This window comes from Salmo trutta, chromosome 18, assembly GCF_901001165.1.
Source record: "Salmo trutta chromosome 18, fSalTru1.1, whole genome shotgun sequence".
NCBI classification, from domain to species: domain Eukaryota; kingdom Metazoa; phylum Chordata; class Actinopteri; order Salmoniformes; family Salmonidae; genus Salmo; species Salmo trutta.
In genome coordinates, this window is record NC_042974.1 from 27601143 (window position 1) to 27671789 (window position 70647).

At 44.1% G+C, this 70647-nt stretch overlaps 3 protein-coding genes across 5 annotated transcripts in view; all 3 read right to left on the reverse strand.

Moving 5' to 3' along the window:
• Positions 1-820: 820 nt before the first annotated feature.
• On the reverse strand, positions 821-14695 carry LOC115153107 (zinc finger protein 318). The gene is made up of 10 exons (XM_029698170.1): positions 13997-14695; positions 12746-13612; positions 11350-12556; positions 9350-9432; positions 9142-9241; positions 8714-9033; positions 5912-6094; positions 5021-5120; positions 4485-4603; positions 821-3736 (listed from the first exon to the last, which is right to left on the reverse strand). Exons 1-10 carry the CDS (start codon positions 14258-14260, stop codon positions 1766-1768), a joined length of 5214 nt encoding a protein of 1737 aa, XP_029554030.1. The 5' UTR covers positions 14261-14695; the 3' UTR covers positions 821-1765.
• A 5332-nt stretch (positions 14696-20027) lies between these two features.
• Positions 20028-32049, reverse strand: LOC115153106 (uncharacterized). Its single transcript, XM_029698169.1, has 18 exons — positions 31001-32049; positions 30766-30798; positions 30477-30649; positions 30273-30318; positions 30053-30178; positions 29833-29937; positions 29420-29638; positions 28995-29132; positions 28688-28792; positions 28451-28576; positions 28121-28327; positions 27835-27975; positions 26946-27050; positions 26733-26818; positions 25862-26561; positions 23803-25674; positions 23359-23434; positions 20028-21992 (listed from the first exon to the last, which is right to left on the reverse strand). Exons 1-18 carry the CDS (start codon positions 31544-31546, stop codon positions 21361-21363), a joined length of 5436 nt encoding a protein of 1811 aa, XP_029554029.1. The 5' UTR covers positions 31547-32049; the 3' UTR covers positions 20028-21360.
• An 11981-nt stretch (positions 32050-44030) lies between these two features.
• Positions 44031-70647, reverse strand: part of LOC115153108 (cullin-9) — a 35651-nt gene continuing 9034 nt past the window's right edge. The window contains exons 3-41 of one of the 3 annotated variants that reach the window (XM_029698172.1): positions 67404-67558; positions 66675-67268; positions 66361-66502; positions 65979-66169; positions 63894-64293; positions 63480-63672; positions 63178-63379; positions 62788-62981; positions 62466-62662; positions 61997-62234; positions 61685-61790; positions 61337-61564; positions 61028-61118; positions 60584-60755; positions 60153-60258; positions 59946-60041; positions 59649-59824; positions 59432-59565; positions 59103-59288; positions 58765-58791; positions 58347-58483; positions 57959-58141; positions 57594-57751; positions 57278-57479; positions 56932-57103; positions 53440-53585; positions 53191-53320; positions 52721-52923; positions 52288-52538; positions 51095-51470; positions 48656-48796; positions 48278-48442; positions 47871-48034; positions 47634-47727; positions 47238-47423; positions 45989-46106; positions 45734-45867; positions 45512-45603; positions 44031-45402 (exon numbers count right to left, since the gene is read on the reverse strand). In XM_029698172.1, coding sequence (XP_029554032.1) covers positions 45195-45402; positions 45512-45603; positions 45734-45867; positions 45989-46106; positions 47238-47423; positions 47634-47727; positions 47871-48034; positions 48278-48442; positions 48656-48796; positions 51095-51470; positions 52288-52538; positions 52721-52923; positions 53191-53320; positions 53440-53585; positions 56932-57103; positions 57278-57479; positions 57594-57751; positions 57959-58141; positions 58347-58483; positions 58765-58791; positions 59103-59288; positions 59432-59565; positions 59649-59824; positions 59946-60041; positions 60153-60258; positions 60584-60755; positions 61028-61118; positions 61337-61564; positions 61685-61790; positions 61997-62234; positions 62466-62662; positions 62788-62981; positions 63178-63379; positions 63480-63672; positions 63894-64293; positions 65979-66169; positions 66361-66502; positions 66675-67268; positions 67404-67558 — 7088 coding nt within the window. In that variant the 3' untranslated portion in view covers positions 44031-45194. Of the gene's footprint in view, positions 45403-45511; positions 45604-45733; positions 45868-45988; positions 46107-47237; positions 47424-47633; positions 47728-47870; positions 48035-48277; positions 48443-48655; positions 48797-51094; positions 51471-52287; positions 52539-52720; positions 52924-53190; positions 53321-53439; positions 53586-56931; positions 57104-57277; positions 57480-57593; positions 57752-57958; positions 58142-58346; positions 58484-58764; positions 58795-59102; positions 59289-59431; positions 59566-59648; positions 59825-59945; positions 60042-60152; positions 60259-60583; positions 60756-61027; positions 61119-61336; positions 61565-61684; positions 61791-61996; positions 62235-62465; positions 62663-62787; positions 62982-63177; positions 63380-63479; positions 63673-63893; positions 64294-65978; positions 66170-66360; positions 66503-66674; positions 67269-67403; positions 67559-70647 lie in introns of all 3 variants that reach the window. The other 2 variants (XM_029698171.1, XM_029698173.1) reach the window with 2 other exon arrangements.

Below are 70647 nucleotides of genomic sequence, written 5' to 3' on the forward strand. Positions count from 1 at the left end.
ATCTGGAGGAAACATGGAACCATCCCTACAGTGAAGCATGGCGGTTGCAGCATCATGCTGTGGGGATGTTTTTCAGCGTCAGGGACTGGGAGACCAGTCAGGATCAAGGGAAAGATGAACAGAACAAAGTACAGAGAGATCTTTGATGAAAACCTCCTCCAGAGCGCTCAGGACCTCAGACTGGGGCGAAGGTTCACCTTCCGACAGGACAACGATCCTAAGCACACAGCCAAGACAACGCAGGAGTGGCTTCGGGACAAGTCTCTGAATGTCCTTGAGTGGCCCAGCCAGAGCCTGGACTTGAACCCGATCGAACATCTCTGGAGAGACCTGAAAATAGCTGTGCAGCAACGCTCCCTATCCAACCTGACAGAGCTTGAGATCTGTAGAGAAGAATGGGAGAAACTGCGCCAAGCTTGTAGCGTCATGCCCAAGGAGACTTGAGGCTGTAATCGCTGCCAAAGGTGAGGGTCTGAATACTTACATAAATGTATATTTCCCTTTCTTTTTTTCCATAAATTAGCAAAATTGTCTAATAACCTGTTTTTGCTTTGTCATTATGGGGTATTGTGTGTAGATTGAGGAGAAAAAAAACTATTGAGTCAATTTTAAAATAAGGCAAAATGTAGAAAAAGTTTACGTTTTTAAGGGTCTGAATACTTTCCTGAGGCACTGTATATTAACATTGTCCTGTTCATTTCAGAGTAGCCCGTTGCAGCCAGTCATAGTGAGGTTTTTCTTCAGAAATCCTTTCGACTGCAAGGGGCATACCATAGTGATGCTTTATGGTTACAAGGTCCGACTACAAGGTCTGAGAAAATGTTGTGGTCACTGACATTTATTTAAATTCTACTTTAGCAACAACAGTTAAAGGGACAACCAGTTTGATTATTTTCACTAACTAACACAGAATAGCATTGCACATAGTACAGCCAGTGAACCAATGGAAAGTTAAAAAAAGGAGCAACAATTCCAAGGTAGTGTTCATGAGTATATATATATATATCCACGTCTTTTCTGGAGGGTGCTGTAAAGAGTGACAGATATTACATGGCACAACTGTAAAAGAAAACATTGTTCAGATATTTTGGTCCATGCTGCACACTACCTTACCAAATTCTGTTTTCTTTTAACCTTTTCTCTTGTTCCTGTATTAAAATACCTTTCAATCGTTTAAAGAGAAAATAACTAATTGCTTAAGAGGCTGAACATGGATACACACAAAACCAGTCATCAATAAGCATGGTCGTGTACATTACTTTCAGTAAAGAAAAGTTGAGATGAATGACGAAATTATTCAACACAAAAAGAACTGCAGCACAAGCTTCAACATTTCTGAAGATTCATCACTTAAGAATGTCTCATATCTTTCAGTGGAAGTTTAATTTCCTTATCCATTCAAGTTCAAGCTGCCTGCTCTGGCCACTAAGTTACGCAGGTTGGCATTTATTGGGATGATTTATGTACTGGGGGCAACTCTGCAGTGATCACTAGGTGGCACAGCCACAAAGTCATAAAATCTAACCTTACATTTTTACGATATAGCCAATTATGACTTTGCAGTTGGCCCATCTAGCAAAAATCACTCAGTTCTGCCTCCAGGGCAAGATTCATGACAAACATCAACCTGCCCAAGGCAACAGGGCTTAGTTTCCTAATCAGAGGGATGTGTTGGTTACTATTTGTTCCCCTCTAATGTACACTCTAATCCCATCAACTACCTAAAATACCCACCCTCCAATGGCCTGCATTCTAGTGGGATCTGTTAATCAAAATTTAAATCGAACAGATCTAAGCCCAACACTTCTGTTGGGAGATCCAGGGTCTCTGTTGAGATACCCAGAGTATCTGATGGGTTATCCAAAGGTATCAGGGCATTCTCAGGTGCATCTTCCTTGGGCTGTGGGTCAGACCCACGCTCAGTCTCCATTGACTCGTTTGTGTCAGTTTCAATGGTGTTACTGTTGTCAAGAGCTGGGAGCTCAGGTTGGATTTGCTCTGTTTGTGGGGCCGGAACCTCCAAGGCTTCGCTGTTCTTTAAGTAATTCGGAGCAGCTTTGGACTCTATGACTGCTTTAATGGACATGACAGTGCTGGATGTGGTACTGGCTGTGGTACTGCTGCTATAAAATATGTCAAATAAATCTTGTGCTTTTGCAGCAGCTAGGCTAGACTTCGGTTTTTCTGATTTCTTCATCACCTCACTTGGGGGTCTCTGCATGAAAGGAGGGGGTGTGACCATCACAGGGACATTCTGCTCACTCTCAGGGACTCCTGGTGCAGATACGTCCGACTCCATGGACATCATGATCAGGACAGGCGGGGGAGGCAGGGGAGTCTTGAACTCCGACGTCACTGCTGAAGGCGTGGATGTGGGGGCTTGACTATCGGACTCCATTGTGGAAGCTTTGTTTTTGTCTGGTGTAAAATTGGGACCTGGCTTCCCGGTGCCATCTGCTGACTCCACTTCCTCACCACAGAACGCCTTGGAAATTATGTCTGCTGCCAGTACAGGGTCCTTTTTAGGCTGGTTCTGTACGACAGGCAGAGGCGTCTCTCCACTGGCCCCGGGTGGTCTGATAGAGGGGAAGGTGTTGAGAGGGGCCGGTTTAGCATAGACCCAGGGCCCAAGTCCGGAGGACTTTCTCAGGACCATGGAGGGAGCAGGAAGGTTTGGGCGTATTTTCCCGGAGTTGAAGGGTACCCATGTGTTAGTTGGGGGGATGACTGTCTTCCCTGACAGCTTGATAGCAATGCTCTTGGCTGCGGCCACAGACTTTGAAAACGCATCCGGGTCGTCATCCTCTTCAGCATCTGCCTCATCTTCCTTCAGGAACTCAGCAGCCACTCTCTCGGCCTCCTTCGCAAGCTCATTTTCTAGTTTTTTCTTCCAACTGAACTTTCCAAAAGCAGACGGAGCCTTTGGCTCTACTTTGGCCGTTTCCTCACTTTTCTTGCGCAGCTTTGCTCTCAATGCTGGATTAGGCCCACAGAACACTTTGGGAGGCTCACCGGGTTTCTCAGGCTCAGACTGCTTTCTAGATCCTGACTTCTCATCTTCCCTTTGACGCTCACCCTTCTCTTTCCTTGATTGTCTTTCCTCCTTTTCATTCTTAGGTTTCCCATCCTCCCTCTCTGATCTACACCTCGCTTCCTCTTTCTTGCTATATTTGGGGTTGGGGTCTTTCCCCTTACCATATCTGGACCGCTCTTCCTCCTCCTCATTATGCCTCCAACTAAACTTGGGTCTCTCCTCTACCCTGCTAGACCTAGGCCTCTCTTCCTCCTCCCTGCGATTTGTTAACCACTCCTCCTCCTCGCTATGCTTGTATCTCTCTTCATCCTTCTTACTGTACTTGGGCCACTCTTCCCCCTCCTTGCTATGTTTATATCTCTCCTCTTTCTTGCTATACAAAGACCTCTCGTCTTCCTCCTTTTTGCTATACTTGGCCCTCTCTTCCTCCCCCTCCCCCTTGTTATATTTGTAATTCTCCTTTTTGCTGTGCTTCGCCTTCCCCTCTTTCTCTATGTGTTTGAACTTCTCCTTGTCCTTTCCCTTGTCCTTTTTGCTGCGTTTATGTTTCCCTTCCTCCTTCTCTTTGCTCTTTTTGGATTCTTCCTCTTCGTGTTTGCGTTTGAGCTCAGAGTGCTTTTTGTCACCAACTTCCAACGTGAGTCCAGCCTGACGATCCAGGTTCCTTCTCTGTTCGTAGAGTGGATACTCATACATTCGTTTCTAGCAGAAGGACCAAACACATATGTAAATCATTAAAGTGAAAAAAAATTATAATAATAAAAAAACTGTCCCTAAAATTAGACTTAAAGGGACAGTTCATCCAAGTGTTCTTACCTTGTAGGGAGTGTATGGACAAGGACAGAGTGCAATCCACAATGACTTTGTTTACCTAGCCACCAACACCAAACACTAACATTAGAATTTTCTAACCAAAAACCAACGTAAATCAATGTACCCAATATTAGCATGTATGAAATTTAATGCCCAAATCATCTCATAAATTCAAACCAAGTCATTGAACTTCAGACTTTAAATGATTTTAGAAAATGCTTAAATTAGCAGTTGGTGACAGTGGCTAGGTGAACATACTTAAACTTGTATTGCAACCTCTACTTTAGGAAAACATAGTTCACCTAAATTACAAAATGATATATGTCTAAGCCATCCAAAGTAGCAGACCAGGGTTCAAATAGTATTTGAAATACTTTGCTTGAGTCTGCCTGGAGTGCCAAATGAGCAAGATTTTTGGTACTATTTTATAATTTCTATTGCACCAGGCAAGCTCATTTTAAATATTTCAGATACTATTTGATCATAGGCCTGCAAAGTAGACAAAAGACTGCTGTGTGCACAAAGCAATAACAAACGCGGCAAGAAACCGAACCAGGTATCCGAATTTCAAATTTGAAAACATCCTTAATGTAGCCCTAGTAAAATAATGTCCTACTCCCAACTAGTAACGGCCTACCTTGTATTTCTCATTGTGAGTATGACTCGTGGCATGATCTTCAGCACAAATTGCATCCCCGTAAAACTCCTCGCACAGCTGGCAATAATATCCCCTCACAGGCACCAAAAACTCAGATCCTATGAGAGAAAAATAGAGAGAAGTTTTTAAAAATACCTAATAGTCACAGGAAACAATCATTAATTATTACCTTTACTGTGCTCTCCATGGAAGAACCTGTTATAAAAGTAGATTGTTATAAAATGTAGGTCCGTTACTTGGAGAGTATAAGAAGTACATTCAGTAAACATGGACATATAAACATCAACATTGGTAATTGACTAACGGTTGCCCAAAATGACCCCCTTTACATTGCATATAGAAATCAATTTTTATTTCTTACTTCTTATGCATAGTTTTGTATTCAGTGACTGCAAACTGTGGCAGTGATCCAGCACAAAGAGCCTAAAAGTAAAAGATTGCTAACAACGTTTAACAGTACATTACAAATATTTAGAAAAAGGGAAATATATAAAAACAGAAATTCAAGTTTGTACCTTTAGCAGGTTTAGTCATTTTCTCCCCTGAAGAGTAAATCTTATTAATCTCATTGTTGGAGGAACTTGACGTCCATGGTCGATTGTAAGGATCCTGAGTCTGCACAGTGCCAATGAAAAAAGAATGCATAACCAATTTGCTGTAAAAATACAAGAGATTGCACAATTCAAATTAAAAAAATGCCAAGTTGGAAAGGTAAAGGAAATTTGACCAGAGGACAAAGAACAAAAACAGGAGACTGCATTTTCATGATAGTAAACAAAAGCTCTTCAATTCACTGACTGAATGACCAAGAAGGGTCCAGCTGCAGCCAATAAGTCCTTAGCAGAGAGCACAAGAATCCTTGCCGAGAACAGCCAATAGGCTTTCCACATCACATTCAGGAGTCTGCTGCATTCCTTTCAAGGTAGCTAACTAGCAGACTTCATAGCTAACAGGGCCTGTAAAGAGATGTGTCCATCCAAGTGTTTAATAGATAGCAATTTCATTATTAAGTTAAATGTAAACTTCACTATCTAGCTAGCTAGACAGGATGAACTGACGTGTTGAATTGGATGAGCATCCCTTTCCCAAAACAATGACAATGCTAGCTCATAATGCATTATTAAATATTAGTTCCGGCCATGCAATCTAATTGATTATCTCGAGCTCCAGCCGTGCTGGTAACGGCATGAACAGCACGGCTGCCTGACCACTCAATCACAAAATGTATTATTAGGACTTCTACATTAAGCAACACTGTCTAGCTAACACGTTTGTTTATTGCGTAGCCTATCAAGGATGGTTTGGTTGTTCTCTGTAGTCTGTACGTTATGTGACTAGTTCCACAGCAGGACTCGGGAACTGCTGTAGCTGGAGTCTTATTGGAACATTCTATAAATGGTACAAACCTTTCGGTGCGATTTGCTGTGCAAGTGTGTGAAAAAATCAAACATGGAACCACAAGTGACATTGCAGCTTTTGCACCAGTGGTTCCCAGCGTCATAGTATTCAAACAGGTCTGCTGGATGCTCGGGAGGCTGGGCACTGGCTGGGGCTTTCTTAGGAGAGGCTCTTAAGGACAATGATGCTGCCTAATGAAGAACAGAAGTTACACAAGTCAGCAAAAGAGCTAAATAAGCCTAGAGGAAGCAGGCAAAAAAATACTGAAAGACAGTATTAAAAAGACAAAAACAAAGAGAATTTTACGATGTTCCCCAAACATTGAAATTTCAAAAACTCTCACCTTGACAACATAGGCGATCTGTGTTCCAGCCTTGATGGAGTTACTCAGGTTATGTCAGAGAATCCTGTTTTTAAGGCTAATATTTGACTCGCATTGTCATATTCTTGTACGCTTATCTCCTCCAATTAATGGTCAAAATGACATTTTAAATACTGATCTGTGAGTTGAGCAAAAAAGTTGTGAGAAATGAGCTCGATGAGTGCAGTTCAGAGACTATGAGTGGAGTGGAAAAACATCAAGTATGATATTTCAGGAGATTTACTCCTCGCAACAAAACAGCTATAATTCAGAGTTGAGTTTCCGATGAGATCCATTTGACTTTCGTGTATTCTCATCTTCAAATGTTACATATTTTCCGTATTCAATAACAATTATTTTAATTGAATACCCATGTTTAAGTTTTCAAATTTTTTTTTTTGAGCTACACCATCACCCTATTAAAGAATTAAAAATAATTTGAGCCAGTGGAAAGGATTAAAACAGTCCACATAATTGTGATCCCTCTCTGTATGCAAAGTATTCATCCCAACTAATCGCTGCTCTCCTAGCTAGCCTACATGTTGATGGTGAAAATGCTCTTATGAAATGACAGTTAAATTACAAAAAAGTATGTTAATCTTTCAATCTATGAAAGTAAATACCCTATATCCAAGCTTCTAACAAACATCTTACCTGAGTTTGGCATCTCCAGAAACTCTTTCAGAGAAAAAGTTGACATGGTGGTCTTTCATAAACAAATACATCAGAGAAGATGTACCCCTAAGCTTAATCACAACTGTTTGCCTGAAACTGAACAGGTTTCCACACAAGTTGCAGGTTTAAAACACATTAATTTGTAAACATGCATCACCAGTTTTGAGATTAGTTGGGTCAGACATTGGCATACAAAGAGGGAACTTGTAAACCGAGGAGTCAAACTCTGCCTCTTGGACAACACCAACAGATGACATAGCACACTGTTTGTCCAGGTAAGCCTGAGCAGTTTGTGCACCACACATTGTTTAACCCCATATATGATGTATAAGCAAAAGGCTGAATGCCAGGTATTCAAAGGACACTTTATATACAAAAGTATGTGGACACCCTTTCAAATTAGAGGATTCGGCTATTTCTGCCACACCCGTTCGTGGCAGGTGTATAAAATCGAGCATACAGACATGAAATTGCCATAGACAAACATTGGCAGTCGAATGGACAAACTGAAGAGCTCAATGACTTTCAACGTGGCACTGTCATAGGATGCCACCTTTCCAACTAGTCAGTTCATAAAATTTCTGCCCTGCTAGAGCTACCCCAGTCAACTGTACATGCTGCTATTGTGAAGTGGAAACATCTAGGAGCAACAACGGCTCAGCCGCAAAGTGGTAGGCCACACAAGCTCTGTCCTCGGTTGCAACACTCACTACCGAGTTCCAAACTGCCTCTGGAAGCAACGTCAGCACAATAACTGTTCGTCAGCAGCTTCATGAAATGGGTTTCCATGGCCGAGCAGCCGCACACAAGCCTAAGATCACCATGCACAATGCCAAGCGTCGGCTGGAGTGGCGTAAAGCTCGACACCATTGGACTCGGGAGCAGTGGAAACTCATTCTCTGAAGTGATGAATCACACTTCACCATCTGGCAGTCCGACGGACAAATCTGGGTTTGGCAGATGCCAGGAGAACTGCTACCTGCCTCAATGCATAGTGCCAACTGTAAAGTTTGGTGGAGGAGGAATAATGGTCTGAGGCTGTTTTTAATGTTTCGGGCTAGGTCCCTTAGTTCCAGTGAAATCTTAACGATACAGCATACAATGACATTCTAGATGACTCTGTGTTTCCAACTTTGAGCCAACAGTTTGGGGAAGGCCCTTTCCTATTTCAGCATGATAATGCCCCCATGCACAAAGCGAGGTCCATACAGAAATGGTTTGTCGAGATCGGTGTGGAAGAACTTGACTGGCCTGCAGAGCCCTGAACTCAACCCCATCGAACATATTTGTGATGAATTGGAACACCAACTGCTAGTCAGGCCTAATTGACCAACATCAGTGACCAACCTCACTAATGCTCGAGGCTGAATATAACCAAGTCCCCGCAGCAATGTTCCAACATCTAGTGGAAAGCCTTCCCAGAAGAGTGGAGGCTGTTATAGCAGCAAAAGGGGGACCAACTCCATTTTAATACCCATGATTTTGGAATAAGATGTTCAACGAGAAGGTGTCCACATACTTTTGGTCATGTAGTGCAATTACTGCTTACTGGTATTTAATCAAATCAGACAAGGGCAAGTATACATTTAAAATCAAAACCGGACCTTTTGAATAGTTATTCATTAAGTAATTTAGACTCATATCCTAAAATTAAGCAAAGTTGACCTGTCACTTTCTGCAGAATAATTACGTTTCTGCAGCAACATGCTTTTCTAAGGTTTTACCAGTACTTTAGCTCTCTGGCTTGTGCCTGGAGCAGCTTACGGAATTCTACCTTGGCAGAGGCCTGGACCCCAGGTGATAACTCTCGGCTGCGAGCGCGCTCCTGTTTCTTCTCCTTGTCTGGAGGTGGTGGGTGTGTTGGATGCTCAAGGTCTCCAGAAGCCCTACCCTCTCGCCGGGGCTTGTCAGTTGGTTGTAGACCGAGAATAAGAGCCACTTTGTCAAGCTCGCATCGTTTCTTCTCTGCTACCTCGTGCTCGTTGCGGAGCACAGCAATCTGAGACATGACCTCTTCCTGGAGCCGACTGATCTCTGACAGTAATGGGTCCTTATGGCCATCCTTTTCACGCCGCTTTTTGCGCAGCAGTTCCCCTACAAAGACAACAATAAAAAATGTATCCAACTGTGCAACAACCTTATGAATTTCAGTTTTTTCTTTAACTAACAAATATAGGAAAGGCTTTGAGATGATTGAAGTACCTTGCTGTTTTCGCAATCTCTCCAGTTCCTTCATGAGATAATCTTTCTTCTTCATGCGGATCTCTCGGTCTCTTCTCAGTTTTTCACGTTCTTCAAGAACCTACAGAATGCAGGAGAGTCATTAGAGAACTAGTGTATGCCAAAACAGCATCAAATGACAATACTGTAGGCTTCATTTGAATTTAAGTGGATAGGCTGAATACTCCACCTTGTGTTTTTGGCTTTCATTATTTCTCTCTTCTAAAACCCTTCTGTCCTTGCCATTATCCTGAGCGGCCATCTTTGATGATGCTATACAGGAATAATGTACAAAATTAGATAGTAGTTACATCATCAAAACTACTGCTTACAGTATTTTCAGAAAGTATTCAGACCACAGGAACTTTTTCACATTGTTACATTCCAACCCTATTCTAAGATGTATTACTTTTTTCTCTCATCAATCGACACAAAATCGGCCACTATGACAAAGCAAAAACAGGTTTAGAACTTTTTGCAAATGTATTAAAATAAAAAATAAAAATGAAATATCACATTCACATAAGTGTTCAGACCCTTTACTCAGTACTTTGTTGAAGCACCTTTGGCAGCAATTACAGCCTTGAGTCTAATTGAGTATGACGCTACAAGCTTGGCACACCTGTATATTTGGGGAGTTTCTCCCATTCCTCTCTGCAGATCCTCTCAAGCTCTGTCAGGTTGAATGGGGAGTGTTGCTGCACAGCTATTTTCAGGTCTCTCCAGAGATGTTCGATAGGGTTCAAGTCCGGGCCACTCAAGGACATTCAGAGACTTGTCCCGAAGCCACTCCTGCGTTGTCTTGGCTGTGTGCTTAGGATCGTTGTCCTGTTGGAAGGTGAACCTTCACCCCAGCCTGAGGTCCTGAGTGCTCTGGAGCAGGTTTCCATCAAGGATCTCTCTATACTTTGCTCCGTTCATCTTTCCCTTGATCCTGACTAGTCTCCCATTCCCTGCGGTTGAAAAACATCCCCCACAGCATGATGCTGCCACCACCATGCTTTACAGTAGGGATGGTTCCAGGTTTCCTCCAGACGTGACACTTGATATTCAGGCTAAAGAGTTCAATCTTCATCAGACCAAAGAATCTTGTTTCTCATGGTCTGAGAGTCCTTTAGGCAAACTCCAAGCGGGCTCTCATGTGCCACTACCATAAAGGCCTGATTGGTGGAATGCTGCAGAGATGGTTGTCCTTCTGGAAGGTTCTCCCATCTCCACAGAGGAACTCCGGAGCTCGGTCAGAGTAACCATCAGGTTCTTGGTCACGTCCCTGACCAAGACCCTTCTCCCGCAATTGCCCAGTTTGGCCCGGGTGGTCAGCTCTAGGAAGAGTCTTGGTGGCTCCAAACTTCTTCCATTTATAAATGATGGAGGCCACTGTGTTCTTGGGGACCTTCAATGCTGCAGAAATGTTTCGGTACCCTTCCCCAGATCTGTGCCTTGACACAATCCTGTCTAGGAGCTCTACGGACAAATTCTTTGACCTCGTGGCTTGGTTTTTGCTCTGACATGCACTGTCAACTATGGGACCTTATCTGGACAGGTGTGTGCCTTTCCAAATCATGTCCAATCAATTGAATTTACCACAGGTAGACTCAATGGACACAAAGTCTTGTAGCAAAGGGTCTGAATACTTATGACAATAAGGTAGTTTTGTTTTTATTTTCAATATATTTGCAAAAATGTCTAAAAAGGGGCCTCCCGAGTGGCGCAGTGCTAGCTGTGCACGCTCGCCAGTTGTACGGTGTTTCCTCTGACACATTGGTGCGGCTGGCTTTCGGGTTAAGAGGACATTGTGTCAAGAAGCAGTGAGGCTTGGCTGGGTTGTGTTTCGGAGGATGCACGGCTCTAGACCGTCGCCTCTCCCGAGTCCGTACGGGAGTCTCAGCGATTGGACAAGACTAACTACCAATTGGTTACCACAAAATTGGGGAGAATAAAAACATGTTTAAAAACCTGTTTTCGCTTTGTCATTATGGTGTATTGTGTGAAGATTGATGAGGAACATGCTTTGATTTAATCCATTTTAGAATAAGGCTGTAACATTACAAAATGTGGGAAAAGAGAAGGGTCTGAATACTTTCGGAAAGCACTATGTGCTGCAGTTTCATTGATCACCAACAAAAAGTATGTATTGAAGAGGAATGAACAAGTAATTAAACATCCACTTATTCAATGGTTTGTTCTCACCTTTTCTTTCACCCCCCTGGTGTAACTCTGGCTGGGTGACGTTCAAGTATGGTCTGTCAAACGGTGGGGCGTTCGGAAAATCTTCAACGGGAGATTGAGGCAGTATGCCCATAGATGGAGGTGGGTACATCGGCCACTGTTGGGGCATGTATGGCCAGTTCCCATACTGCCCAAAGCCATGAGGTGGATAGTTGGGTGGTACCAGACCATGTGCCTGGGCTTGGGCGTAGGCAGGAATCGAGATAGAAGGGTGGGTGGGTGTCACTGGAGTAGTTTCAGTCTTCACCTTTCCGCCGCCTCGAGTCTTCCCATGGATGCTGCGCTTGTCAGATGGGGGTGACTTCTTCTGGCTCCTTCTGTTATCACGGCTGCTGCTCAGACTCCTGCTACGACTCAGGCTGTGGCTTTCGCTACGACTGCTACCACTGCTGGAGCTGCTCCCACTGTGGCTCTTACGCCTGCCCCTGCTCCTGCTCCTGTCTGAGCTTCTTGAAGAGTCACGGTGACCCCGCCTCCTCCCAGGACAAAGGGTTTTTGGAGGGGGCCTCTTTCCATGCAGACGCTCCTGAGTCCTGGCAGCCATCTTGCTGATCTCCGTCACCCCCAGATCCAGCCCAATGGTTTTGAGGAGGTCCTGGATCTTCTCGTACTCCTCCACGTCTTGCTTCTCCTTCCCTTCCAGTGGTCCTGTTCCTAGTGGGTAGTCATTAGGCTCTTCAACCTTGATATTATGGTCAGGGGTGGCAGAGGACCTGCTTTGATGCTGATACCTCATGTCCACCTGTTGCTGACGAGAGCTTCTCTGATCGACAATACCATGATGGCCCTCTAGGTGCTGAGAGGCACCATAGCTTGCCGGCTCACTCATAATATCACCATAGAGCTCTGACAGACTGTGTTGACGGGGAACTCCTGCTGGAGTCGGAGACCTGCCCTTCTCTAGATCATCTTCATCGCCATAAAGGAACTTCTCCTCATCGTCAATGTCTGGTACCCTCTTCCTTTTCTCCTCCTGCGGTGCAGATGCACCTCCCAACAAGCCAAGGATCCCTGCAATCCCACTGGGATCAAGCCTGCCCTGGGCCATGCGTGGGTCATCTCTCAGCTCTCCCAGCATGGTGGCCAACATGTTATGGTCCATGCCTTTCATAGCTGAGAGGAGACGCTCTGCCTCAGCACCAGGAGTAACTCTTGGAGAATCACTGTTCTGCAAAAAAACAAAAAACAAAGAACAATATATGATGAAGAAATGAATCATGATAATAATTTGGATAAAATAAAAAAGGTCATTGTGGGATGACAGGGTTAGAATGAGTATGAATATGGATAATACACTACACAGCTATATACTACATAACTAATTTAACACAGTAATAAAATGGCAAATGTCCCCTACTTGCACAAATGAAGGGGAGTCAGTCTCCGAGTCCATGCGCCTCTTCAGGATGGACTTGGTGGGAATGTTCATGTCTTCCATCTCTTTGTGGTGACGGGCCAACTCCAGCTCCTTAAACCTGTTCATCTTCTTTATCTTATTACCGCCTCCCCTGCTGCTCCTGCTACTGCTGGTACTGCTACTGCTGGTACTGCTGGTACTGACACTGCGGCTCCTGCTCTTGTGTGGACCAACACTCTTTGCTCTGCTTATACTGCGGCCCTGTCCATAGCTCTGACCACGACTCCCGCTCCGGGACCTGCTTGGCGGACGGCTCCTGCTCTGTCCCCCCATTTCAGGGCTGCGGCTTCGGGCCCGGCTTTTACTCTGTCCCCCCAATTCAGGACTGCGGCTTTGAGTAAAGTTTTTACTCCGTCCCCCCATTGCAGGGCTGCGACTTCGGGCACGGCTTTTACTCCTTCCCCCCATTGCAGGGCTGCGAGTTCTGGCACGGCTTTTACTCCTTCCCCCCATTGCAGGGCTGCGAGTTCTGGCACGGCTTTTACTCCTTCCCCCCATTGCAGGGCTGCGAGTTCTGGCACGGCTTTTACTCTGTCCCCCCATTGTAGGGCTGCGACTACGAGGACGGCTCTTGCTCCGTCCCCTGATTCCCGGGCTGCGACTACGAGGTCGGCTTCTCCCTCTGCTGGGACTCTGCCTCCTGGGGCCACGGTCGTCAGGGCCATCATAACTGGACCTCTTTGGCAGGTAAGGAGGGTAGTCTCTTGAGGGTAGCCCTGCGCCAGCTGGTCCAGTCAATTCATTGCCCACAGTGATTACCAGACTGTGGTCTGTGGGGATGCCACCACGGGGAGAAGATGGAGATCTCTATTGACAGAAACAGATTTGTAAATTCCTTAACTGTAAATCAGTTTCATTACAATAAATAGTTTGACAGGATTTTGAAGTTATTAGACACAGCATTTCGGCAAATGAATGCATTGCTCCAGTAAAAAGGAAATAGGAGCCGGTGCAAGGGACGGGGTAACTTCCAGTTCCATTGTAAATAAAAATTGCACCTGCGCTTGTAGCTGGTTAACAATAAACAGTGACAAATAGTTATGATAACTAGCCTAGTTAGCTAGCTAACCAATGCGCTATGCAAAGAGGCAACATGCACGAATTGTTTTTGAAAGCTACATTTACCAATGTAATTAGCAAGTGGCAGACTAGTCAGGTAGACAGTATCCCGCACATAATTATTGCACTTACTTCTCTTGGGGGAGGGCCGCTGCCCCAATATTCACCGCCTGGACCTCTGTGACTTACTGAACCGGGAGAAGGATACCTCCTGAGCGGCGGAGAACGCCTGTACGGGTCTGGAGGCCCGTCATGGTAACCCTGAAACGGAGGTCTGGGCCTGCCTCTTTCTTCTCTAAACGGTGGCCCAGGATAAGACCGGCCAGGAGTAGGACCACGGTCCTCGCACTGCTGCGGGTACCCTCCTCGAGGTGGAAGAGGCCGACCACGATACATATTTACTGTTAAATTGGCCCTTTTCTATCAATTACAGCTACTTACTACCGCATTGATTGTATGCACATTTACTTTTTCTATTACTTACTGTCTGCAGTTGGTGATAACAAATGCAAGCTACCATGTAGCAATTTGAATTTGAGTGTATGACGAACAACTCAGCGCTCAATGTGTTGTGATTTCCGGCCTGCTTGGACCTTCTTCTTTGGTATTACTGGCGGTCCGCAAAACAACGTGAAAGATGCATGCCGCCACCTGTCGTGCTGAAGTGTGTGGTTGAAAAAGGTTTACATACTGTAAATCCTCCTACCTAATCCCGTACTACTAAGAAGCAAGAGCCATACTAATTCCAGTCATCGCCCGTAAAATAACAGGCCCCAAATCCATCTCAATATCTCTACACCTCGTTGCATTGGTCTGAATAATACGCGTCTTATGTAAACCCAGACCAATTGATACAAGCACAAGCAAGATGTTTCTATTTTTGTCTGAAAAGGGGTAACATTTTTGTTTAAAGTGAAAACACTAGGTTTGAGTTGTATTCTACTTGTGTAATCATCAAAACCTCGAACTTTTGTCTAACTAGTTGAATTCAGACGAGCCGTTTTAGTCATGTCAGCTGCATCCCACTGCTGGCTTGCTTCTGAAGCTAGTTTAGCAGGGTTGGTCCTGGTCAGTCCCTGGATGGGAGACCAGATGCTGCTGGAAGTGGTGTTGGAGAGCCAGTAGGAGGCACCCTTAAACTCTAGCCTAAAAAAATATCCCAATATCCCAGGGCAGTGATTGGAGACATTGCCCTGTGTAGGGTGCTGTCTTTCGGATGGGACATTAAACGGGTGTCCTGACTCTCTTGGTCAGTAAAGATCCCATGGCGCTTATCGTAAGAGTAGGGGTGTTAACCCTGGTGTCTTGGCTAAATTCCCAATCTGGCCTTCATACCACCATGGCCACCTAACCATCTCCAGTTTACAATTGGCTCATTCATACCCCCTCCTCTCCCCTGTAACTATTCCCCAGGTCATTGCTGTAGATGAGAATGTGTTCTCAGTCAATTTCCCTGGTAAAATAATGGTACATTTTTTTTAATGCCAATTAATTTGAGTACGGTGCCTATAGAAAGTCTATACCCGCTTGAACCTTTTTTTCTCACATTTTTCTGCCTTAAAATTAATGAGATGTTTTACCCCTACAGATATTTCTACACCACCTACTCCATAATCTCAAAGTTAAAGAAAGTTAGAGAACATTTTCCAAATTAAGATATACAGTGCATTCCAAAAGTATTCAGACTCATTGACTTTATCCACATTTTGTTATATTACAGACTTATTCTAAAATGTATTCAATAGTTTTTTTCCCTCATCAATCTACACAAAATACCCCATAATGACTAAGTAAAAATAGGTTTTTAGAAATGTTTGAAAATTTATTAAAAGTGAAATATTACATTTACATTGGTATGCAGACCCTTTACTCAGTACTTTGTTGAAGCACCTTTGGCAGCGATTACAGCCTTGAGTCATCTTGGGTATGACGCCACAACCTTGGCACACTTGTATTTGGGGAGTTTCTCCCATTCCTCTCTGCAGATCCTATCAAACTCTGTCAGGTTGGATGGGGAGCGTCACTGCACAGCTATTTTCAGGTCTCTCCAGAGATGTTCGATAGGGTTCAAGTCCGGGCCACTCAAGGACATTCAGAGACTTGTCCCGAAGCCACTCCTGCGTTGTCTTGGAAGTTTGCTTAGGGTCGCTGTACTATTGGAAGGTGAACCTTTGTCCCAGTGTGAGGTCCTGAGCACTCTGGAGCAGGTTTTAATCAAGGATCTCTCTGTACTTTGCTCCGTTCATCTTTCCCTCGATCCTGACTAGTTTCCCAGTCCCTGCTGCTGAAAAACATCCCTAAAGCATGATGCTCCCACCACCATGCTTCACCGTAGGGATGGTGCCAGGTTTACTCCAAATGTGACGATGTCATGTGCCTTTTACTGATGAGTGGCTTCCGTCTGGCCACCCTACCATAAAGCCCCGATTGGTGGAGTGCTGCTGAGATGATTGTCCTTCTGGAAGGTTCTCCCATCTCCACAGAGGAACTGGAGCTCTGTCAGAGTGACCATTGGGTTCTTGGTCACCTCCCTGACCAAGGCCCTTCTCCACCATTTGCTCAGTTTGGCCGGGCAGCCAGCTCTAGTTAGTCTTTGTGGTTCCAAACTTCTTCCATTCATGAATGATGGAGGCCACTGTGTTCTTGGGGACCTTCAATGCCGCAGAAAATTTTTGGTACCCTTCCCCAGATCTATGCCTTGACACAATCCTGTCTCGGAGCTCTACGGACAATTCCTCCAACATCATGGCTTGGTTTTTGCTCTGAAATGCACTGTCAACTGTGGGACCTTATATAGACAGGTGTGTGCCTTTCCAAATCATGTCCAATCAATTGAATTTACCACAGGTGGACTTACATTTGCAAAAATGTATAAAAAAAACATTTTCGCTTTGTCATTATGGGGTATTGTGTGTAGATTGAGGATAAAAGTGTCTTTAATACATTTTAGAATAGGGCTGAAGCACCCCCAGATCATCACCGATCCTCCACCAAATGTCACAGTGGGTGCGAGACCTGGAGATCCTCCACCAAATTTCACAGTGGGTGCAAGACCTGGAGGCCTACAAGCCACAGTGTCTCGCACCCACTGACAAATTTGGTGGAGGATCGGTGATGATCTGGGGGTGCGTCAGCAAGGCTGGAATCGAGCAGATTTGTCTTTGTGAGGGACGCATGAATCAAGCCACATACAAGGTTGTCCTGGAAGAAAACTTGCTTCCTTCTGCTCAGACAATGTTCCCCAACTCTGAAGATAATTTTTTCCAGTCGAACAATGCTCCATGCCACACAGTCAGGTCAATCAAGGTGTGGATGGAGGACCACCAGATGGTCCTGTCATGGCCAGCCCAATCTCCAGACCTGAACCACACTGAACCTGAACCACACTGAAAACCTCTGGAATGTGATCAAGAGGAAGTTGGATGGTCACAAGCCATAAAACAAAGCCGAGCTGCTTGAATTTTTACGCCAGGAGTGGAATAAAGTCACCCAACATCAATGTGAAAGACTGGTGGAGAGCATGCCATGACGCATGAAAGCTGTGATTGAAAATCAGGCTTATTCCACCAAATATTGATTTCTGAACTCTTCCTAAGTTAAAACATTGGTATTGTGTTGTTTAAAAACATCAACTTAATTTCATTGCATTATTCAAGGTCTGACAACACTGCATGTTTTTTGATCAGTTGTCATTTTCTGCAAATCAATGCTCTAAATGACAATATTTTTATTTTGAATTTGGGAGAAATGTTGTCATTAGTTTCATTTTACCCAAACACATACAGTTCATACAGTTTTTCACAATTCCTGACAGTTAATCCAAGTTAAAATTCCCTGTCTTAGGTCAGATAGACCACCCCTTTATTTTAAGAATGTGAAATGTCAGAATAATAGTAGAGAGAATGATTTATTTCAGCTTTTATTAATTACTTTCAACACATTCCCAGTGCGTCAGAAGTTTACATACACTCAATTAGTATTTGGCAGTATTGCCTTTCAATTGTTTAACTTGGGTCAAACGTTTCAGGTAGCCTTCCACAAGCTTCCCACAATAAGTTGGGTGAATTTTCGCCCATTCCTCCTGACAAAGCTGGTGTAACTGAGAATGGTTTGTAGGCCTCCTTGCTCGCACACGCTTTCTCAGTTCTGCCTACACATTTTCTATAGGATTGAGGTCAGGGCTTTGTGATGGCCACTCCAATACCTTGACTTTGTTGTCCTTAAGCCATTTTGCCACAAATTTGGAAGTATGCTTGTGGTCAATGTCCATTTGGAAGACCCATTTACGACCAAGCTTTAAGTTCCTGACTGATGTCTTGAGATGTTGCTTCAATATATCCACATACTTTTCCTCCCTCATGATGCCATCTATTTTGTGAAGTGCACCAGTCCCTCCTGCAGCAAAGCACCCCCACAACATGATGCTGCCACCCCCGTACTTCACGGTTGGGATGGTGTTCTTCAGCTTGCAAGCTTCCCCCTTCTTCCTCCAAACATAACAATGATCATTATGGCCAAAGTTCTATTTTTGTTTCATCAGACCAGAGGACATTTCTCTAAAAAACAATCTTTGTCCCCATGTGCAGTTGCAAACCGTAGTCTGGATTTTTTATGGCGGTTTTGGAGCAGTGGCTTCTTCCTTGCTGAGCGGCCTTTCAGGTTATGTCAATATAGGACTCGTTTTACTGTGGATATAGATACCTTTGTACCCGTTTCCTCCAGCATCTTCACGAGGTCCTTTGCTGTTGTTCTGGGATTGATTTGCACTTTTTGCACCAAAGTACGTTAATCTCTAGGAGACAGAACGCGTCTTCTTCCTGAGCGGAATGACGGCTGCGTGGTCCCATGAAGTTTATACTTGCGTACTATTGTTTGTACAGATGAACATGGTACCTTCAAGCGTTTGGAAATTGCTCCCAAGGATGAACCAGACTTGCGGAGGTCTACAATGTTTTTCTGAGGTCTTGGCTGATTTCTTTTGATTTTCCCATTATGTCAAGCAAAGAGGCACTAAGTTTGATGGTAGGCCTTAAAATACATCCACAGGTACATCTCCAATTGACTCAAATGTCAATTAGCCTATTAGAAATTTTCTGGAATTTTCCAAGCTGTTTAAAGGCAGTCAACTTAGTGTATGTAAACTTCTGACCCACTGGAATTGTGATACAGTGAATTATAAGTGAAATATTTCTGTGTCTGTTACTTAAACTCTGTGAAGCATTGATTTGGGCTGAAATTTCTGAGGCTGGTAACTCTCTAATGAACTTATCCTCTGCAACAGAGGTAACTCTAGGTCTTCCTTTCCTGTGGTGGTCCTCATGAGAGCCAGTTTCATCATAGCACTTGATGGTTGTTGCGACTGAACTAGTAGAAACTTTCAAAGTTATCGAAATTTTCCAGATTGACAGACCTTCATGTCTTAAAGTAATGATGGAGTGTAGTTTCGCTTTGCTTATTTGAGCTGTTCTTGCCATAATATGGACTTAGCTCTATTTGGTAAAAAACTATCTTCTGGCACTTTTACTGAAACGTTGATTAATGTGCACTGTCCCTGTAAAAATAAACTTCAACTCACATAAGGAAATCAGTCAATTGAAATGAATTCATTAGGCCCTAATCTATGGATTTCACATGACTGGGCAGGGGCGCAGCCATGGATGGGCCTGGTCTGACTTAGTAGCCAGATCCAGCCAATCAGAATTAGTTTCCCCCCCACAAAAGGGCTTTTTTGAATATCACTGTCCAATGATTCCCAACCAAATGTATGTGTTTGTGTAATTTTGACAAAAACAATGGCTATACTGTGTTGCCCTAAGAGTTGTGCATGTTGGTAGAATTTTATTCCAAATAAGTCACCGCTGTAATGACTGTAAAAGTCCACCAAGTATTAACTCAGGGGGGTGGAGACTTATCCAATTATATTAGTATTTTATATTTCTTAATTTGTTGGTTGCGTAGTTCTGTAGGGGTAAAATAATCAAATTGCATCCCTTTTGAATTTTAAGGCAGCAAACTGCTTTTTTTTAAGGGGTGAAGACTTTCCATTCATGTATTAGCCAGGCTACACTGAAAACGTACTGTGTTTGTGTCAAAGTAGTACCAACATGGAATAGGTTCGAGTAGCCTGTCAATCTAATGTATAATTAAAGACACAAGTCATATCTTCATAATAGTCTGGTGTTTATTGTCACACCATAGAAAGATGATCTTTCACGATTGAAACGATGAGAATAGCAGTACGTTTAGTAACAAGCCTTATGACAGAGGTGTACATTTATTTAAGAAACATTCTTTCAGCGACTAAACATACACAACAACAACAAACTTACCCAGATGCAATTTTTTTTTGTTCTGAAAATAATCTTTAGGGTGAATTTTCATCGATCTTGATGCTCTGTGCACTACATGTTTACCTCAACAACGTCAGATGTCTCAACATGCACACCTCACGGTCACCTATGTACATCATTTTATATTTTGATCAAAATAATACAGAAACATCACAGAAAAGTATGGTGACAGAAATTCCAAAATTACATCTGGAATACTGTACAGCAACACTGGATTGCACAGATCTTTGTTATTGAATGCTGTATAATTTCCAAAAAGTGACAAAAATAAAAATGTTCTCTTTTTAAAATCTAATTCAGCTGAACTTGTGTTACCTTTGCTATGTTGGATGTTCAAAGCCTAGTCCTGAGATCATCCTAGAAAATGGGTAAAGAGACTCCTAGGTAGGTAGGAGGGAAAAAGCTTGGAGCTGGTCAGCAACAAGCAAACTTACAGCTTGGATAGTGAAAAAAAAACAAGAGAACATTAAGTTACAGAAATAAAAGGTAAAGTAATACATAAGAGAACCCTGGAGTGGCCAATCCGCTAGCTAACTACTACACTAGAAAAGCTCTAGCAACAGTGTACAAACAAAAGTTACCTCTTGTATACCTGTAGAATTTCCGTTGGATATTTGTGTACTTTGGACAATAAAGTCATCTTCCTTCTTCTTCTTCTGCAGTTAACTTAAAAATTGAGTGAGTATATGTTTTGACAAGAAAGAGACAATGTTAGAATTTCCACTTAACTAAAAGACCTTCACTTTTACTGCCATAATTTACAGACAACCTAGTTTGAATGCCTCTTCTATCACAAGTTTCATATCTCAGAGGCTTCAGAGCAGAATGAAATGCCAAGCACATGATATTTTCCAATTATCTAGTTTATTTGTTTCTGTCCAACAAAATTCATACAATAAGTAAAAGCCTAGCATTTTATGGATAAACAACATGCTAATCATCAGTATGCTAAAACTTAAACGAAAAGATTACATACAGCAGTTAATCAAAGTGGATACTACCATAACAGAATGTATTATTTGCAATGAAGTAACATTACATCTAAAATCAACCCGTAGGTTGGTATCCAGCGCTCCAGCACAGTAAGGTAACAGAGAAATGAAAATAAAACCGTCCCCAATAAAAAACGAATTCATTGGGCATTTCTTAACTCATCTCAGGACCATTGCTTGCCTCGGTCTCCCACTTCTCCAAAAAGTCCTGCAAGTTCAAGTTGAAAGTATCAATACCTTTACCAGACAGATGAACACCATCTGGCCTGTACAGGCCTGCATCTGAGCCACACATGATGTTGTCATGGGTCAGAGCAGTGCCACCTAGCTCAGCGATGATGGTGTGAACTCTTCTGTTGATGGCCGCCCTAACATTGTCCACTGCGTCACTGTCCTCTGTGTGCCTCCAGGAAATCCGGGGCAAGATGTCAGACCAGACCAACAGGCATTGTGGGAAAATGCTCCTCATGGAGGTCAGGTCCTTCTTCACAGATGCCAGAAGGGCCTCAGGGTTGTGGGTGCCCAGGTCATTCCCACCCAGGTGCAGGATGACCACGTCTGGGCTGGGCCACTTGATCTTCAGCTGGTCAAGCTGGGGCAGCAGCTGGGCCCACGTCATGCCCTGTGTGCCCTTCCACCACACCCGCACACTGCTGGGGTCCATGCCCAGCTGCATGCCAATCTCGGGCGACTTGGCCCTCATCTCTGCCCAATATATAAGCGAGTGGCCACAGATCCACACGTTCCTAGGCTCTGTGTTTGCAAAGGTAACTTTGGGAACTTTTCCTGTAAAAACGCAACAATAACACAGGGTACATGTGTGGGTTAGCATCACAGGGGCTCTGCGAGGTTGACGTTACTGACGCTCCAGCTCTTGGGACTCTGCAGGCTGCTGGTTGGCTGTTTATCTTCCACCTTTGGCTCAGAACTGATGGAGCTGACACTCAAGACTATGTCCTCCTGCAGTTGGTTAACCTAGTCTAGTACTATAAAAAACATCCTCATGAACTGAGGTATGAGAAATATTTGACACTAAAGATAGCTTATACACTAAAGCTAAATAGCAAATGACACCATCTGCAGTCTGACCTAGCTTACTCTTCTTAACGTAGCACTACCACATCACACCCTCATTTACTCATTATTCAGGCCCTAGCTAGTTGTCAGATTGACAGCAGTCCCAATATTTATCCCTGTTTTGGAGTAAAAACAACACTAACAAGTCCCCCCATTGAAGTAAAAGTTTCTCCCTAGCAGTAGAGATTGGAACACCCACTCCCCTAATCAAGAAATGTATAGCAATTCTAATATTGCCAAAAAAGTCCTAACACTTTTGCGGACTTCCTACAGCTTACCTGATCCCTGTTTCTGAACTACACATAAACAATAATGCAACTCAACAGCTTAAGACCTGTTGATGTAAACTCTGCTAAAATACTTACCTTTATCTGTTGGAGAAAACATTACATGTTAAAGCTAGCTAACATTAATATCTGTCTTTAGAGCAACTCCTGTCCAGAGTAAAGGAACATGGGAGTCTATGCCTATCTATTGTTTCTGTTAGTATTAGTTTATCTGAGCAAAAGCACTTGAGTCTTGAAGACCACATGCTTAAAAAATGGTATTGTATGCACAATAAATAAACATATTTTTAATACTTCTTTATGAGCATAAACCAAGTATGGAAACTCATTTTCCTACTAGGACATACTTGCATTACACAAATCAAGACAAGTGCCAAGCTGGTAAATCGTTACAGGGCCAGGCCTTTCAAAGCAAATAAGTAGGAACACTTAAAAACCTAGCCCTAACACAAGGATAAAAACAGAAAATGTACATCTAGGAAATATAATAGCTAAAGCTATCTAAGATATCACTGAAACCTGATTAACTATGGCTGGAATAAGAGCAAGTAAAACCTACATTAAACCTGTCTAAGTGAAGCCTCAAACCTATCCGTGTTCCCTCCATGGCTGGTTCTTGACACCTACAGTATGGTATCATCTCATCCTGTACTTTGAACGTGTGTTAAGCGCCCAGCATCAATTAAGTTGTCTATAGCTCCTGACTAGTTCTGGTATCACCTAATCTTAACCTTGGCTACGATGTGTGGCTGGACACCTCTCTACACGTCAACCTCACTAAGGGTTACCTGTTGCATTCTTCTTCCTACTGTCGTTCATTCTTTGCTGATTCTTCTGTCTCATCCGCAGGTTAAACTGCTCCAGCTACAAAGCGACACACACACACACACACACACACTGTAAATACAGTCAACTCCTAAATGCAGCAGCTTTGGACTGACTTGCCAGTGTGCACTAAATCCAGAACATTAAGTTAACAGAAGCAATTTAATATTACATAATTGGGAATACAAAAAGTGTGTACATACACTGAACTTTTCCAAAGTGCACTATCAGGAATTAAACATTTCAAACTACCCAAAAAGCTTTAAAATGGCCTATAATGCAATTCAAATGTCAACAACACCAAGGACTGAAGGTGGGTTGCTGGCTTGTAGAATATACACAAACTTAACATGATCAGACAACTTTTTCTAATTCCTACACATGGAATGAACAAAAACATAACATACCCTTTTCTTCTGTTTGGCCTTGATATCGTCTTCCGTCACTGGTGGACCTGGAGTCTCTGGTGATAGAGGGGGAGGCGAGGGCTGTCCAGCTGCAGCATCAGGGCTTTGTGTGTTGATCTGGAGAGGTATGGCGATACTATGTCTTGGCGAATCCTGCTGTGCACCGGACACACTTTTGACTGTTTCAATCACCTTGAGGCATCTAGACTGGCTGGTGACTTGGAGGATTTGACTCAAGACATCCATTGTGGGATTCGATACAGTCACCTGATTCAATATATTCACTTGTTGTGTGAGCTGAGTCTTTGCAAACGGTATCATGGGGGCACCAGGGTGCCCATAATAAGCGGTGGGCAAGGCCGTGGGTAGGCCAGGGGATTGTCCCACAGGCGAAGTATAAGTATACACCCCAGCTGCTTGTTGACCAGCTGGAACATGAGGTGTGTTTGTCAAGGATGGGACAGGGGAAATATTAGGGGGGGGACTTAAGGGACCGGGCGGCAGTGATGAGAGATAGTTGGTACTAGACCCCTTGCTAGGCCAACCCTTAGGAGCAATGGGCTGTGTCTTCTCAGGGAAGTTCCACTGTGTGGTGGAATAGGACGTGCCAGGATGGGAGGTGGTGGGGGAGGTGGTGGGAGGCGAGACACTCACTTTCTTGGTGAGGCTTTGCATCTGCCTTGCCTTCTCCAAGGCAGCCTCCTCTTCCGGGTCAAGGAACCCTCCATATTCCGGGATGTCTTGGGGGTTGAGGTACACCTCCCGCTGGGAAGACCTGGAGGGCGAGGCCGACCGGAGGCGTTCGGAATCAGATGAGTCGGTGTTGCGTCGCCGATGCCGATCTCCCCGCCTAGACGAGTGCTTCGTCTCTCTCTCAGAGGAATCTGATGAGTGTTTGGATGACTTTGTCCCGTAGAGGCGCTCCTGGGTCCTGTCTGCCAGCTTGGTGACCTCGGAGGTGTCCAGGTTCAGGCCGATGGCCTGGAGCAGGCTCTTGATCTTGTCAAAGTGCTGTGTCTTGTCCTGACTCTCCTGCTTCTTGGTCTCCTCCACCGGGGCTCTGGCTGGACTGGACCTCCCGTCATCCCTGGATCTGTCTGAGCGTCCAGGTTTCTCATAGCGCTCCTCTTCAGCCGCTGCTGCTGGGGCTTTACCCCCATAGAGGAAGTCATCCTCTTCTTCCACACGTTCAGGTTCTCTCAGGAACTGGGTGTGGGACGTCATTCCTAGAATTCCGGAAAAGCCACCACCGTCCTGGATTGCTCTCTCGTGAGGCAGCAGCCGGTCTTCGTCTCTGGGGTCAACTTTAATGTCGGAGGTCTTCACTCGCTCCCTGTCGAAGCCCCTGTGTGGGCGCTCTGGCTCCTCCTCTCTTCCCCTGTAGGCATCCTTGTACTGATCTTCATCCCCACGTTCACGCGACCTACGATAACACTTTTGAGGTATGGGACTATCCTCCTGAATACCAGCAATCTCCTCTCGAGACTCCTTGACCACAGTGGACAGCAGACCGGCATCCACACCTTTGTTGAGGATGTTGAGGAAACGGGCGAGCTGGGTGTTCAAGTTAGGGTTCTTTTCCTGTGACTCTCGGCTGGGAGGAGGTCGATTTGAAGAATGAGGGTCAAGAGGTGTTTGGCGAACTGGAGAAGGTTGTGATGGGTGCTCTCTAGAAGTCTGCTCATATGGATCATACTTTGCAGATAGGTCAGGAGCAGGATGTCCAGCAGGTGAACCTTCATAATAGGACTTCTGACTGGATGTTTGGGTGAAGGGTGGTTGGGCAGAGTGTGGTTTATAGGGCGTCTCAACGTCATAACCGTATTGTTCCACAAGCCTTTGATCAAGAGGTTGAGCTTTAGGGGGTTCAGTCTGCAAAGAAACAAAATCATTTCCCACCACGTCATACTAATCAAAAATGTCTCATGTCATGCTGATCACGTAATATGTTTCTTAAATCGATATATGAAAACTATATAAAGCACTATATAAAACTATATAAAATTCCTGAGAACAAATGATTCTCTAACTGAAGAGAAGTTTACTAAGAATAACTGACCTGAATTGGGAAAAGTGGCCCTGTGACATGGTCTGGGCGCTTCTTCAGAATGGACTTGGGTTTGATGTCAGTGGGTGGTTTAGGTTGTGGAGGAAGCTCTGGCATTCCATGATTGTAGTCAAAACAGGTCTTCTCCATAGGCTTCCCTTCTGGCAGGAAATTGGGAACTCCACCATGTTGCTCCATGGCAACCATGGCTCTCTTGCGGTATATTAACTCATTGAGCTCATCTAGTTCCCTCTTCTTTCTTTCTAGCTCATCGTTCATTCTATCTGGAGGTTTACTTCCCGAGCTTGAACCGTTCTTGGAGCTCCTCTGACTGCTTCCATCTCGCTCCTTGCTGTGGCTCCTTTTCGAGGATGTCCTCTCTTTGCTGCTGCTCCTGTGCTTGGAATCTTTTCTCTCCAGACTGTGGCTTCGTCTCCTGCTCCCACGGCTGCTCCTCTCCCTGCTCTGACTCCTGCTGCGACTGCTCCTGTACCTGTTGCTACCACCCCGCTCTCTGCGCTCCCTGCTCGTGCTCCGCCTTTTCTTCACCCGGCCAAACTGGTCTAGGCTGGGGCTCCGGCTTCTGCGCCCGTATCTCCGCCGGCTGCTGTCCGAGTCCTTGCCACCAGATCCAGAGCCAGCCGTTTTTGACCGCAGAGTTTTTACGACTGCTTTCATCTTGTCCAACTCCTCCAAGGCAGGGTTGTCATTGCTGGGGCACAAAATAATGAGGGAAATGACTTCGAGCACATCTGTTAAATGTTTAGATTTCAGGGTACTTGTGGCTTGAGCTAACAAATGACATCCAAAATCGTCACGCAATGATACTTTACCTTGACTTCATGTTGGAACCAATACTACTACTAAGCACAATCAAACTCACGTAAGATCATCATCGTGCTCTACTTTGACACCTGCACCCTTGATGAGCAGTTTTGGGTCTCTCATCAGTTTGATGGTCATCTTCTTCTGTAAGACAATAGGCAATTCAATACAACAGAGACAGCAACATGTCTATCCCCTAAGTTAATATGACATCCCCAGCACTAAACATCATTGACCAAAGTCACAGGCTTTTGTTCCATCATAAACCAACCTTTTCTTTTGCTGCCACGCCCACAAGCTTGGGCACACGGGTGAAGACACTGTCGATAAAGCGTTTGATCCTGATCGCTTGGTTACCTCCTTCAGCTGTTTCAAGCTAAGAGAAAATGGAAAGCGTAAAATGCCCAGTGCAGTTGTTTTTATCTCAAAATCAATTCTGGGTAACAATTAGCTAAGTAACTCATTGAAACAGTTTTCCGTTAAAATTGACAAAAAACAACAAAAATTGCATTTTAGCTAAAACTCATTCTCAAGCAAGGTTTTTGCAAAGACTGTCTGGTCTGAGGGGAGTGGGGAAGGGCACCAAAGCACTGCATTAACCAGTTAGGATTGTGGCGCGGGGATCACAATCCACCACAGTGGAGGGGCTTAAGGGGAGGGGATATGTAACCTGAAAACGAACTGTTATTTGCAGAGAGGTTTTGAACTTGCTTTGTTAATGGTCTATTAACTTATATTGCCAAAGTTGCAAAACCTGCTGATTAGAAGGTCCTGTGGTGATTGTATTTTCAACCAGCAAGTATCGGGAAATAAAACGGATCACATTTTTTCATACTTTTACAGTGTTAGCTTCATCAGCTGTTGTACAAGTATGATACAAAACACAGGATAAAATAATTTTGACTGCACTGGGCCTTTAACTTTTGTCATTCTTTTGAAAAGAATCATCCTGTGAACCAGACTCAGTGGAGGACAGTATTTAAGTCGATCCATATGACAGCAGCAGTGTGGGTTATATGGAAATGTAACTGCATGTTCCTCAAGTTGGAAACAACTGGTCAAAAGAACAACATTTCTCTAAATAGCTACTTGCATGTACAGTATACCAACAGATATTAACTTCCTTATGCCAATCAGATCACAGCTCCAGGGAAACTTACCGGAATGACACTAAACTCCACCTTCTCTGAGATGTCCAGTTTCGTCTCCTCCATGACCTCAGTCAGACGGAAGAAGAGCAGCTGGGGGCTCTGATGGCACTTAATGGTCCCAGACAGCTCCCCAGCTTGCACCACCACACCCTAGAAGGGAAAACACTTCACTTAGACATACTGTGCAAATCCATTAAGGCATTACATAAAACATCCCATCCTTCTTTAGTGTGGAAAAACCTAGCCAGCCTCAGACTTAAAGGCATCATGTACCACATGCTAAACATGATCTTACAGTTCTGCGTTGCTCTGTTGACTCCTCAAACGTCTCGGAGAGAATCTCCACGTTGACGGCACGCTCCTCCTTGGTCTCACGGTTGGTGGAGATGTTAAAGTGAACCTTGTCTCCGTCGAACATGGTGGCGTCAGTCAGAATGTCAGTGGCTTCAAATGATAACTGTTTCTGTGTGCCACCCACCGACGCCTCCAAAAGGCCCTGCTCCTGGAAGGAAAAGGAGATAACATATTCTAAAATCCATGATTTGACAACCCAAACGTTTTCCAACAAGAACACATAATAATACTGTCTGATTTATACTTTCAATCTTTTAGTAATACACCATACCTGCTTCTTGTCGGAGACCTTGAGGACAGCCTTAACGACCGTTCCTGCATGCTGCGCAGTGCTAACGTCCTCAAACACCACAGTCCTCTGGGGCAGCACCTCCTCCACTGGGGCCACTGGCTTCCACTGGAGAGACAGTAATAAGAACATGATTGGGTATGTCTCCGATGAAAGTCATCAATTCTGAACGACAGATTTTCCACCACCTATCAGATTTTGCACTGAACTGTGCCCCACCTTGTCTTTTCCTGCAGTGTCTTCAACCTTCTTCTCCATGGTATCTTCCAGTGTCACCAAGCACTTCAGCTTCCTTACTCTGATGGCCTTCTCCTTCCCTTTGATCTAATGAAAACAATGACATTATGTTAATGTAACATGTATCAGTCAATCAACAAATAATTTAAACATTGCAATACTTAGGATCAAAATCTGCACATTTAGAGGGTCCTAACATCACTCCCAGGTACAAACTGATCCTAATTCAGTGTCAACAAACTCAATTTGCCAATCAATTATGTGGATGGGAAAGACACAGTATACTCACTGTGATGACTGTAAAGTCCACCTCATCCATAACAGCGAACTCAGTTAGACTCATGTTCTCTGTGGTCTCAAAGGGCAGATTGTTCTGGTTCGCTGCCATTATGGTGCCAGAGCCACCCTTTACGCTCATTATCACACCCTGGTTGAGAGAACAAAAAAGATATCAACAGCTAGCTACAGTAGGGATGGCCAACTCTGGTGCTACTAGGCCACTTTGTTTGCAGTAGTTTCATCCAGCCCAGCTCTAACACACTTGACGTAAATAATTGTGGTCTCAATTGAAGATCCTGAATAGATTATTATTTGACCCGGGTGTAGTCATACTGGGCTGGATAAAAGGCGTGCAGCTCTCCAGGAACAGAGTTTACGCCCACATTTTTTACCAAAATTAAAGTGTAAGAATTTAGGCGTGCCACTCAGACTTACCACCTCCCTCTTCTCTCCAGTGATCTTAAAAGTCTGTGGTGTCTTTGGCCGAATACTAGTGGCTCTAATGTTTTGTGAAACTATGTCGGTTAACAAGTTGAATGTCACATGGTCCCCTTGCAACAGGGTGATGGTGCTGTCCTTCTCTGAGTAAAGCAGCGCTCTTGTCTTGCCATCGATGTTGGCTTCAATTTGGCCAGGTTTCTGCTTTGCACCAGGCTGTGGGGGCACATACATTCAGTTAATACCAGCTATGATATTTTTAACGAGATGCCAAGTATTAGTCATAACAAGCCAAGCATAGAATCAAATATACTTACAATAATCAAAACATCTAGTTGTGGCAGTGATGAAAATGTTCATAAAGTCAAGAATTAATTTAAAAAAATATTTGTGCTACAGAGTTCCCTCACCTGCTGCTCTGGGATAGCATTGCAGACAAAACCTTCAATAATGGTGGAGTCAATCTCCTCAGTCCCCCCTGGAGGTACAGATACATCTGTGGCACACTCCCCTGCCTGGGTTTACAATACAGGGAAGTATAAAAAAACAAATACAATGAAAACCAATGGCTCACACTCCTAATGTTTTCCTTTTAACTATATCCAGCAAAATGTTTCTAAAGTGACCCACCTTCTCCTTATAGGCTGTAAAATGCACCCTGACCCCAGGTATCATGTTCTTGGGGACTCCCAGAAAAGCATCAAAAGTGAAGGAATATTTTTTGAGATCGTCTCTTTCGATGTAGCCGTAAGTTGGCTGTGGACAGGAGAGCACAATTTGAGAATGCAATGTTGACTAGTGGAGATTAAGAACCTTCCATTCAAGCAGGATTCTCAGCATTTGGACTTACCCCAATGAATGAGATGACCCCCTTGGATCTTCCAGGTGGAGGAGGCCTATGCGTTGTAAGTGTTGAGAGGGGAGAAAAAATATATGCGAATAAACATAACTTCCTGAACAACTAACGTAACGTATGGAAGACCCAACTACTGTATGCAATCAAACACTAATCGCACAGTGATGACATCTAATTTGTTGACATAATGACCATTACTTGTCATTGTAGCTCTTCTTCCCTGATGATTTTTTGTCCTTCTTGGACACTTTGGTCTTCTGTTCATCAGTCTGTGGTGGATCAGGCTGATGGACCTCGGAGCCCCGGCAGAGTCCCCATACATCAGGCACTACAGTCGTCTCAGTCGGAAGGGGGGCTGTTGTCGGAACGGGCTGTTTCCCGACAGGGAAGAGAAAAGGAGCCAGTGAAAAGTTGAGAGTAAGTAGCAAAATGTTATTGAAATTGTATCATAGAGATGACAAGACAGAACAGACACAGTGGCACTTACCCACGACGGCGGAGGAACAGCATAAGGGTTTACCTACAGGAAGGAGGCAGACCTGATTTTAGGGATGATTTTTTATTTAAATATTTTATTAATGAAGAACAAACTAATTCTTCTTGATTGCACATTCAAACCATGTCATGTTACTATAACACCAATTTTGTTTTATTTTTAACAAGTTTAACATTGAGAATTTGCCATATGCAGAAAGCACTACAAGTTGTCAAGCTAACATTACCTCGCTTTGCCAGGGTGGAGGAAAGCCAGAGTTGTCCACCAGAGGCGGGACCATGGGCGGCATACCTGGGGGAGGAATACCAGGGGGCGGAATACCTGGGGGGGGCATAACTGGAGGGGGCATTGGTCCTGGTACATTGCCCATCATTGGATCATATGGTCCAGGCATACCTGGACCATACCCGAATCCTGGTCCATCCATCGGTGGCCCATCAAAACATCCATCCATGGGGCCACTTGGACCCATTGGCCCATACCCCTCCATGGGGCCTCTTGGCCCGTATCCATCCATGGGGCCACCTGGACCCATTGGCCCGTAGCCTGGCCCATATCCGTGATAATCAGGGGGCATGGGGCCTTGCATCATTGGATCTCCCATAAAGTTAGGATGTGGACCGGGGCCACCGTGAAAAGGACCAAAGGGTCCAGACGGCCCACACCAACCTGGTCCTGGGCCCATGTCAAATGGATGAGGCCGCCTTGGTCCCATGTCAAATGGAGGAGGTCCATTGCCTTTTCCACGCTTCCGACCACCTCCTCGTCCCATTTCGAAATGTTTTATTAAAGCTAGCTAGCTCGCAAGCTAACGTAAGCAGAAAGAACTCTTCAAAGGGGACGCGAACGTTGAAATGCTGGCTAGATTACCATACTAGCTAGGTAAATATCTCTGATATTGCTATATATGAAGGTGCACGTATTCACTATTGCAAGTTTGTGGTTTGATAGGTAAATGTTCGGTTAACGTTATATGGAAACTCAAACAACTCACGTTAGCGGGATAGCTATATAGCTAGCCATATAACCTCACACCACCAGATACAAGCGAACTTGTTGCGGATATTGTGGATGTGGAGACATGACGTATATCCGATGAAGATAGCGCCAAATCCATAGACTGTGAAAAAAATCGATAAAATCATATGAAAGGGTCGCCACTAGTTTATACAATTTATCTTCTTAAAATGTGATTTTAAACATAACCCTAAAGTTAACCACACTAATAACCTTATGCCAAAAATGTACCTTAAATTAAGACCAAAAAGCACATTGGTAACTAGTCACTACCCCCCTCACTGCAACTGCACTGTACTATCTCTAGCAGCCTATGCTGAAATTACGACGATAATAATAGCTATATAGCAGATACCTTTTCAGAACAGACGCTGACATTCGAGCTCATTAAGGTCGAATACCGCCACTAACAGCACAGGTGGTGAAATTACATTTGAAATGAGAAGTTAGGTACTGGCAAAGACAGTACAGTATGTACTAGGTTTAGAATCTCTGGTACTAGCTAGTGTGTACAGTTTAGCAGATATTAAAGCTGGTGCAGCGAATAGCTTATAGTAGTGTGGACCTACAACTAGCTAGTGTGTATTTAAATTTGTCCAATTTCACACATGTACCAGTGTATTAATATGCTTGTGTGAATCGGAAATGTGTTTTTCCATATCCCATTCTCCCTGAGACAACCTCTAAGAGTGAGGTCAGGGTCGCGGCCAGGGTCTGCCACTTCCTAGTCTATTCTGAACATAAATCCAAGACACTCCATCAGCCATGGACCTTAGAGGCTGCTGCCATATGTACATAGACATGGAACACTGGTCACTTTAATAATGAAACACTGGCCCCTTTAATAATGTTTACATACTGTTTTACAATTTCATATGTACAGTTGAAGTCAGAAGTTTACATACACCTTAGCCAAATACATTTAAACTCAGTTTTTCACAATTCCTGACATTTAATCCTAGTACAAATTCCATGTCTTAGGTCAGTTAGGATCCCTACTTTATTTAAGAATGTGAAATGTCAGAATAATAGTAGAAAGAATTATTTATTTCAGCTTTAATTTCTTTCATCACATCCCCAGTGGGTCAGAAGTTTACATACACTCAATTAGTATTTGGTAGCATTGCCTTTAAATTGTTTAACTTGGGTCAAACGTTTTGGGTAGCCTTCCACAAGCTTCCCACAATAAGTTGGATGAATTTTGGCCCATTCCTCCTGACAGAGCTGGTGTAACTGAGTCAGGTTTTTAGGCCTCCTTGCTTTCACACGCTTTCTCAGTTCTGCCCACAAATTGTCTGTAGTATTGAGGTCAGGGCTTTGTGATGGGCACTCCAATACCTTGACTTTGCTGTCCTTAAGCCATTTTGCCATAACTTTGGAAGTATGCTTGGGGACGTTGTCCATTTGGAAGACCCATTTGCGACCAAGTTTAACTTCCTGACTGATGTCTTCAGATGTTGCTTCAATATATCCACATCATTTTCCTTCCTCAGGATGCCATCTATTTTGTGAAGTGCACCAGTCCCTCCTGCAGCAAAGCACTCCCATACAACATGATGCTGCCACCCCCATGCTTCACGGTTGGGATGGTGTTCTTCGGCTTGCAAGCCTCCCCTTTTTCCTCCAAACATAAAGATGGTCATTATGGCCAAAAAGTACAATCTTTCTCCCCATGTGCAGTTGCAAACCGTAGTCTGGCTTTTTTTATGGTGGCTTTGGAGCAGTGGCTTCTTCCTTGCTGAGCGGCCTTTCAGGTTATGTCGATATAGGACTCGTTTTACTGTGGATATAGATACTTTTGTACCTGTTTCCTCCAGCATCTTCACAAGGTCCTTTGCTGTTGTTCTGGGATTGATTTGCACTTTTCGCACCAAAGTACGTTAATCTCTAGGAGACAGAACGTGTCTCCTTCCTGAGCGGTATGACAGCTGCGTGGTCCCATGGTGTTTATAGTTGCATACTATTGTTTGTACAGATGAACATGGTACCTTCAGGCATTTGGAAATTGCTCCCAAGGATGAATCAGACTTGTGGAGGTCTATAATTTTTTTTCTGAGGTCTCATCTGATTTTTTAAAAATTTTCCCATGTAAAGCAAAGAGGCACTGAGTTTGGAGGTAGGCCTTGAAATACATCCACAGGTACACCTCCAATTTACTCAAATTATGTCAATTAGCCTTTCAGAAGATTCTAAAGCCATGACATCATTTTCCAAGCTGTTTAAAGACACAGTCAACTTAGTGTATGTAAACTTCTGACCCACTGGAATTGTGATACAGTGAATTAAAAGTGAAATAATCTGTCTGTAAATAATTGTTCGAAAAATTACTTGTGTCATGCACAAAGTAGATGTCCTAACTAACTCTACAACGAGATAGTTCGTTAACAAGAAATATGTGGAGTGGTTGAAAAACGAGTTTTAATGACAACCTTAGTGTATGTAAACTTCCGACTTCAACTGTATATACTGTATTCTAGTCAAGGTCATCCTATTGAACTACTGCGGTACATATACTATTCTATCCTGCGTATTCTTCAGATATACTACATATTCCATCCACATACTGTCCATAATGTTTATACATCCCATTACACACACACATATAAACACACATTATATACAGTACCAGTCAAAAGTTTGGACACACCTACTCATTCAAGGGTTTTTCTTTATTTTTACTATTTTCTAAATTGTAGAATAATAGTGAAGACATCAAAACTAAGAAATAACACATATGGAATCATGTAGTGAGTAGGTGAACTTCCGGTCCGGAGCGAGCAGTCGCACTTCGCTTCGCTCCACAGGTAATATTACACTTCTTTACATTACAACGGTTTGGTTTGTTTGATCTGAACAATTTTTTCTTAGCTATCAAAGATAATTGTGTAGTTTAGAGTAATTAGAGTAATTATCGAGGCCAGCTAATTTTTTTTTCGTCCTCCTAACGTAGTCAACACTGCTGGCTGCTAGCTAGTCAACACCGCTAGCTAGCCAACCGTTACCGACTAGCAGCGCTGTAGATACTAATACATTACAACGGAACGATTTGACTAGTGCAGTGTTAGCTAGCTAGCTACATAGCTGTCTTTGTCATAGCTTGATAATTGTGTAGTTTAGTAATAGCTAGGTTAGCTAGCCAGCTATTTCCGTCCCCCGCGACGCCATTGTTCCATACCCAGCCAACAATTACCGACGAGCAGCATTGTAGAAACTAAATACGTTACAAAGGAACGTCTTGATTAGTGTTATGTTAGCTAGCTACAAAGTTGCTCTTGTATAATAGCCAACCTCTACCGACTAGCAGCACTGTAGAAACTATTACATTACAACGGAACGATTTGACTAGTGCAGTGTTAGCTAGCTGGCTACATAGCTGTCTTTGTCATAGCTTGATAATTGTGTAGTTTAGTAATTATCGAGGCTAGCTAGGTTAGCTAGCCAGCTATTTCCGTCCCCCGCGACGCCATTGTTCCATACCCAGCCAACAATTACCGACGAGCAGCATTGTAGAAACTAAATACGTTACAAAGGAACGTCTTGATTAGTGTTATGTTAGCTAGCTACAAAGTTGCTCTTGTATAATAGCCAACCTCTACCGACTAGCAGCACTGTAGAAACTATTACATTACAACGGAACGACTTGATTAGTGTAGTGTTGTGTTAGTTAGCTAGCATTTTCGTCATTTTAGTCAATAAGATTTTCGCAACGTAAGCTTAACTTTCTGAACATTCGAGACGTGTAGTCCACTTGTCATTCCAATCTCCTTTGCATTAGCATAGCCTCTTCTGTAGCTTGTCAACTATGTGTCTGGCTATCCCTGTTCTCTCCCCTCTGCACAGGCCATACAAACGCTTCACACCGCGTGGCCGCTGCCACTCTAACCTGGTGGTCCCAGCGCGCACGACCCACGTGGAGTTCCAGGTCTCCGGCAGCCTCTGGAACTGCCGGTCTGCGGCCAACAAGGCTGAGTTCATCTCAGCCTATGCTACCCTCCAGTCCCTAGACTTCCTGGCGCTGACGGAAACATGGATTACCACAGATAATACTGCTACTCCTACTGCTCTCTCCTCGTCTGCCTACGTGTTCTCGCATACCCCTAGAGCATCGAGCCAGCGGGGTGGTGGCACTGGAATCCTCATCTCTCCCAAGTGGACATTCTCTTTCTCCCCTGACCCATCTGTCTATCTCCACATTTGAATTCCATGCTGTCACAGTTACCAGCCCTTTCAAGCTTAACATCCTTATCATTTATCGCCCTCCAGGTTCCCTTGGAGAGTTCATCAATGAGCTTGATGCCTTGATAAGTTCCTTCCCTGAGGATGGCTCACCTCTCACAGTCCTGGGTGACTTTAACCTCCCCACGTCTACCTTTGACTCATTCCTCTCTGCCTCCTTCTTTCCACTCCTCTCCTCCTTTGACCTCACCCTCTCACCTTCCCCCCCTACTCACAAGGCAGGCAATACGCTTGACCTCATCTTTACTAGATGCTGTTCTTCCACTAATCTCATTGCAACTCCCCTCCAAGTCTCCGACCACTACCTTGTATCCTTTTCCCTCTCGCTCTCATCCAACACTTCTCACTCTGCCCCTACTCGGATGGTATTGCGCCGTCCCAACCTTCGCTCTCTCTCTCCCGCTACTCTCTCCTCTTCCATCCTATCATCTCTTCCCTCTGCTCAAACCTTCTCCAACCTATCTCCTGATTCTGCCTCCTCAACCCTCCTCTCCTCCCTTTCTGCATCCTTCGATTTTCTCTGTCCCCTATCCTCCAGGCCGGCTCGGTCCTCCACTCCTGCGCCGTGGCTCGACGACTCACTGCGAGCTCACAGAACAGGGCTCCGGGCAGCCGAGCGGAAATGGAGGAAAACTCGCTTCCCTGCGGACCTGGCATCCTTTCACGCCCTCCTCTCTACATTTTCCTCTTCTGTCTCTGCTGCTAAAGCCACTTTCTACCACTCTAAATTCCAAGCATCTGCCTCTAACCCTAGGAAGCTCTTTGCTACCTTCTCCTCCCTCCTGAATCATCCTCCCCCCTCCTCTCTCTCTCTGCGGATGACTTCATCAACCATTTTGAAAAGAAGGCTGATGACATCCGATCCTCGTTTGCTAAGCCAAACGACACCGCTGGTCCTGCTCACACTGCCCTACCCTGTGCTTTGACCTCTTTCTCCCCTCTCTCTCCAGATGAAATCTCGCGTCTCGTGACGGCCGGCCGCCCAACAACCTGCCCACTTGACCCTATCCCCTCCTCTCTTCTCCAGACCATTTCCGGAGACCTTCTCCCCTACCTCACCTCGCTCATCAACTCATCCTTGACCGCTGGCTACGTCCCTTCCGTCTTCAAGAGAGCGAGAGTCGCACCCCTTCTGAAAAAACCTACACTCGATCCCTCCGATATCAACAACTACAGACCAGTATCCCTTCTTTCTTTTCTCTCCAAAACTCTTGAACGAGCCGTCCTTGGCCAGCTCTCCTGCTATCTCTCTCAGAATGACCTTCTTGATCCTAATCAGTCAGGTTTCAAGACTGGGCATTCAACTGAGACTGCTCTTCTCTGTGTCACGGAGGCTCTCCGCACTGCTAAAGCTAACTCTCTCTCCTCTGCTCTCATCCTTCTAGACCTATCTGCTGCCTTTGATACCGTGAACCATCAGATCCTCCTCTCCACCCTCTCCGAGCTGGGCATCTCCGGCGCGGCCCACGCTTGGATTGCGTCCTACCTGACAGGTCGCTCCTACCAGGTGGCGTGGCGAGAATCTGTCTCCGCACCACGTGCTCTCACCACTGGTGTCCCCCAGGGCTCTGTTCTAGGCCCTCTCCTATTCTCACTATACACCAAGTCACTTGGCTCGGTCATATCCTCACATGGTCTCTCCTATCATTGCTACGCAGACGACACACAATTAATCTTCTCCTTTCCCCCTTCTGATAACCAGGTGGCGAATCGCATCTCTGCATGTCTGGCAGACATATCAGTGTGGATGACGGCTCACCACCTCAAGCTGAACCTCGGCAAGACGGAGCTGCTCCTCCTCCCAGGGAAGGACTGCCCGTTCCATGATCTCACCATCACGGTTGACAACTCCCTTGTGTCCTCCTCCCAGAGTGCTAAGAACCTTGGCGTGACCCTGGACAACACCCTGTCGTTCTCCACTAACATCAAGGCGGTGACCCGATCCTGTAGGTTCATGCTCTACAACATTCGCAGAGTACGACCCTGCCTCACACAGGAAGCGGCGCAGGTCCTAGTCCAGGCACTTGTCATCTCCCGTCTGGATTACTGCAACTCGCTGTTGGCTGGGCTCCCTGCCTGTGCCATTAAACCCCTACAACTCATCCAGAACGCCGCAGCCCGTCTGGTGTTCAACCTTCCCAAGTTCTCTCATGTCACCCCGCTCCTCCGCTCTCTCCACTGGCTTTCAGTTGAAGCTCGCATCCGCTACAAGTCCATGGTGCTTGCCTACGGAGCTGTGAGGGGAACGGCACCTCCGTACCTTCAGGCTCTGATCAGGCCCTACACCCAAACAAGGGCACTGCGTTCATCCACCTCTGGCCTGCTCGCCTCCCTACCTCTGAGGAAGCACAGTTCCCGCTCAGCCCAGTCAAAACTGTTCGCTGCTCTGGCACCCCAATGGTGGAACAAGCTCCCTCATGACGCCAGGACAGCGGAGTCAATCACCACCTTCCGGAGACACCTGAAACCCCACCTCTTTAAGGAATACCTGGGATAGGATAAAGTAATCCTTCTAACCCCCCCCCCCCCCCCAAAAGATTTAGATGCACTATTGTAAAGTGGTTGTTCCACTGGATATCTTAAGGTGAATGCACCAATTTGTAAGTCGCTCTGGATAAGAGCGTCTGCTAAATGACTTAAATGTAAATGTAACCAAAAAAGTGTTAAACAAATCATTTTTAATAGCTGTGCAGCGACGCTCCCCATCCAACCTGACAGAGCATGAGAGGATCTGCAGAGAAGAATGGGAGAAACCCCCTAAATACAGGTGTGCCAAGCTTGTAGCATCATACCCAAGAAGAATCGAGGCTGTAATCACTGCCAAAAGTGCTTCAACAAAGTACTGAGTAAAGGGTCTGAATACTTATGTAAATGTGATATTTTCTAGTATGTGAATTATGTGGAATCATTTTGGACCGTTAGCTTCCCTTAAAACAGGTACTAACAGGAGGAACAATATGAGTCTGCCAGAGGTCTTTACCCTGAATGGGGATAGTGATGGAGGCTCTAGTGGTCCACACAACAAAGAGGCAGGTGTCCCTTCCAGTGATGTGGAGCTGCCTTTGGACCTCACGGAGGCTGTAAGACCCTCCCTCCATGATATAGAAATATATAAATCCTTCGACTTCACTACCTCTTCAATGGTGTGGTCCCTTTCGCACCATAGGGACACTTGATCTCCACCACTGCTGTGGTGCCCACCAGACCATCCGGTAAGGCACACAGGATCCCAGACCCCATGATCCAAAGCCCTGACTCATGCACATCCATCTCTGTAGCCATTTTGAATGCCTTGATGCCCTCCTCTTCGTTATCTGTGCCCCACTTTACAGACAACACCCCATCCAACGACTGAACACCTTAAAATGCATTCGTTGTAAGAAATGTGCTATTTAAATCAAGTTTGATTTGATTGATGACGTTACAGCTGTAGAATATTTAAGTGCAGTTTTTCCATAAACGTTTAATTGATAAGTTTGGATATTACCACTTGACAATTCTATAGCGGAAAGGGTCCTATAAATCAAAACTGTGTGAATGCATTCCTCTGGTCATTACATTTACATTTCAATAATTTTGTGACTTACAGTTAGTGCATTCATCTTAAGATAGTTAGATGGGACAACCACATATCACAGGCATATAAAGTACATTTTCCCCCAATAAAGTAGATATCGGTAGATTAATTTGCATCAATGACGACCTTCTAGAACTGAGTTATCGCTCATAGAAGTCTGGTATCTTGTTAATGATCATATAATTGATCAAGTGGCTCTTTCCTTGTAGAATGTTGACAGCGGTATAGAACACATTGTATTGCTAGATGCTAAAACTTAACTTAATAGCTACACTCACCGACACAGGATAAAGTTTATCCCTCATGCTGGCCCTGACCAAACCGGTTAATTGCCCCTCACTATAGCTGCACTTCTTCACATGGCCAGACTTCTAGTGGTCTTCTCCCCTTTTAATGCTCATATAGTCATCCTTGAAAAACGCCATAATATCTGAAATAGACACCAAATACAACATACAGTACAAAACAATTATCTAGTCTAAGTTAAACAAACAAATGTTTTATATTTATACTGCTCTGCTAAACTACTTAGCTAAAAAGTGTAGTCAGTGGCTAGCTAAGACAGAGAAAGGGGATGTAAATTCATGGATAGGGCACAAAGGTCTCTGATCGAGCTGTTGAACGCGCCCGAGTGGCACAGTGGTCTAAGGCACTGCATCTCAGAGCTAGAGGAGTCACTACAGACCCTGGTCCGATTCCAGGCTGTATCACAACCGGCTGTGATTGGGAGTCCCATAAGGTGGCGCACAATTGGCCCAGCGTCATCCGGGTTAGGGTTTGGCCAGGGTAGGCCGTCGTTGTAAACAAGAATTTGTTCTTAACAGACTTGCATAGTTAAATAAAGGTTAAATAAAATAAAAAATAAATAAAACGGTAGCTGACGTCAGCTAGAGATGACGTGTAGGTGCTTCCTGCAGGAATATGTAGTCAACTGCCGTTGTAGCACTGATAGAACAATGAGACAGATATTTCACCAGATGTATAAATGTGAAGCATGTGAGGCTTCCATTCACTACCAAATATGGTAGCGAGAGGAAGCCAAGTGGCCGGCAGAAACGAGATGGATTTTGGCCAACATTCAGCTAATTTACTTATCGATGAAACATTTGATCTCAATGCAGTTCTGGTCCCAAAACTTGAATCTGTTATGCACAGAGTGGACTAAGTTATGTAGACTTTTCCCTTTGCCAAAGTAAAAAAAAAAAAGCGTTGTTAAGGAGTGCAAAGGCGAATTGAATTATTGCACATGCGCACTTCACAGAGTAGGGGTTCCCCAACGGAAATATGCAAATATAGGCTACAGGATCTCGGTGGCTCGTGCTTGGCCCTCGTCATCCTCCTCTGCCAAATATTCCCATTTGAAACGACAGGTTGTGGTCTCTTGGTTTAGTTATACAAATCTTTGGTCGTATTTTAGGTCTTATCTGTTGCTAAATTAGCGTTTTGTTGAGTAAATTTCGGCGAATATATTGAGAAAACTCACCTTTTCCAAGAGAGAATTACATGGCTATCAAAACGTCACACCGGCCTACACGAAACACAGACTATATGAAGTAGTTCTAAATTCCCAGATGTAAAATTAATGGGGAAAAACGATTGAAACCACTACCGGATTTACCGCTAGATTGTATAGGTATTATGACGCGTACACTGTGCCGGACTATTGAGAGGCTTTCAAGCCACCATTCGGCCATATTGGCACTGCCCAGTCGGAGCAGTCCTCCATAGGAATGAATGGAGTTCTACATTTTTCAATTAAATGTTTCAATGACAAAATTACATGTATTTAAGTATTTTGTTGTAGTGGGGACAATAACATTAGTCATCTCAAAAAAGTGTACTTTAAGGAAAAATTGTTATTTCATTTGTATAGTTATCTCACATAATATAATTTAAAAGTATGTTTTAAAGTGTCTTCAATAAAATAAATGCTGCAAAAAGGAATGTAGACATTAATAAATGCATTTCTATGGTCTGTCAACGTCACGAAAACGATGTGTCTGTTCCATGGGGAAGAAGTTAGCCTGTTATGATTCTGGATGGCCAGATTGCTAGCAAGAATGACATGAAACTGCCATGTGGGGTATGGTAAATGGCTCCATTCAGCTTGTTTCATAAAATAAAATACACATATTTAGCAGATGTTATTGCAGGTGTATTGAAATGCTTGTGTTCCAAGCTCCAGCAGTGCAGTAGTATCTAACAATTCACAACAATACACACAAATCTAAAAGTAAAATGGAATATACACTGCTCAAAAAAATAAAGGGAACACTAAAATAACACATCCTGGATCTGAATGAATGAAATAATCTTATTAAATACTTTTTTCTTTACATAGTTGAATGTGCTGACAACAAAATCACACAAAAATAATCAATGGAAATCCAATTTATCAACCCATGGAGGTCTGGATTTGGAGTCACACTCAAAATTAAAGTGGAAAACCACACTACAGGCTGATCCAACTTTGATGTAATGTCCTTAAAACAAGTCAAAATGAGGCTCAGTAGTGTGTGTGGCCTCCACGTGCCTGTATGACCTCCCTACAACGCCTGGGCATGCTCCTGATGAGGTGGCGGATGGTCTCCTGAGGGATCTCCTCCCAGACCTGGACTAAAGCCTCCGCAAACTCCTGGACAGTCTGTGGTGCAACGTGGCGTTGGTGGATGGAGCGAGACATGATGTCCCAGATGTGCTCAATTGGATTCAGGTCTGGGGAACGGGCGGGCCAGTCCATAGCATCAGTCCATAGCACCAGCATATGGTCTCACAAGGGGTCTGAGGATCTCATCTCGGTACCTAATGGCAGTCAGGCTACCTCTGGCGAGCACATGGAGGGCTGTGCGGCCCCCCAAAGAAATGCCACCCCACACCATGACTGACCCACCGCCAAACCGGTCATGCTGGAGGATGTTGCAGGCAGCAGAACGTTCTCTACGGCATCTCCAGACTCTGTCACGTCTGTCACATGTGCTCAGTGTGAACCTGCTTTCATCTGTGAAGAGCACAGGGCGCCAGTGGCGAATTTGCCAATCTTGGTGTTCTCTGGCAAATGCCAAACGTCTTGCACGGTGTTGGGCTGTAAGCACAACCCCCACCTGTGGACGTCGGGCCCTCATACCACCCTCATGGAGTCTGTTTCTGACCGTTTGAGCAGACACATGCACATTTGTGGCCTGCTGGAGGTGATTTTGCAGGGCTCTCGCAGTGCTCCTCCTTGCACAAAGGCGGAGGTAGCGGTCCTGCTGCTGGGTTGTTGCCCTCCTACACGTCTCCTGATGTACTGGCCTGTCTCCTGGTAGCGCCTCCATGCTCTGGACACTACGCTGACAGACACAGCAAACCTTCTTGCCACAGCTCGCATTGATGTGCCATCCTGGATGAGCTGCACTACCTGAGCCACTTGTGTGGGTTGTAGACTCCGTCTCATGCTACCACTAGAGTGAAAGCACCGCCAGCATTCAAAAGTGACCAAAACATCAGCCAGGAAGCATAGGAACTGAGAAGTGGTCTGTGGTCTCCACCTGCAGAACCACTCCTTTATTGGGGGCGTCTTGCTTATTACCTATAATTTCCACCTGTTGTCTATTCCATTTGCACAGCATGTGAAATGTATTGTCAATCAGTGTTGCTTCCTAAGTGGACAGTTTGATTTCACAGAAGTGTGATTGACTTGGAGTTACATTGTGTTGTTTAAGTGTTCCCTTTATTTTTTTGAGCAGTATATATTAGATCAAGCAATGTCAGTGGCATTGACTAAAATACAGTAGAATATAATATAGTTTTTACATATGAAGAGTAAAGCAGTTTGTAAACATTAAAGTGACTAGCTTTCCATTATTAAAGTGGCCAGTGATTCCAAGCAGCCTCTAGGGTGCAGCGTTGAGTAGCCGGGTGGAAGCTGGCTAGTGATGGCTATTTAACAGTCAGATGGCCTTGAGATAGCCGTTTTGCAGTCCCTCGGGCCCAGCTTTGATGAAGCCTTACTTACCTCGCCGTCTGGATGATAGCGGGATGAACAGGCTGTGGCTCAGGTGATTGATGTCCTTGATCTTTTTTGCCTTCCTGTGACATGGTGTGCTGTAAGTGTCCTGAAGGGCAGGTAGTCTTTGGGCAGGTCATCTTATTGATACCATGTCATGACTGACTTCATATTAATGCTAATATGGCTAAAATGCATTAGCTAGCTGACCAACAACTGCAACGATGTATTTCAGAGAATGTATGTTTTCAATAAATATTGCAGACGAAATATAGCTTACATGTCAACTAAGCTAATCTCATCGGTTTTTCCCATGGTTGTGCACTGGTCTTCTTAGTTCATTGACTTTCATAAAAGAGAAAAATAAAAAAATTCAAGTGGGTTGTCTTGCTGGATGCTTCCAATTTAAAATCAGGTAATACAGTTATGAAATCACTCCAGTACAGTAGCAGAAAAAGCATTTATTTAGTCAGCTGAAGATGCACAACTTCAACAATGAGATCAGAAAGATAACATTTTAGAAGATGCTCAGTATGAATAAGGATATCTCAACTTCTATGAGCAAAGTGTATGTTGAGATATCAGATACCTCTCAAACAATTAAACAGATGAACATTGACATGTACAAATTTCAAATGCTATTTTCCAGCAAGAAAAAAAAGCATGTAGGTTTTCGCTTAGCAAATAATGCATGGGCTATGATACTTTCAATCCGTTATATGCAGTGAGGTTAAGAGGATGGCGACATGTTTCTGATTTGTCAGTCTGATGGGCTGTGGCTTACTGCCAGGCACACCAAATATCTTACACACACCCCCCAAAAAAAAATTTCTCCATCTGCAACCCTTTAACCCAGATGCATGAAAATGTTTCACTCTTCAAACATTATGTATTTACTGATGTCTTTAGTAGGCTACTAAACAAACCAAATATAATTGAACAGTATTAAGTTTCACTATGGAAATCAATTCAGATTAATTGTGTTCTTTATCATTTAGAAGGCATATATCCATGTATTAAAAAATAAACCAAGGCAAACCATTTGGTAATGAACGACATATGCCAACTCAACATGTCAGTATACAACAGATATAAAAACCATGAACTTAAAACTAAGACAGCCATCCTAGCACTGGATTATAAATCCCTTTATTGGATAAATCAAAATGCAGCATCTGTATTAAACAAAAGTATGGGCTTTGTTCCAAAGTATACAGTCACACCTGACAAATATATCCTCTTACAGGGATCCTTCATTATGCGTGATCATGGAACCCTCATCGGCTTCAAAACATTAATGTGAAAAATAATGAAAGGCTCTAGGATTTCAAACCTATTTGATAAACAATAAGAGGAAAAAGTAAGTGTACCCCCTATCCAACAGTTGTGGCATGGGACAAAAACTGAAAGATCAGCACAAACAGGCTGACCGGAAATGTAAAGGCTCACAGCCAGCCTCACTTTAAACAAGACCATGGCTTTCCTGTTACCAAAGCTCTCTAATGGATATTTGTTTGTTTATTAAGTACTGTTTCTAATATAGTTATATGGTGTTTGCAGTGCCTGCACAGATTGACATTTCCTTCCTTTAATATTTTCAGATATTTAGTCAAAAGGACTGAAATCCCTCTCAAGGTTTTCAGACTCATCGTCATCAGAGAAGAAGTCGTCCTCGTCTATGTCATCTTCGTCATCTTCATGCCATTCGAGGACTTCCTCATCATCATACTCATCATCCTCCTCTGCCTCATCTCCACCTTCCTCCTCATTGTTGTTGTTGTTGTCAGAGTCACCAGACTCAGAGGCCCCAGCCCTGCAGAGAGAACACCAGTCTCATCGTGAGCACAGCAAAAGAGGAAAAACATGCTACTAGATCCAGGTGGTAATGTGGAGATCCACATCTCAAAATGTCCTGTACTCACGCTTTATTGGCATCTGTGGTCTTAGAGAGATTTGAAGCTTGAGCAGATTCCTGTTCCTGTCCTGTTTTGGAGTTGTAGCCCACTCGAAAGTCCTGTGTTTGGAGAGACCAGACAGGAGGAAACCCTAATGATTTGCTGTTGATTGGACCACAATGCATCCAGTAAGTATTACCACCACACTTTGTGTTCTGCTCTTCAGAGTGTGCGTGCGCAAGTCCCTACCTGGGTCGAGTGTTGTAGAATGGCCACCAGACGCTCCTGAATGCGGCGGATGAGTTCCAAGCCAGTGTTAAGGTGCTCAGGCTTCAGGAGACGGACGCAGGACGCTAGATCAGTGCACTGCAACAGGGTCTCCTCTGGGGGGGTGGAAAACACACAGACGATGATAACTTATCCATGATGCTTGAAACATCCTCAACAGCAATCTGCCTTGACAAAATCTTACAATGATTTTCCTAGAATTCATGAAGGTCTTACCCAACAGGATCTGTAGGGCATTGGTGTGAAGCTCCAGGGCTTCCATTTGCTGCTCCATCACATCCATCTTCTCGGTGTCCTGGTTGTAGTAGCTGTACACACACGAGTAGGCCAGCACCTACATGGCAGTCAGGCAAGAGGTCCATATTAGTCATATGGATATTTTTTTAATACTAACAAGGTTCATTGTGAACCTTGTATGCAGGGGGGAAAGTAGATTTAATTTCTTACCGGTACGGGAAACCCAAGTGAGCGCACACTTTTTTTTTCTTCAATACTACAGAAATTACAGGGTAGCCTACTCTGCAGACACTGACAAACCAATCAATAAAAACGCAATCAAACATTTGGCATTTGCAGCACGCGCTGGCCAAATTGTGGGTCCTTCCGACTGTAGGCTATGCAATATAAAACAAATCAACAGCTTTTATATTTTTTAGATGCTAATGATTCTCTATGGCCAAATCATGCTTTCTGGTGTAGTAGCCTATTTAGAATGATTTTATTGATTTCTTTATAGACAGGAATTTGTCATTCAATTTACTTTAGGGAAAGCTTTTCTTCCCCTAGCCTTATGGACATGCTGCCTATGCCTTTTAAATGGGGCAGAAACACAACCAGTCACTGTGTTTCATCTGATTGTTAAATGGTCATTTAACAAAGGTGCTCCTGTAGGCTACGCGCACATTCGTCCACTCACAAAATAATTTCATCATCCAAACCAACAGTGCACTGTGAACCCACTATTTGATGAATGGAAAGAGATATCAGTTACAAAACACCTACGTGTATTGTAATAACATTCTGTGATTGTCATTGGGCCTACACTTGTAGCCTGAATTGATGCATCCACTGTTATCCACGCACGCCTCGGTCACTCATCTCCACAATATGTAACTGTTCTCCTCAAACCACAATGCATTTTGGAGCGTATACCACTCGGTTTCCAGTCAATTCGTTAATTTGTCATGCGGCTGACCTGCAGTAAGGTTAAATAATGGTGTAATAGCCTATAGTTTTTTGGGCATGTTGTATGAATTGTGATAGGCTCATGTTTTACCGGTACGACTTACCACTATTTATTTTCCCAGGACGCAGTACCAGACCACCTTACTTTTACCCCGGCTTGTATGTGAAATCACATGCTGATTGATTTTTCCAAAATGCTCTTTAACACAAGAGACACTGTATTGCTTCAATGTCGCTACAGATTAGTTGGTTCTTTTCCTATTTGTTTACTTCCTCTTACCTTGCGAGCTTGAGCGAGTACTTTGCAGGCATCAATAACAAACGTCAAGGACTTCATCTGCAGGGCTTCATTGATGGAGGAGACTTTGCTCTCCAGATTGATGGCGAAGTCCTTGGCCTGGTTGTGGAAAGTGCATCTCTCGTTGTAGTCTTGGAATTTCTTTTCCTGCCTTGCTGCTTTACTCACCTGCAGACAGAAAAAATGTATCACTGCATTGGAACTCAGAGCTTTTGTTTATTACAGAGTTTTGTATTAAAGTGTGTAGGTTTAGATTGGACATGGATGATCATATCACAAACCAAAGGGGAAAATACTCTGCAATTCACAGAAACCCTTTGTGCTTCATAAGATTTAATACAAATGCAAACTTAATTTCATCAAGTCATATGGACTCACCATAGCTGAGCAGTTGTAGTAATCTTTGTGGGTTGGTTTCCATGGCTTGAGGCACCTCCAGCAAAATCCATGGTTACATTTGGCACAGGTCATACTGAAAAGAAAAAGGAGAGTGGCAGTAACGGTGATGCCTATAAATCTCTACAACATACTTCTGGTAAATCTTGAAATGGTTTGATGGAAAAAAAGACAGAACAGGGCTGAGGATTAAAACGGGTCCAGTAGCTTTATACTTACTGAAGGCAGCCTTCGTTCTTCTCTATCTGGGCCTGGCAGCTGGGGCAGCGTTTGGAGATGAGTTTGGCAAGGTGCTTACTTTGGGCTTCCATGGTCATACCCTCGTAGTAGCCACCATCATCCATCCACTGGGACATGTGACTGCAGCTGGCTGGGTAGTGAGCCTGGGGGAGATGGTGGAGGTTAAGCTGTACTCTGTGCTTGCTTGAGTGTCTGGAAAAATATGTATAGATAGATTTACCCTACACCAAGTTTGATCGGTAACCATATAAATAAGGATTTCTGATTCAATAGCATTAAAGTAAAAAAAATATTACAAATAAACTAAAAAATGTTCACTAAAGCCCTATAACACAAATGAGAATGAAGACATGAAGCTGTGTACTGTATGACAGCTCAGTGCTAACCTCTGGGAAGTTGCAGCTAAAGCAGGAGGACCAGCAGCACTTTGAGCAGGTTCCCATGCTGCCGATGTTCTCCTTGCACAAGATCTGGTCACAGCCCAGGGGGTTGGTGCACCAGGTCAGGTTGGAGCAGCACTCCACGTAGCCCCGGAGGAGCGCGTTCTCATACTGGAGGGGAAACGGAGGACAGGAGCGGAGGGGCTCAGTGAAAGGATAGGTACTGCTGTTTTAAACTCACGAGAAGCAAACAAACATTGTAAAACTGGACAGAACTGTCCATGCTAAACTGAGCCAGCACTTCATATGACAACTAGACTAATGTGATGTAATGTTTTGGGTTAAAATAAGTGTTTCTCTCATTGAGCTGTGTGGGGGACAGACCTTGGCGATGGTGTCTTTGTCAGTCAGGATGTTGAAGAAGAACTGAGAAGTAGGTTGCGCACGGCAGTCTGTGATTGGACAGTTGCAGTTCATCACCAGGTTCTGCTCAATCCTGGCCGTGAGGTACTCCTGCCAGCAAGACTGAAGGAAAAATACAGGGCCTTTAGAAAGTATTCAGACCGAATTTTTACACATTTTGCTAAGTTACAGCCTTCTAAAATGTATTAAAAAAACAATTTCCTAAGCAATCTACACACAATACCCCATTATGACAAAGCGAAAACAGGTTTAGAAATGTTGCTAATTTATTAAAAACAAAAATACCTTATTTACATAAGTATTCAGACCCTTTGCAATGATAATCAAAATTGAGCTCAGGTGCATCCTGTTTCCATTGATCATCTTTGGGATGTTTCTACAACTTGATTGGAGTCCACCTGTGGTAAATTCAATTGATTGTACATGATTTGGAAAAGCACACAGCTGTCTATATAAGGTCCCACAGTTGACATTGCATGTCAGAGCAAAAACCAAGCCATGTGGTCGAAGAAATTGTCCGTAGATCTCCGAGACAGGATTGTGTTGAGGCACAGAACTGGGGAAGGGTAAAACATTTCTGCAGCATTGAAGGTCCCCATCATTCTTAAATGGAAGTATGGATCCAGCAAGACTCTTCCTAGAGCTGGCCGCCCGGTCAAACTGAGAAGTCGGGGGAGGGGGGCTTTGGTCAGGGAGGTGACCAAGAACCCGATGGTCACTGACAGAGCTCCAGAGTTCCTCTGTGAAGATGGGAGAACCTTCCAGAAGGACAACCATCTCTGCAGCACTCCACCAATTAGGCCTTTATGGTAGAGTGGCGAGATGGAAGCCACTCCTCAGTAAAAGGCACATGACACAAGCCCACTTGGAGTTTGTCAAAATGCACCTAATGAGAAATAACATTCTCTTGTCTGATGAAACCAATATTTAACTATTGAATGCCAATGGTGAAGCATGGTTGTGGCAGCATCATGCTGTGGGGATGTTTTTTCAGCAGCAGGCACTGGGAAACTAGTCAGGATTGAGGGAAAGATGAACGGAGCAAAGTACAGAAAGATCCTTGATGAAAACCTGCTCCACAGCGCTCAGGACCTCAGACTGGGGCGAAGGTTCACCTTCCAACAAGACAACGACCCTACGCAGACAGCCAAGACAACGCAGGATTGGCTTCAGGACAAATCTCAATGTCCTTGAGTGGCCCAGCCAGAGCCCGGACTTGAACGCGATCAAACATCTCTGGAGAGAACTGAAAAGAGCTGTGCAGCAACATTCCCCATCCAACCTAACAGAGCTTGAGAGGATCTGCAGAGAAGAATGGGAGAAACTCCCCAAATATAGGTGTGCCAAGCTTGTAGCATCCTAACCAAGATGACTCAAGGCTGTAATCGCTGCCAAAAGGTGCTTCAACAAAGTACTGAGTAAAAGGTCTGAATACTTACGTAAATGTAATATATATTTTTTAATTTATAAAAAATAAAAACATTTTTTCTTTGTCATTATGGGGTATTGTGTATAGATTGATGTGGACAAAAAAAACTTTAATTATAGAATAAAGGCTATAACGTGGAAAAAGTCAAGGGGTCTGAATACTTTCCAAAGGCACAGTAAATAATCAAATGAGTCCTTTGACAAACTGTACACATGAATTAGGAGATGTTACTACTCAGTATGTACAGTGTAATTCATCCTTAACCCCCTAGAGTTGATTCTCACGTAACGTCTGTAGAGTCCCAACAGTTTGACATACAAACTATTATGACCACTATGGAAAGGTGGAGACTTTCACGTACACGATGGTGGTCACCGACCCCCACAAGTGTCAGAGGACTCGTCTGAAGTCAGTACCATTGAAATGTAAATTTCTGTTTGTAGTGTCCAAACAGTTGGCTACAAACTAATGTGACCCACTACAGAAAGGGTCACAGGACTCGTCTGAATGTAACCGGTAATGTTTAAAAAATATATATATAATTTTATTTATGGAAGTTTGAAGGTAGTTTTATGCCTAACCAAAAAAGGAGTTAAATGTGTAAAAAAAATATTTCCTGAGCTTTCTTATATCGCCTAGATAAGACAAAACACTTAAATCTGGTTTCTTATGATTTGGTTTTTGACTGTCTTTTTTACCAGTAATGAATGGTGTTATTCAATGCGTTTTTCTGAGCTATAGTAGTAACTAACAAATTCAATATTACTTCAAATCAATATTTTATTCCTGAAGGGGTATTGAAATTCAGAATCAAATAGCTAAATGATCTATAGTATGAGCATCTTAAAACAATTCCATGTCAGCTTAGAACCCTCGCTCGCCAACAGCTTAGACTTTAGAATTAAAGTATCCGTGCAAGATCTTTTTAAAGAAGTTTGAAAAGGGGTAGAAAAATCTGTAAGGTGACTGACCCGGCAGCAGTAGTGCATGCAGCAGAGGGTGGGGGCGGGCTCTGCCTCCCCTGATTGGGAGATGAGGCACACGGGGCAGCTGGCCACGGGGCTAGGGGGCGGCTGGGGGTTCAGGCCCTTTAGCCCGGCAGCCAAAACCAGGGAGTCTGGGTCGTCTGTGTAGCGCTGGATCAGCACGTCCACGTTCCACTTGCAGTGGACCAGCAGGTGCTCAGCCCGGTCCAGGTCCAAACTCAGAGTGCCAGAGACCTGCTGGACGGTGCGCTGCATCAGCTGCCGGACTTCCTCCTGGTTCATGGTCCGGCCCATGGACAACAGGACAGCCTCCAGGACTCCATCTTCTGCACTCGGAGGGGCTGCAATGATGCCTTCCAGGCTGCAGGAGGAGACACAGTGGGTCACAAGGGTACTTACAACTATGGAAATCTTAACTTCTTAAAAGTGAGGGTGTCAATGTATGATTACATTGGAAATGCTCTCCTTTAAGAGAACAAGCATGTGTTATTTAAAGTGAGTAACCATAACATCATAGATAAGCAAAATTTAGTCATCAGGTTCGTGGTAACTGTGATTTTAATGACCGAGTGACTAATTTTGGAATCTTCGTTAGAAAATATCTCACCCCATACAACATTTCTAGACTATTTCATTATAACACAAAGAAAGCAACAAACATGGTTAAAAGTTGATCAATTTTCTTTATTTATAATAAAACATTCACTAGCATATTTTGCCTGTTTCTGAACATATTGTGTAAGAGCCTAGATTATTTTTATGTTGCATTATCGTTTGTGTAGAGAGCCCTGGTTTTCTTGGAAAGTAATGGCTTAGATGAACAGCATCAGTGGTCATCCTGAATATGAAATGACTGACATTGGTGGGCATTGCCATGCAGCCACAGTTTAGGTCAAAGTGCATTTAAAAGCTTAAGTAGGACAGAACGAGAACATATGTCACAAATACGTGCTGTAACAGGACTGAAGACCTCAACCCAATTGGTTATTTATTAAAGCATTTATCCGATGCCTAAGGCAGTGGGACATAAATGGAAAAGGCCTGTTAATATAGTCTACTCTCCTTCCCTACCATTCAAAAACCAAACTAGCCCCAAGATACAGAATCTCCCCAAAGGCCACACCAGCCATCCACATTAAAATTCTTTCCCCCTACTAGGTCAAGGCCAGTCCGCACACCTGATGTCAGCGTTGCTGCTGGGGTTATTCTTCAGCTCAGCCTTGCTGAAGGAGAAATGCGCTTGGCCCTTCTGGGGAGTGGAAGGGTCCTCGGGCAGGAACTCCACGATGTGGGGGCTGTCCTCGTTGCGCCTGATGTAGCCCTTGCTGATGACATGCATGACGCAGGACAGCACGTCTGTAGTGCTGCAGCTGAAACGAACTGAGCCCGGGGAACGAGTCGCCTCTCGCTTCTGACACGTGTCCAACACCTGGGGGAGGACAAGTGAGAAAAGTAGTACATAAGACACCAGCTGCTAGTATCTGGCCCATCAAATAAAGCTGGTCCTGAACCACGGAGGGATGGACGTCTATACTACCACTATATAGGATCAGTTGAGGATCTCCATTGGTCACATATGAAAAAGGACATGGGGAGGGAACATGGCCTTACTCTGAACACCAGGTTGTCTATGTGCATCTCTTTCTCAGCCTTCATGATCTGGATGATGATGCAGTAAATGAAGTTCCTCTTCCTCTCCAGCGAGCGGGCAGCATCCTCATCCACATTCAAGTAGGTCTGCTTGGGCAGCAGGTAGCAATAGCTGTGGTTTTCCAAACTCTGAGACAGAGCTTTTTTGTTCAATCTCAGGACTCCTATGGGCAGAGGACAAAACTATACATTCAGTGCGACTCCAACGACAAATGCCAACAGGTAATTTAAAAATGGTCACTAAAATATAATTTAACTGGGGAACAATGCAGGAGAAGGAGTCTCAGTAAAAAAAAAATAGTTTTTTTAAGTGTAAATGCAATGTCACAAAATCTGATGGATTACAAGGATCAACAGTAGCTCCATAGAATATTTGTGAAAGGCTCAGAGAGAAAGAGCTAGCCAGGGGAAGACAAAGAGCAGGAGCTCACCCTTCACAAGATCGTTGTCAGGACTGTCTTGGGTGAGAATGCCCTTCCCTGCAGTGAGGGGAGACAGAGCATGGGCCAGCATTGTCGGGGAGAGGCCTGTGGCCTGCTGAAGAGCCTCCACAGATACATCCTGAAATAAAATACAACAGGAGGTAGTATCAGAGACAACAGCCCATTGTCAATGGAGAAAATGTAATACTTCAACTCCTCATAGTACATTGCACTGTACCCCCCCGGTCATCAAGTTACCGCTTGGTGGTTGAACTGCAGGAGGATGTACATCTGCAGGGTGGAGACGTAGAGAGTGCAGGAACCGTAGCGCAGCTCTGCATGGCCCAGCCAAGTCCACTGTAGACGCCGGGGCTTACTGTGGGTCAGATTGTACATGCACTGGCCTGCAGACAAACACATACCACTCAACGTTTAGCCTCAAGCACTTTCGTTCTGAAATATGCCATTGTAACAGACTGGTTCTGATGAGATTTTGGCATATGTGACTTGTTTCAGGAAACTAGGCATATGTCGCTGAGATAATGGATGGGCTGGACATGCCCATCCAGAGATGATGGGCATGTCCCATTACATGACCCATCAAGTTAGCCAGGTGTGTCTGTGGGTGATTACGACCATCTATTGTATTTCATGAACATGTATACATGTCTAGACAATAGTGAGTTTGGATTGGTCTGCCATGTAGCATGCTTCTGTCTATATCGTGAGCTGTTCAGTATGTGTTGACAGTCCTTTCTACCATGTAATTTATTTGAAAGATAACATTAGCCATCGAGAACTACAAAAGTTTTTCTACTTTTCTCAACAGCATTGATGCCCTGAATTTAGCAGGCACTTTCGACAGATCAGTTGGAAAAAGTGATGGGCTACATTCTGCATGCCACGGTAATTGTGAACGGGAGTGACTTGACAACTCTGGCCAAACAAAATGGAGTTCAAATGGTGCCAGTCTGCTATGACGCGTTCAACCATGTATACGGGTAAGAGACTAGCAACATTTTCAGATACAAGTGTCTAATTGTGTGAGAAAGTCATTTTCATTGCAAGTTAAAGCGTACTGTTAGCTAGCAAGCTAACGTTACGTGTATGATCTGTGTAGTAATATTATTGGAATCAGAAATCTATTTGCATTGCTAGTTAAAGCCTAATGTTAGCTAGCTAACATTGAACCTAGCTAGTTGGTTAGCTTTAGCTACCTGCAGATTCATACTACAGCTATGACAATGTTTGTATTGGTGTTAGTAGTACGAGTTGGGATTACGCCGGTTTATTGTTTAGCCAGCTAGCTACATGTCTAAACAAAAGATTCCACTTCGCCAGATGATTACATGACCCACCAAGTTAGCCCGGTGTGTCTGTGGGTGATTACGACCATCTATTGTATTTCATGAACATGTATACATGTCTAGACAATAGTGACTCATCCACCTAGCTAGATGTGGCTGGTTATAGCATTTCCTTCAAATGACCTATCAATTTATACAAGTGTGTCAGGTAAGCCTCATCTAATAATTATAAAATATTTTAATCTGGACACTGTTTTTTATATTGCTAGTGACCAATGTCCCCTCTAAGCTGCGCGCGCAGTAGCCCCGAGACTGCCGCATAGAAATATCAGCCAACAGCGAGAAGCACGAAATTAAACTTCACTCAACATTCTAGAGCAGTGGTCACCAACCGGTCGATCGCGATCAACTGGTCAATATCCAAGGCATTCCTAGTCGATCAGTAAATATTTATGGAAAAAACCCATCAGATGCAGGCACCATCAGCCCAGTGAAATAAAAATAAAAGCCAATTATTTAAATGTATTCTCACTCAGCTGTGCTTCACAATTAATAAAAAAAGATGCGTTACCAGTGTGATCATATAGCCTACCTCAAATTTTTAAATGCTCTGAACAATACATTCATTGGCAGGCAATTCAAGCAAAGCCAATATGTGGTTTTTAAATTGGTTAATGTTGCAGGCTTACATTTTTTAAGTCGTGTTAAAAAATCTGAGCGGTAGATCTCAGCTTGCATTTTGACTCCGTGATCTTGACTCAGAAAAGGTTGGTGACCACTGTTCTAGAGTTCTCTCTGTTAACACCATCAACGTCTCCTTTACTGTGGCAGTTGTGATCGAATCAACGCAATATTAGCCACTTTCAATGCAACATACCAAAACATAATGAACTATCCAAAAGATTTTGTTGTAGGCAGAACGCATCGGAGTAGGATTCTATTGCATTGACATGCACTACTCAGACCGTACTCTACACAGACCGGTGCGGTATAAATAATAAGAGCTGCAGTAGGCCTATATGCAAATAGACCATTGCCGTACATGGATCCGTGCCATTCACTTCTTGTTTTGAGATCAAAGCAAGAGCTGCATGTAACCACGTGTGCACACTATTTTCATATCCTTTGCTAGCTAGTAAGTTATTAGCCCAGTTATAGATAATTTGTAGTAAGCAATAGGGGAGTAATTGCTTCTTACAAGAGAACAAAACGTGTATATTTCTAGACATCTTTGAAAAGCCGGTCAGGTAAAGAGCTTTTGTCTTAAAGAGGCAGTGTTGTATTTTGAGACCGGCTTGAATAAACTAAGTAGCCAATAGGCAGAGGGTAGCATAATTTGTCTGATTCTATGTAATAATGGTATGGGAATAATGATGCATTTTATATGGTAAAAGTGGTTACTTTCATCAAACACAACATTTTCAATCGCCTCATTGTCTGAAGGACAAGTAGATTAACAGGTTAATGTCAAGCCCTGCATGTTTGTTGTTGTAAGTCTCATGGAATGTAGGCTTACATTGAACACCACACATTGGCTGCTATTGTAGGCTGAATGACAGAACAGCCATTTCCATGTTAAAATATTATGGGATGCATTTTCTGTTGTTTTTGATGTAGGCCACTGGTTAAAACTACCTTAAAGCAGGTACAGCCTCAGTGTTCACAGTAAACGTGCGCTGGAAGTTGCACAGAATTTTCACAACGTTCAAGTTTGCGCTCAGCAGACGTGAAATTTGCTCTGCGGTTAATTTTCTTTTAATTTTGGGGGGGGGGGGGGGGGGACGGACGACATTGCAAGTAACAATTTCACTGTACTGTTTACACCTTCTGTATCCAGTGCATGTAACAAATAAACTTGGATGTTATTTGATAGTGTGTGTTTACCAGGGACGCTAATGTGAAGAACATGACCTGCACCAAAGTCAGATTAGGATATAGGCCAAGGACTAGATAAGTGTATTTTACATGGATTCTTTCCTTATTGTAGGATCCTACTTTTAACACTTAGTCTTGAAATATTTGGTTGTTTACTAAACTACTTACTCTGTTCAGCACATGGTCTCACACGTCAAGCCTTAAAGAGATAGCCCCACCTAAGGCTTAAGAGGGTGGGAACGATGCTGAAGGGGTGTAGACAAAGAGCTCTCCAGTAGGTGTACCAAAACATCCAAGGGCCATTTTCTCAAAAGTGGTGTTAAAAGTTAACTTTTAAAGCAGAATTACTTTCCCATTGTTCCTCAACTGTAGTGTATGATACCATTTTGTAGCTGAGTCTCTTTTATCCAATATATATTTTTAAAAAGTCCACAATTTTTGGGGCTACATAAGACCAAATCGAGGCAGTCAGTCACATATGAGAAATATTAACATACATCAATATGAGGCAAACAAATTATTGCATACAACCAAACTTTTTGAAAAGAGATAACCGAAGGGGACTGACTGTTAGAGTAGAAGTCCGTGAACTCTGCCAGGTAGGTGCAGAGCTGCTTGGGGAAGTATCTGCTGTGGTTGTCCATGTAGCAGGGGGAGGAGACAGCCCAGCAGCGAGGAGACAGGATCAGCACCTTCACCTCACTCTCCTCCTCAGGCTCAGATGGCTGATCATCCATCATCTGTAGCACAGCAACGGACAAAAATAGTTTGTTATGGGTTGGATTCCCATGAGCCCATATCACATTGTAACATGTGTATGCTGCTTTGGAAACGAGCATCAGCTATATATATAAAAAAATAAAGGAAAAACATTGCAGGGCCTGATACAATAGTGGTTCTCATCCTCTGCTCACCTCCTCGTCGACATCCTGAAGGGTCTTGTCCAGCTGCTGGAGGCGGTAGAGGTGGAACTCCTGCTGCAGCTCCTCAGACTCACTCAGGTTCTTCAGCATCTGCTGGGGGAAGCGGTTGGGGAAGCAGGTGCCTATCTGCATTATGACAGCACTCTCCAGCCACACCTTGCCCTGGCCTAGCAGCCTGTCACCCAGGTAGTACCTGTGGAGGAGGAAATGAGATGGATTGAGACTCAGGTACAATATGGTCCTTTTCAGAATGATAAATGGTGTTAGGTTGACCTTACCAACTACAGGGATAGAAATGTGGACTTACCTGTAAAAGTGCTCAAAGGTGTTGGCCAGCTCCAGGCCGGAGAGGAAGAGCATTGGTTCTAGGAACTGCTGCAACTGGTTAAGAGTCTCCACGTTGCCAGAGTCCACTCCACTCTCCTGGATCATCAAGTCGATGTACTGGGCAAACCGCTCGCTCACCTGCAAAACACAAGAGATGGAGAATTCAACCTACACAAAGAGCAGTGATCTGGAGAATAGATGTGTTACCGGTGCACTGCCGGGTCATGTTCATTAGGTACTAAACAGAAGAAAAATGACTGGAACGGGGAAGAACAGTGTGTTTTCCGTTGTTTGCCCTAATATGACCCAAGTAGTATTGAGTATAGGTCGTCTAGTATAACTCACGTGCATGGCGGTGAGGATGGAGAGCTGTAGGAGAGCAGCAGAGAAGCCGTGGCGGAGAGCCAGCACAAACGCTGTCTGTTGGCCAAACAGTTCCTCCATGGCATTCTTCAGACGGAGGTACATGTTCCTGTAGCGCTCCACAAAGTCTGGCAGGCTGCACGTAGAGTCCAAAAACTTCTTAACCTGTTAAACATGTGTCAAGTCATCACTCCAAAAGTTATTTATCTATGAGTTCCAACTTTGAAATCTTGCCAAAGACTCATTTAGTGATGCCATCTTGACTCAAACATTTTGTTTAGAGTTACTACACCAACTTACTTCAAGGACATTCGATCAGAGTAGGTTTATAATGGGCCTCAGCGGTTTTAGAGCAATAGGAGTGGCTTACCTGTCTCTGTACAACGCCCTGCCAACACAGTGCTATCCCTGCAATACTGCTGGTGTTCTTCATCTTCGGTTTGACAGAGTTGGAGGAGGAGGAAGAGGAGACAGCGGCTACATCTTTGTTCTTTCCCTCTTTTCCATCTGAAAGTAAATGACAATTCAGTTACCTTCTAAACAAAAGGTTTGAGATAAATCAGGGTAAAAACAATCTGCAGCCAAAAACAACAAAATCAATAACACATCGTCCTGATCATTTTCAACTGAAACTGGAGGGTTGCGTGTGGGAGGAAAGCGGAATGTTGCAGTCATTAGTTATAAAAAATAATAAAATAAAATAAAAAAATAAAAAATGGGGGTGCCATTGAGCTGGAAGAATAACTTAAAACGAAATGCAGTACATTAGCCTCTAAACTGTTACTTACTCTTTAAATCTTTGCTTCGGTTGATACCTTCTGAAAACAAAAGAAATACCTTGAAATACGGAAGACTTGATGGGTGGTGTCTACCAAATATTGTAAGTAAAGTAAGTATCAATACGCTCGCATTTCCAAATATTATACTACCATGCAAAATCTAGTCTACTAAGACTTATTCTCAGCTCATTTTGATTGGCAATTCCCAGCACCTATTTCCAGGGGCAATAATTGTCAGTTCACTATTCTCAAGGTTGAGAAGCTGGAGAGAGAAAAGACTCATAGCAGCCTTGAGTGTTCATCAGAAGTAAATGCGTGGTAAGGTATAGCGTTACAGGATTACTCACTGCACTTGATGGGCGGCTTGAGCTCCTCTGTGTCCACTCTGCTGGTATCCACATGGACCAGTAGGTGGGTGAGGCGACGAACGCGGGAGTTGAAGATGGCGGCCCGGCTCTTGCAGCGCCTGGCTGACTCTGCGTTGTCAAGGTACTCACTGAGCAGCCAGGAGAGGGGACTGAGGACTTGGGTCTCTGTTGGGAGTGGAGAAGAGAAGCAAGTTATTTGTACTTCAACTGACTGAATCTTAGTTGATGAAAATGTATGACTGATAGAAGCTAGCTGAAGTGAAAGAGAGAAAGACGAGAGAAAGAGTGAGACAGACTCCAAAAGTTACCCGAGATGGTGATGCTCTGTACAATGGGGGTGACGAGGGCCTCCCAGCAGGTACGTCCCAGAGCCTCCGCTGCCTCGGCATCAGGCAGGAAGCGGTCAGCAAACATCTGCTCATGTCGCAGAGCGCTGTTCAGTCTGCAGAGACACACCAGGCCAGGTTAGCGCCGTCAGGGGGTCAGTGTAGTTTGCAGTACCGTGTATAGTAGAGACAGGCTTACTTGTTGAAGAGCTGCAGCAGCTGGGCCTTGTCCTCCAGGATCTCCTGGCACCAGGTGTGGGCCTTAGTGGTGTAGAAGAGGTAGGTGCGACAGCAGAGCTGCTCCTTGAACACAGGCCAGAAGGTGGGCTTGGGCCCCAGCACCTCAAAGCCATGGACCCGTGTGTCAATGCCACCCTGGTGGAAAGAGAAGGTTCAAAATTTAAAAGGAGACTCCCTGCTGACCAGGGTTGGGATCAATACCATGTCAATTCAGGATGTAAACTGAAATTCAAATTTTCATGATTCCACAGCCCACCTGCTGACACCTCTTGATCCTGATCTGCACAATGGACCAGAAGCGGGTCATGTTCTCCAGCAACACAATGCGATTGGCTGAAGGGGGCACATTGACCTGTAAAAACAAAGAGTTGGGTGGGTGAGGGGCTTAAACCTTAAAGACAAGATGGTAAATTTAACCTACTTCCAAAGTTTCCTACTCCTGTCTGCTTATACAGCTACTTACTGTGTTTAGCTCTGTGTTGATGTTTGTGGGGTCGTCTCCTCCAAGTACTACCATGCGGGCAGGCATATAGCTGGAGTCTTCACTGGCCACAAGCACTGCCAATTGCCTGAGTTTAACAAGAAAAGGAGAACATTTGCTTCCTGTAACTATTGGGAACTTACTGTAAAAAAAAATATTTAAAATACAAATATCAATGTCATTGAGGTAACCACAGCAGTTGTTTAAGAAAGCATGCAGTCTAGCATAATAATCCAGATACATGAACAAGGCAATAACAAAAGTTTCGGTATAGAGGCATGGTAAAAGTGAGCAACACAGGTGTGGTTCATTTTCAATTGTCTTAAAAAAAAAAGAAAGTGCAATTTTAGTGCAAGATTAAACATGTCAACATTCTAAACCCTCTGTATGGCCAAAGTGATGTGTGGACGTACCTAATCACCACCCCCTTGTGCATGTAGATGTTGATAAAATGGGAACCTGTGCAGCCATTGGACTCCCAGTAAGTTTTGGGGTTCTTATCAGTGAGCTTGTTGGCTCGATGGTGATTAGAGGAAACCTCCACTTTCTCCCAGCACTTGTCCTCCTTGAGTTCCACACTAGATCCTGTTAAATGGTCACAAACAAAGTATGACATTTTAAAGACAAGTTGTAAATTAACTTTCAGAAGCTAAATAAAAACTTCAAGGGATGTTTGGTTAAAGTAAATAAAAATCTACCAGTACACTCATTTCTTGATTTTATGAAAAAAAGAATACAAAAGTAATGACATGATTTATTTTAGCACCACTTCTATGCAAGGCTGGTATTCAGTTGGGCTTCGAGTCAGCTAAAAGTGATTTATATATATATATTTTTTTAAACAAACACATACACACCTTGGCACAGATTGCGCAGAAAGATGTCGAAGAAGGGGATGTTAATTGGTTGGTGGCTTCGTCGATGCTCCTCTATTTGGCCCAAAACCATCTGTATTTGGTTAGAAAGGACAGCACAGATTACAAATGAGCTATTAGCAACAGAGTAGCATGACACTTGCAAGCCAAATGTGGCACCCACTATTGAAGGAACATTTCAAAGACCCACAAGTAAAAAAAAAAAAAAAAAAATGTATGAGGAATTTTACAATATAAAAACCTAGTCTTGTAACTGACTGAATAGGTAAGATAGTAGAATTTGTATTAAACCTGTATGCAACCAGCCAGAACGCTGGTGGTCATTTTCTTGTAGAGACTGGCGTACTTCTCACAGTCTGTGATCAAGTCCCGCAGCTCTGTGACCAACAGCAGGTTGATACTGTGCTTGTCTAGCGCCTTGACCAGGGCGTCCTTCGTGCCCAGACGACACATCACCACGGCATAGTCTTTGTTCACAGAGGCCAGGCGATACAGGAAGCGGATGAGCAGCTGGACAACCTAGACGAAACAACCTTGTGTCAATTACAAAACCATTAATTGAATACGTACCTAAAATAGAAACGTAGAGGATTATAACTACACGCCTTTAGGTTTATAATCATGGAGGATCTTTCCTACCTCACGGTCATTGATGAATGCAGTCATAGAAGACAAGCATGGTTCTATGCTCTCATGCCATGGAAGCAGATCCTCCAGGTAATTGTCCAAGAACTTGTTCAATATTCTACAGGAGAGAATATACAAATGTTTGTGTTAAATTAGTTGTCCTCAGGGCACCATTGAAAATAAAATACATGCATTGCATACATAAATAACACGCCCTTTGGAGGTTCATTACACAGTACACTGATGACATGATCTAGGCACTGACATGACATTCCAACAACTAAACCCTGTCGGTAGGCAGCACAACAAGCCCCTCCGTCTCACCTGAGGATGGAGAGCTGCGCGGCCCGGTCAGCTCGGTGCTGGTCCATGAGGCGCACCAGGTCCTGGTAGGTCTCTCGGCTGCGGGTCACCTGGTTGCGCTCCTCCTCTAGCTGGGAGGCGTCGTCGCACAGCAGCTGCTCCAGTGTCAGGATCACCTCCTTGGTTGCCGTCATCTCCTTCAGGCTCACCACCAGCATCTTCAGCTCTGTGTCCTTGAAGTCCAACTCATCCTTTGACTCTGGAAAAAATATCCAGAACAGAATTTATTTATTTAATCTTCTTTGTCCCCATTAGGACATAAGCCCACAAGAAGAGGAAAATCAAATATTCTTCATCATTTATTGTGGGAAGAAGGATCTATTATAGGAATGCAAGAGGCATGGCAGAAAAAGCATATGTGCAACTAGCTAGCTAGGAACCCCTACACATAACCGGAAGAAGTGCGTTCAGACGAGCAGTGAAATCGTACCTTTCTTCTCCAGCTTGTGGACCATGGAAATGTGGTTGAGGGCAATTATGGCCAGCATGTTCACTGGCCGCGAGGCTGAGAGGCACTTCTTGAGCACAGCGCTGACGTCACAGGCCACCAGCTGTTCCGCCAGGCTCTTACTACTGGAGATCAGCATGATGATCACCAACAGACCATTCCTCACCGACAACATACACCTGGTAGGAGAGAGAACAGATATCCCTTAGCCGCCACTGTGACATAGCAGCGTCATCATAGGAAACAGTGGAGTTGGGCATGTTACCATCCCCTTTGAGAGCCAGTCGGGGTGTAAAAGACATACCTAGGTGTGTTGAGCATCAGTTCAATGCCAGCGGGGATTGCAGCCAGCAGTCCCTTGGAGCCCTCGGCGGTGGCAGAGCCAATACTGGCAAAGACCCCGAGCATCATGGGTGTGCCAGACTCGGAGAGAGGAAGATAACAGCTGCTCATACTGCCCAGGTCATGCTTACTGGCACCTGTGATAACCATCAGAGTCTAGGGAGGAGGGGGAGAAACCAACACACACACTAAGTGTGGACAGAAACATGATAGATAACTACTCCTTCACAGCTGTAGTGTTGTCATGACTTGTCATCCCCTAAAACTATAAGAAAACGTGCTCTTTCATTACAAAACTAGCTAGATAACAAAACGGGAGTAAAAAAAGAAAACAAAATGATTGAGAACTCACAGCCAGAGCGACTTGCTGGACCTGTGGGACAGTGGGGTATTCCTGCATACAGGAGAGGATAGCTTTGACGCCACCTTCAGTGGCAAAGGAGACCCTCCACTCGTACTTGACCATGAGGGCGCGGGTGAGACGCAAGGTGCTGACCACGTTCTCCTTGGACTGCCCACTCAGTATTTCGACCAAAAACTTCAGGACTTTATCCCTGGGGGGTGGGGGGGGGGTCAAAGATCAAGTTGGAGGACAAAATGTTAGAGTTCAAACGTGACCCTAAGAGAATAGAAGTGTGCAGGCAGCAGCCTTACCGTATGGTCTGGACAGCGTCCGTCCTGAGGGTGCTTCTCTCCTGAGGCCCCTCATCCTCTAGGACCTGGATGATGAACTTGATCCCAGCCAGCTGCTGGACTGGATCTGAGCCACTCTTCTTCATGATGTCAACCACCTCCCCCAGCTTCTCCAGGGCTGTCTTCTTGCCCTGCACCTTGGGGTTGTTAAACACTGGTGGGGAAAACACAAGGCAAAGCATGTTGGAGCAAGAATGGCTGTCATCATTTAAAAATCAGGCTAGAGTGCAATAGTGTCAGGTAATAAAAACACCCCTGTATTCTTGGGCATGTTTATAGTTTCACTTGTCTTTCTCTGGAAAAAGGTGTTGCCTACAGCTAGAGGCAGTTTGCCAATAACCAAAACAAACAAAGCTCAAACACAGACTGCCACACCTTTCATCTTTTCCTTCAGGTCTTCTGGGTAGTTAGACTCATCTTCCATGGGCAATTCAGACTCCGTGTCAGAGCAATAGTCCGTAGGACTCTCCTTCTTGGGCTTCTTGGACAATGAGCCCATGGCAGAGGAGGAAGAGGCGGCGGTGGCGGCATCAGATGAGGAGTTGCTCCGTCCTCCACCCAGGCCAGAGGATCCGAGGGAGCCATCGGGCAGCAGCTCGTCGTCTTCCAGGCCTCCCCCACCGCGCCGCAGGTAGTGTTTAGAGAAGGCATGGGAGCAGAGCAGGTCCCACAGACATGAGTTTTGCAGGGTCTGCTTCAGGTAGTGGAGCAGCTTCCGGGCCACCTCGCCTGGCACCAACAGCTGGATAAGAGTGGCCTCGTCTACGTCTGACATCTGACAGATTAGAGAGAGGCAAGGCAAAAACATGAAATCTACTCTCAACTTCCATGGGGCTGTGCGTCATGAAAAGAACAGGAAGAGTGAGAGAATTAAAGAGGGATTGGGTGGCGGGGGGGGGCTCTATTTTCCCTCGAACATCACTCCAATCAAAAAAACAAATCACATCAAAACACTTAACACAGTATGTGCTTTTAAAACTCACCTCACTGTGATTGCTCAATTTGAAGAAAGGAGTTCAACAATAGGTTGAAACTGAGTGGAAAACATGGTCGTTGTGAATGTTGTTTCAGAGCCTAACAACGAAATGGACAGCACTTTCTAAGGTGAGGATTAATTCAAATCACCCATATGCATATTGGAGCTTATGCATTAGCCTTTATGAGCCCAAGCCCGAGAAAAAAATTAACTGAATTCAAATAATGATTGTGCTGTTACACAATACATAGCCAACAGCATATTACACCTGACAGACAGACATCTTTGGTCTAGCCTAAATTAAACAAATTCAGATTTAGCCTACACTTAGTGAATTTGTATTTTATAGTGAATATATTTTTATATTTCCATAATAGACTGACACATTACCTTTAGCAACAGAATATCTCACCACTATGAGTTTCCATCTCCTCCCCTCTCTCCTTCATTCCTTTCTCCAGCGCGCAGAGAGGGGCTGTCAGTTTAATGAGATGTTTTGTTGTGAAAACATTTAACTATCAATGTTCCCGAACAGATTTCCCTTGGTTTCCTAAAATTAAACACTGGGTAGCTGCAGGAACAAACACCCGCAATAACATCTGCGAAATATGTGTATGTGACCAATAAAATTTGATTTGAATAGGGTTGGAGCCATGGCATACAACGTTTGGGCAGAATATCACCTGTTGACAGCAAAATTACCGGAGTAGCCTACTCAACATGAGTGAAAAACAAACCCGCGGGGAAGTGGCTTCCATTCGCTACTCCAGGGCATCCGGATGACACACCTTTTGTGTCTTGCCCATTTAATAAAAATGGGCCATTCAAGTAAAGACCAGATTAAATTGAGAACAGTCTGATGGGTGAAAACATGATCACTTGAGAGAACAACATGTGCAGCCTGAGGCAAGGAACAGAGTGCAAGCTTTTTTGGGGGACTTTCTCAAAATCATCAATAGCCTATAGGTCGCATCATGCAGCTCATATCTTGTGATTTCTAAGGCATTTTAAGGTTTGTATCACTCACAACTAAAGTTGCCAAATAACTCTAAATCTAGCATATAGTACATGTTTCAAATGATCACTTACGCTCAACATAGCCACTTCATATGGGGGCACTCTCGCTCCAGAAAGGGAAAAATAGCCATTCTATTTTATTCAGCTAAGTTCAAATATGTTCCTATTATTATAAAATAATGGCACGGGACTTAAGCACATCTTGTCTGGTAAATGAACAAGCCTACAGCATGGTGCATAGTCAGATAACATACAGTAGGGCAAATCATATTCTGTTCTTCTGAAATACATTTTCTTCACATCATGTTTCTTTAGACCTAAAATAAATAATGAATTTATTGTGATGGTGTAAATTCAATTGATTTATTATACTTATTTTAAAAATGTAGATGATCCAAAAGGCTTGCATGACAATTACCGGCTGACAACATTTCATGACCGCCACAGCCCCAGTGATGGGCACTTGCCTGTTCATCGAGGCTCTGACGCAGGATGTTGTTGATCTCCTGCTGTTGCTTTGGTTCCAGCTTCTTGATGAAAAAGAGCACTTCCCACCACTCGGCCCTGCTCAGGGTGGCGCCGTCAGACTGCAGCCCCTCAGCCAGGTAAGGCAACGAGTACAGCCCACCAGGAGGCTTGGAGAACAATGTCTGACTCACTGCATACAAGGGAAGACAACAATATCAGACAACAGTTTCTAATAAAAACAATATGGCAATTTGTTGAATTTACAGAATAACCTGCGTGTGCATTACGGCTCAAAGTTTGTGTTCTTTGGCGCGTCGGAGCCGCGTTACTGTTAAAAGTCACTAACATGAGTGAGTCTGTGGTTGCAGGGGATTCTCTTACCAGTCGTGAGCTTGATGGTCTCAGTGAGGGAGGAGGCCTTCTCCTGGGCGTCTTTCTCACCCTGTCCACTGGTGCCAGTGCCCAGGATCTCAACCATGTGCCAGTGCACCCAGTAGGTTCGAGACAGGGAGGTCCAGTACACCTGTGCCCAGAAAAACAAGCAGATAGCAATAAGTCAATCACTTTACAGCAAATCTGACCTAACAGCGTTAATAATGTTTTTCCCAAAGCCGTCGTCACTCAACCCTAACTCAAATCGCAGGAGCCTGTGCTGTGTGATACAGTCTAGGCCGATACAAGGTGTGATTTTTTACCTGCACCGGTGGCGAGCCGTCATTACTGTAACGGAAATCCCCCTCATCACCAGCGCTGACCTCCTCATAATCCTCCAACATACGGACCAGCATGCCGCTCTTCAGGTTTTCCTGCACATATTCCACGTAAGCCGAGCGGCTGGCGAAGTCTGTGCGCGTCTTGAAGCCGTTGCCGGTCTTCTTCTTGGGTGGTGTGACGGCTGCCATGTTAGAGGCGGCGGCAGCGGCAGGAGAGGCAGAAGCAGAGGCAGAGAAGCGGGGCTGGAAGATAGAACGCACCACACGGCGGGGCGGCTCGTCCTCCTGGTCCTCCCCGCAGGCGCTGCCCTGGGCCAGGCCAGCTGACTGTGGCGGCTGCCGGTTGCGGTCCCAGCCCATGACGCGCACCAGCTCAGAGATGAGGTTAGCCATGGCCATGGTGAACTCAAATTCTCGTTGGACACGCAGGTTCTCCAGCTGGTGGCCTGTCCCTGAGGAGCCTGCTGCGTCTTGCCGCTCAGAGCTCGACTCCACCCCTGCCGTGTTGAGCTTGTCCATCAGGGATGTCACACACAGGTAGCGTTTCACCAGGGAGAACAGCAGCTTCCCTGGGATCTGGAGCACACAGGGGAAACGTCACATTACATCTCAGCGACCAGTAATTCACTGGTTTGATATAGAGGTACATGTAGGAACCCATTGGTAAGTAAGAGTACAGTACAGAGACATGGAATATGATTTGGTAGCTACCTGAGGGAGGTGGATCCCCTCAAAAGAGATGCCATGCTCCTCAGAGGAAGTGGTCTCTGCAAACAGCTCCAGGAGGGTGTAGCGATTGTCAAAGTCCATGTGCTGTTCAATACCATCCTGCTGGCTGAGGGACAGGAGCACATAGGCACGGCTCCCTGGGGGAAGACAGGAGCACCATTATTTTATGTGGACACTATATTTTGCACTTACCCTCTGAATTGTCACTGCTTGTTGGTCTGTCATGACACCTAGTATCTAATGAGGTGGTTACCACTGTCCTAGGAGAGTTGCATATGCACACACACCTACCTGATTAACAACCCTGTTTGGTTGCACTCAATTTGAACTCCAAGACATGCTCTAAAAAAGGGATGTAATGATTCACTGCTTCAGTCCCAGATACCAATATGTTTAAGATACAAGTGCATTGGTCCGCGTAGCCCAAACCGGTCCAAGTGTAGAATACATTGGTCAGAAAATGGATTAATATGTGTTACGAATTGCCAGTTCACTAAAATGTCTCTCATATTACATTCTACCTTGCGAAAATACCACTCATCTTGTGACAACTGATGCATCCTCTCCTTCAGTGTTAAACTGCATGTAAATGTTGACAGTCATTAATCTAGTTATGCCGACCAAGCCCAGGCAGCATCAGTAACGTAGTCAAACTGAGCAATGTGCCCAGCACTGCGCACTGAGCAATGCAAGGTAGGTGGCCTGTTCCTGATATCTGACACCTGTGTGGCACATTCAGCATTCAAATGCTGAAATGGCTTGAGTGATATTAGGTTGTCACTCAAATTAAACTGTAATTTGTTAGGTTAGGTTCATCTATGCGGAGTTGAAAATAGTGTAATAAAAGTAAGCTACCGGAGACAACGGCTACTTAAAGCTGGCGTCAACACTACTACCACCAAGGAGCTGACTGATCTTGTTCGCAAGATCTGGGAGCATAATATCATATCACAAGACTAGAGAAAAGGACTAATCGTCAAACTGCCAAAGAAAGGAAACCTCAGCGAATGTGTCAAACACACCCCTCTAGATCAACTTAATTTCAAGAAGGCATTGGATAGTGTTCACCATGAGAGGTTATGGAGAATCCTTGGAGGCTACGAAGTACCACCCAAGATTGTCAACCTCATTTCAACTTTGAATGTAGCATCATCCTTGATAGTTCTCTTACTGGAGTCACTTCAACTTAAGTCTGGTGTTAGACAAGGCTGCATCCTCTTTCTTGTTACCGTCGACTGGGTAATGTGTCAAACATCTGACCATGATCGAGGAATCCAGCGGACCCTCTTCTTCCATCTAGAAGACCTCAACTCTGCTGATGATCTGGCCTCTATATCATCCAACTCCAGGAGTAGTCAGACTCAGCATGTATGCTCAACAGACTGGTCTCCATATGAACATACAGAAGACATGTACATTAATACACCACCAATTACCATCGATGGAGAGAAGCTCGAGTATGTCGACAACTTCAACTATCTTGGAAGCCTAATCAGTATTCGAAATTATAGTTTCTGGATTTGAGCATATTAATGACCTAAAGGCTCGTATTTCTGTGTGTTTATTATAATTAAGTCTATGATTTGATAGAGCAGACTGACTGAGCGGTGGTAGGCAGCAGCAGGCTCGTAAGCATTCATTCAAACAGCACTTTCCTGCGTTTGCCAGCAGCTCTTCGCAATGCTTGAAGCACAACGCTGTTTGACTTCAAGCCTGTCAACTCCCGAGAATAGGCTGGCAGTACTATAGTGCCTATAAGAACATACAATAGTCAACGGTATATGAAATACAAATGGTATGGAGAGAAATAGTCCTATAATAATTAAAACCTAAAACATCTTAACCGGGAATATTGAAGACTCATGTAAAAGGAACCACCAGCTTTCATACGTTCATGTTCTGAGCAAGGAACTTAAACGTTAGCGTTTAAACATGGCACATATTGCAGTGTTTTTGCATTAAATTGGTTTTATTTATGTATTAAGTTAAAATAAAAGTGTTCATTCAATATTGTTGTAATTGTCATTATTACCAATAAATAAATAATATATACACTCTTTTTTTTAAATAATAAAATATCGGCATCGGCTTTTTTTTTGTCCTCCAATAAATCGGTATCGGCGTTGAAAAATCATTATCGGTCGACCTCTACTTAGCCCCATGTCAAAAGGTCTCAGCCCTTCCTGATAAGGGAGTCATTTAAGAGTCCACAAGGTTGGACCGTCATGGCCCAAGGAGTGGGAATTCAAACAGTACAGAAACCGAGGCGCAATACAACACTATAACTGTGCTATTCCATACAAGACAGTAGAGCAGACCAAGTTTTTTTTTTGTAAGCACAATTGTGAGTGGCTTAATAAAAGAAACCTGCCATAACAATCAACAACCCAATTCAATGAATGTTGACTGTTTTCATAAAGCATGTTAAAAAAAATCTTTCTTATCAAACATGAAAATGTTATCCATTTCCTCCAGCAAACATAGTTGCTAAGAAACCTTAAAACAAACAGTCCAATCAGCCAAGGTGGCTGACGTGGCCTCTTTATAAAGGGAAGATGAGTAGGCCCTTCTTTTTTTTAACCTTCATTGATGACGCATATGAGAAAAACCTCAACAGCTCTACAACTGAGGAATTCTCTGTAATAAGGCTACATCAAATTGCCAAAAAGGGTCAGTTGGAAGGCAAAAAACATTGTAAAGAAATGCTTGGTGGGACCTGGTACAAGGCTTTACCAGTACCACTAATCTTTCAGTGTTTTGCATTGTACAGATGGTCAGTGACAATTCACTGATGCAATGACAAAGTGTCATGGCTGTCAACTGCTACAGACTTTGCCAATGTCAACAATTCAGAGTATATTCAAATGAATAACAAACAGCTGTAACTGGTCCGGGTTCACATCCGGACTAGTTGCACATAATTCCAAGTTACAGTTACAGAGTATTCATGTCATGACTAAAGGGCAAGTAAAAAAGGCCATAGTTAGGCTAACCATTACCCAAAGACTCATCTTTAAAATCAAACCGGAAGCATTGTAGGTCAAATAGAAAATGCTACGCAAACTAAAGCCATCAGCCAAAGGTAAGATTAACCAGTGGAACAACTGCATTGCTAAACCCAGAATTCAAGCCCCTCTTCAGAAAATAAAGCTAGGAGTCATTCAGAAATACCATTACTTAGGTCAATGATGTTTACAGAAGAATATCTTTGAACCTTTATTAATAT

Excerpts from the sequence above, each read along its gene's own strand:
- LOC115153107 (XM_029698170.1), bottom strand. The coding sequence starts at position 14,260 with ATGTATCGTGGTCGGCCTCTTCCACCTCGAGGAGGGTACCCGCAGCAG. Across the intron at positions 13,613-13,996 it reads GCGGCCCTCCCCCAAGAGAA|AGATCTCCATCTTCTCCCCG; the intron begins GTAAGTGCAATA and ends TTCTGTCAATAG. Across the intron at positions 12,557-12,745 it reads ACTCCCCTTCATTTGTGCAA|AACAGTGATTCTCCAAGAGT; the intron begins GTAGGGGACATT and ends GTTTTTTTGCAG.
- LOC115153106 (XM_029698169.1), bottom strand. The coding sequence starts at position 31,546 with ATGGGACGAGGAGGTGGTCGGAAGCGTGGAAAAGGCAATGGACCTCCT. Across the intron at positions 27,976-28,120 it reads CAACAGAGCAACGCAGAACT|GGTGTGGTGGTGCAAGCTGG; the intron begins GTAAGATCATGT and ends TTTCCCTTCTAG. Across the intron at positions 26,819-26,945 it reads GCGTGGCAGCAAAAGAAAAG|AAGAAGATGACCATCAAACT; the intron begins GTTGGTTTATGA and ends ATTGTCTTACAG.